General features: G+C 34.5%; 1 protein-coding gene and 1 long non-coding RNA gene across 2 annotated transcripts; one reads left to right on the forward strand and one right to left on the reverse strand.

Annotated features, from left to right (window-relative positions):
- Positions 1 to 20,399: 20,399 nt before the first annotated feature.
- Positions 20,400 to 41,202, forward strand: LOC125656281 (angiopoietin-4-like). The gene is made up of 4 exons (XM_048886895.2): positions 20,400 to 20,536; positions 22,519 to 22,615; positions 25,862 to 26,023; positions 41,078 to 41,202. The coding sequence occupies exons 1-4, from the start codon at positions 20,417 to 20,419 to the stop codon at positions 41,200 to 41,202; spliced, it is 504 nt and encodes a 167-aa protein (XP_048742852.2). The 5' UTR covers positions 20,400 to 20,416.
- Positions 41,203 to 55,172: 13,970 nt separating this feature from the next.
- LOC130048523 (uncharacterized) lies at positions 55,173 to 59,613 on the reverse strand. Its single transcript, XR_008797312.1, has 3 exons — positions 59,546 to 59,613; positions 55,876 to 55,931; positions 55,173 to 55,605 (listed from the first exon to the last, which is right to left on the reverse strand). It is a non-coding gene; the product is annotated as an uncharacterized LOC130048523 (long non-coding RNA).
- Between the last annotated feature and the right edge of the window lie 8,427 nt (positions 59,614 to 68,040).

Here is a 68,040-nt window from a genome sequence, read left to right on the forward strand (position 1 = left end):
CCACATGGCGAACGATTTTTGTGAACTGGAATCGGTCATAATTGTATCGGATTCGGTAAATAATATATCTTTCGCGACCAGACGCTTTTTCGAGAGTTATTCACATGCTTAATTTAAAGTGTTTTACAGACCTCTTCTAAAATGAAAGTAAACCATGCACAATTTTACCTTAAGTCGATCGGTATGATCAATACCAAAACAGCTGGAAGTTTTTAAGCTTGCAGAAAAAAAGAGCATGATTGCAGTCTTCATAATGAAAGGTGAAGATAACGAACAGTGATCAATCTCATAACTCCTACAAGCAATACAAAATAGATTAATAATGATTATGGCATACGGATATGAAAAAATTGAAAGGTACTGTTAGTACAAATAAAGCAACGTCAACTGTTGGATTGATTGATTGATTGTACATTGTTTAACGTCCCTCTCGAGAATTTTTCACTCATATGGAGGCGTCACCAATACCGGTAAAGGGCTTCAAATTTAGGTCTATGCTCGACGCTTAGGGTCATTGAGCAGTGAGGGTTCTTTAGCATGCCACACCAACTGTGACATGGGACACCCGTTTTAAGGTCATATCCGAGGACCCGTGACATCCACACCTGATGCCGCGCGTTTCAATGGCGGTGAAATGTAACTACCTGTTTTAACGACTTAGGTCTGTCGCGGCCGGGATTCGAACCCCGACCTTCCGCTTGCAGGCGAACGCTCTATCTTTAGACTGGAGTTGGAATACAAATAATGTAATGAATGTTTTTGTGGTAGAGTATATCTATGCGTATTACACGGTCTCTGCTGGTGGACTGTTAGTCCCCGAGGGTATCTACAGTTCAATAGCTAAGTACTTCGTTACTAGCTTGAAAATACTGAAGTATATTTAATTGCTGGGATAAAATTTACGAAATCATTCAAAAGTTAAGGATTATCTTCCTCATGCATAGCTCTTTTCCTTGGACGAATTTGACTCCAGTTTTTGGCACTCTAGTTTTCCTTTTAGCTCTTACAACTTTATTGTTTTTTCGAATTTCCAAAATTTCGGCTTGAGCATTACTGAAGAGACATTATTTGTCGAAATGTACATCTGGTGCGTATTTGTACCGTATAAGTTGTATGTATATTAAAAAAAATTAAAAGTGTAGAAATCTATTTTCAACCTATCTAGATATTACTATCCATTCAAATGGTATAATGAAACAAACACACACAAAATCATCCATTCGTGAACATGTCTCATGGATTTCTTGCATTATATTTCATCAGATGTAGGCTAGCATGTTTTGTCGTGGGCTCCCAGAAATAATAGTTCATGGGCCCACATGGCTCCTGGAAAGTTTTGTTAAGTTTCACACCTCAGTTTTAAGAAGGTGCACAATTCCCAATGTCATTGAAAAGGTTGATGATGATGCACTACCGTCTAGCTTATGAGCGGGATTTTTTTCACCGTTGTAACGACAGCTACGAGTATAAGGTTTCATCGCTGATATAGACGCAACTCAATAAAATGATACGAAACATTTATTCAGCAAAGATAATTGAATTAATGAAACCAATGTTGCTGATAAAAGTGGCACCTACCTAATTCATCTGCTTCCATAGCGTTTTATGAAAGCCAATAGAGAAAAAATGGTGATTTATAAGAGACGTTACACAAAAAACTATAAAAACAAGTTGATTTGCAAGGCGTCATTTCAGCACTATTACAAACTGGAAGTTCTCATAACATTGTGTTTTACTTGTAAATTTCATTAGCTCACCTGAGCAATAAGCTACCGGGCCAATTTCAACTAAATTTGGCACAAACTATCTTTCGGTAAAGGGAATTCAAAATTGTTCAAATCAAGGAGTATAATTCTTTCCAAGGGGATATAACAACAAGAAGCTCACAGGCCTTATCGGGTTCGGAAGTATTAATTTAAAGTATCAGTATAATCCCAAGAGCTATGAAATCTAGAAAAAAATATATCCTGTTCTTTAATTATAAAATTCAGCAACAGTATAAAACAGGATGTGTTTTTAAAATTTAAATGCCCCCCCCCCTCTAAAAATGCCTAAACTGATAACAGACTATACATAACATAATGTATGTAACATTAACACGAATTGTCTAATCTGGACTCGTCTTAGAGTCAAAACCCTGAGGTTTCGAAATTCACAAATTTTTTCTATTCTTTTCTGATTTTCCTAAATAGGCATTTAGTTTTTATACAGAATCAGCAAACTTATAAAAGTCTTTTAAATGATGGTCCTACCCTTGAACCAAAACTCAGGTCACAAAATGGTTGATAGTTTATATGGTTATAGATGTCTTTTCTCAAAAACAATGGGGCAATAATAGTATGCAATCATCATCAAGCAGCACAAATTCGAGTTTGTTTGAATATGGTCCAGGGAGGCAGGGGATCAATTCATTATGTGGTAATATGTATCCGGTATATAAAAATCCTTCAGATATCTTCTTCTTAATAACTTGTCTACTATTTACCATACGTCATATGTAGTATGCAAGCATTACAATTTAGTTAAGATTCATTTTTGAAGTGCTTGGTGATACGGTGGGACTTAAGTAAGGATTCCAAGTTTTGCATCTAAATATTGCATAAAAAATCAAGAATAGGGGGTCACACTAAAGAATGTCATTATATAAAGTTTCACCAAGGTGTGCCTATTCAAGTATTTTTCATAGACCCTGGGGTTATGTTGGACATAAAATCAGGAATCATATCTTACATACACATGAATATAGAGGATGTAATTTTTAACAAATCTTCTCCAAATAGCTTCTTCTGAAGAACGGCAGGACCAGGGTGACTAGATTGAGCAATGTGGCACATGAACCTCTTGTTATAATATCAACAACCAGGAAAATGCTTTAGTCTTAGACAAATCTTGATCATATGATAATGAGGATTATTGCAGTGAAACAATTCAAATACAGAATGAAGTGTCAACCACCAGCAAAAATGTTATTCTTATCACATGCTGATGAGATTTATACTTATACAAACACGTTAATTTTACGAGTGACAGTAGCCCAAGGTTAATCTTGATCATATATTCATGATGGTCTTATCCTTGCAAACCGTTAATTTTACGTTAAAACCATGTAATCACAGAATGAAATTATAGAAAGGTTTAAATAATCTGTTTTCTGAATTGGAAGTTATCATACACATCCCACACACGTTTTTGCTTACAAGTAGATTCGAAAGATTAAACAGTGTTGTGATTGAATTCCTCAGAAATCAGAGGAAAATTGGCCAAAAAGGGAGGAAAACATATCACCCTAACTGTAAAAATATCATTTTCTGTCACTCTAGATCAAACCCAGAGTATTTCATTTGATCAAAAATTTAACAAATCAAAGGATTTCCTCTGAAAAGAAGAAAAAATCATAGCGCTGATTAAAACACGGAGAGGTATTTTAACAATATTCGTTTCACAGTTTTATGGATATTGATTTTTCATTGCAGTTATCATGAGGTAGAAAATTTTCTATAAATCACCTTCTCTATTAAAAGCATGTTTGAATTCTTCGTAACAATGTATGTCATAAATCTTCTCCCATTTCAGAGCGACACCAAGCCTAGCTTTATCTGTCTCATGCATATCTTCTCTCGGAAAGGCGTTATAGTGCATACCAACGTATAACCAATCAGAGTTGTGCCCCTTTCTGTACTCTAAAATGGTATTTAATATGAAGCCATATTAAAGGTTTCGAAATAGTAATTTAATTTGTTCAACTTTACCTTAAAATAGTATTTTGATGTTTAAAGTTTGACTTTTTAATAAAGCTTCATCATACAATGTACACAGATGTACATTATGTGAGAACACATAAATTGCATTTAGTCCTAGAATCCAACAGAAATATGAATCTCCAACATCCTGTAACATAAAACTTCTAGATGCCCAGACCTCAAGGCCATGAATCAAGAACTGACTAATTTCAAATCTAACTTTTGAAATAATTTTCATAAAAACGGATTTTTATAGTATGTTTCAAATTGATTTTTATAAACCAGCAGTTCTTTTCAACATTTGCTCAACACAAATCTTGAGATATAAGTAATAAAACTTTGACATAGGTTTATTCTCAGTTTATTGACTTTGAGGCTATAAAACTCTGGGTATAGATAGTAAGAGCCCCTACCTCAAAAAACACTAGCTGTACTATAGTATTTCCTACTGCAGGGTCAAAACACAAGGCTGTAAGAAAAAATAAACTTCAATAGATAAAGTCATCGCTAGGATGTAAGAAAACACAAACTTCTATAGATAAAGTCTTCACAAGGCTGTATAAAGAAAACGAAAACTTCTATAGATAAATTCATCACAAAGCTGAAACAAAACACAAGCTTCTATAGATATAGTCATCACAAGGCTCTATGAAAACACACCCTTCTATAGATAAACTCATCACAAGGCTGTAAGAAAACAAATCGTCTTTAGATAAACTCATTACAAGGCTGTAAGAAAACACAAACTTCTATAGATAAAGTCATCACAAGGCTGTAAGAAAACACAAACTTCGATAGATAAAGTCATCACAAGGCTATAAGAAAACACAAACTTCTATAGATAAAGTCATCACAAGGCTGTAAGAAAACACAATATTCTATAGATAAACTCATCACAAGGCTGTACGAAAATACAACCTTCTATTGATAAAGTCATCACAAGGCTGTAACAAAACACAAACTTATATAGATAAACTCATCACAAGGCTGTAAGAGAACACATACTTCTATAGATAAAGTTTTCACAAGGCTATGATAACACAACACAAGCTTCTATAGGTAAACTCATCACAAGGCTGTAACAAAACACAAACTTTAATAGATAAAGTCATCAAAAGGCTGTAAAAAAACCCACAAACGTCAATAAATAAAGTCTTCAAAGGTTTGTTGGAAAACACAAACTTATATGGATAATGTCTTCACAAGGTTGTAATAAAGAACAAACTTATCCAGGTAAACTCATCACAAGGCTGTAAGAAAACACAAACTTCTATAGATAAAATCATGACAAGGCTTTAAGAAAACACAATCTTCTATAGATAAAGTCATCACAAGGCTGTAAGAAAACACAAACTTCTATAGATAAACTCATCACAAGGCTGTAAGAAAACACAAAATTCTATAGATAAAGTCATCACAAGGCTGTAAGAAAACACAAACTTCTATAAAACAATAACTTCTATAGATAAAGTCTCCATATGGCATATTTTCCAAACATCCCTCTATCAAATCTAATGTTAGTGTCACGGGGGGGGGGGGGGGGGGGGGGGGGGGGGGGGGGGGGGGGATTCGCCAGAGGGTTTTGTCACAAAAAGAACTTTTGACTCATTTTGGTAATTCTTAAGTCATTGCCTTTACCAAACATCGTGTTGGAAGTGGAAATTCAGATTAAATTATTTGGCACATTAAAAATCTTTTTTTTAACACGAACATGTTATTGATTGAGAATATTTGACAGTTACTTTAAGGTCTTTGAGATTATTGAAGTGGTGTTGTTTCTATAGATACTTCCGTGGTTCAGTTGATAAATAAGAATGAGGAATGTAATACATTTTTTCCAAACAGAAAATCATTTTGAAACATCCATATGAATTTTATATCAAATTTGATAGTATTTCGCCTGTATTTAAAAATATGTATAACCCTCAACTTTGTAAAACACTATTTTGAATATTAAATCAAGACTTTGTACCTTATATGAGATTTTAAAAATGGCAATGTTCCTATATGTAAAACGTTTTATTGAACTCTCAGATGCAAGGCGAAGATAACGAACAGTGATCAATCTCATAACTCCTATAAGCAATGCAAAATAGATAGTTGGGCAAACACGGACCCCTGGGCACACCAGAGGTGGGATCAGGTGCCTAGGAGGAGTAAGCATCCCCTGTTGATAGAAAGCCTATCTGACGAATTTTCCGTATCTTAGGTTGTTTTTCTATTACTGTGTTTTCAAAATAAAAACCCTGTCAGAAAGATGGGGTTTTATTAGCATCTTACCGTTTTGTAAAACTTTGTATACAATACTCTCGGAGTGTTTGTTTGACAGAACCGTAGGTTTTTATTCGTTTTTATCTTGGAAGTTATTAATCCAACTCAAATAATTTCTACTTTTTAATCATAGACAAAAATTATTAACAAAAAAATATTAAGAAGTTCGCAAACATTTCATATTTCTAAAGTTTGAAATTGGGCTGTAAACTATAAACGCATTAGGCGTTCCGGTTAGGAGTTTAGAAACTCGCTAACTTCCTGTTATAATGTAAGTCGTGTGGTAAAGTATTTTTCATTATATATACTAGCATGTAAACTATTGTCATGTGCCTTGTATATACAGAAATCGTGGTTTGACAATACTAACTTCAATGATACATCTTTAAACTTTACAGGTCAATGTATACTCTAATTTCCTTGGACGAAGGCGTGGTTTTATAATTTTGAAAGATATTTGAATTTGATCCCTTATTCTCTCGGGGTTAATCATCAAAATATCATTTGGTCAGTCTTACTCAATTTAGTACTGTATGTTTCGATGCCTTTGAATTGATGTGCAAGTCCAAACAAGAGGTATGGACACCGCTAACATCACAACATATGTATTCTAATAAACTAATTGTTTACGTGTACATGTTGATCATCTGTTTCAAGCTATCAATTGATCAGTCTAACTCTTAGTAGTATCATATTTAATATCTCTGTAGGTCGATCATGTACATAGATGGATATGGGAGTCCAAATAATGTATAAAGGTTCCCGCTATAATCAAAGCATATCAATTTGAATAGATAGACGAATTGTTCAAGCTTTATTTCGCGTATCTGCTCTCTTTCATACCTCATCAAACTCTTTAATTGGGTCCAAAATAAATGGGAAATGGGAAGCAAAATGAAACGGTTTCAGAACTTGTGAGATAAAGATTAATACGTGAGGTTTATTGTTTCCAATTTTTATTATTATCAAAGAAGGCATATTTAGTAGAGCTCATTTTAAACATTATTTTTTCCGTGATTGAAGAGCTCTTAAATATCCGGTACCAATCTACCTGTGAATTTATAATGTTACAAAGAGACATGTATAGGAACTGTGCTTAATACATTCAATTTTGTAAGCGAGTTACATAAATCGGCTGCATATCAGAATAGAACTATTACAGATATTATGGGCTCATTTTAATTCGTGTGGGTCAATGTTCGATGGTAAACAAAATTGTCCTGGTTTGTGGGGTCTTAATTTCGTGGGTAAGCGATACGATGTCACTAGAAGAGATAAATTTACTTGGTTTTAAATATGTTCGAGGACACGTAAATTCGTGGATAAGAGTGACCCACGAAATCCACGAACATCAATCGCCCACGAACAATGATGATTCCACAGTACTTCAGATCATCTAATTTCTACTAATAGTTGAAATAAACAGAACTGGAATATGTTTACGAAATCAAAATTCAACTCATGTGAGCTTACTCCTACGAAACGTGACATATTTATAAAAAAAAAATAAAAGAAGACTCAAGCTGAATTTTGCCCAGATTTTACTCCTTTACAAAACGCCAAAAAAGAAACCTACCATGTAAACGAAATAAAACACATCGATGGATCTTTCAAATATATTTCTTAAAATAATATGAACATATTTGAAATATCCCTCAAATAAAATCAACTTTTACAGATGTAGCTCATGAATACCGTGATTGATGCTACTTATATTTTCAATTATTATTGATATTAATAGATATGTTTATAACAATGTCATTTCAAATAAAACTTTGGATGCTTCAGATATTTTCTAATTCATAGTATATATTGGATTAATGCCAACGAAATGCATCCAAAAACATCGACATATTGATGGCAAACTCTGAATTGAAACCTCTTTATTTTATTGAAACCTGTTATGCATTATCAACTAAACCTGATTCGAAACATATTAAAAGTTGTACTTAATTCAGAACAAACAATGTCAGGATATATTCTTTACCTACAGTATATATTCAACTAAACATCATCAAGCTTTTCCAATATTCGTTATCGATGGCAATCTTCTAAACGTTCCTGAAGGCTGTGATTCAATTTACAGAAAGTGTTGTGAAATATGGTGACCAATATTACAGTAACGAACATTCGAAACAATGCAATCATTCCCCTAAGTTTTTAAAAAAATTTAACGGGAGTATATAGTGTAAAATTTATACTGTACCAATTTTGATGCACCAGATGCGCATTTCGACAAATAATGTCTCTTCAGTGATGCTCAACCGAATTTGCTGAAATCCGAAATAACAGTAAACTTGCAGGCCCTAAGAGCTATTTTAGGGAAAAACAGAGTGTCAAAAAAGTGGAGTCAAATTCGTTTAAGGATAAGAGCTATGCATGAGGGAGATAATCCTTAATTTTGAAATGAATTTCTAAATTTCATCACAGCAGTTAAATATACATCCATATTTTCAAGCTAGTAACGAAGTACTTAGCTACTGGGCTGTAGAGACCCTCGGGGACTTACAGTCCACCAGCAGAGGCCTCGACCTAGAGGTCATAATGTAAAACTTATATGGTACCAATTTTGATGCACCAGATGCGCATTCGACCAATAATGTCTCTTCAGTGATGCTCAACGGCGATTCTTGGTGGCAGCAAACACGCACATGTATTCTTAGAGAATTTCAAAGAATACATGTATCAACACTTCACCTCGAGTTACGTCCCTTTGTGGGGTCAGCGAAATGTCATTCGATGGAAAAAAAGTTTTCTTTCTTTACCTTACCAAATGTAAGGCGTTATTTCTGTGATTCAGATATAGTTACATGTATCAATTCTTAATACAATTTAATGGGCTGCCCCAACCTGAGGCAATACTGTAATTGACTGTAATTGGTAGAAAATAACAATGTCAAAGTCTCAGATCCGAAAATTACAAAAATACGACTTTTCACTGCGAGATCGTGGACGAGAGATGTAACTAGCGCGAATTGCTGGGACTCGTTTAAGAAAACAACTTACGACAAAGTCGCGAGTCTTAAATTGTATCACACAATTATTAGTTTAAATGAATTAAAACTTTTTTTTAAACTTTAATTGTCAAGATTTTGTTTTGATTTTTTTGCTTTGGGGTGAACGATCTTACCATACACGGTAAACTACCAGTATGTAAGGTTGGTCGTAAGTTGCAAGTTCTTTTGTAAATTGCGCCCCTGATATGTATATGTATGATATGTATATGCATGATATGTATATGTATGATATGTATATGTATATATATGATATGTATATGTATGATATGTATATATATGATATGTATATGTATGATATGTATATGTATGATACATGTATGTATATGTATGATATGTATATGGATGATATGTATATGGATGATATGTATATGGATGCACTAGTTTTCTCATACTTGACAGTAACAGATATTACACTCTTAAATTTACGCTCAAGACCTTTGGTTTTGGTTTTCATGGTGATACGACTAGATGAAAATAATTATGTTCAATATATTGACATTTATCAATACAAAACAGCCTAACAATGTGTTATTTCAGTTTGTTTAACACATTAAAGAATTTACCACTCTTTTGGCAATATATTTCTAGTATAATGAACATTACTTTGAAACTGGCTGTGCCAGCAAAAGGTCTGAAGCTGAGATGAAATGTGGATGGCCCCAGGAAAGATAGATTTTGAAGAAGGACAGAGAGGGTTCTTGATTGTGTACAGTGTTTAAATCCTCTCACGATGCTGTGATGGTGTGTGGATGGTGCGGGTTAACACAAATGAAAAAGAATCAAAACAAGAAAGGGAGATTATTAACCTAAATGGGAAGTTTATATTTCATTAATCTGTTCATAATCTGATTTTGATGTATACCCCTACGCACATGTTTCAGAACCACACAAACTACCCCGTGCCACCCCAGTGTGTCTGTAGACGCCGGTGTAGAGAGTTCGTACCATCATCAGCTCGGGGTAGAGAGTTCGTACCACCATCGGCTCGGGATGAAAATATATTTTTTCTCCAATCGATACAAAATAAGAGAGAGAAATTACAAAACAATGGACTTGTGAAATGATTATAATGGAAAAATAATTATTCAAAGTAATTAAGGTTTGAAAAAGTTATTAGATAATATGTACCATTGTGGATTTGGGATGATGAACAGTGCCGACAAAAACGAACGAACATAAAATGACTGTTAAGAATAAGATTACATTCAAAATCAACACAACCAATTGACAAACAAATGAAGCTGGTACTAAACTTCCCAACCTAAACGATAAGTGGGAAGGGTGTCTGTGATAAAGATGATGTACAAGTTTTCAAGATCAACATATTATTAAAGATCAAAATATATTATCCTCTTTGAAGGTAAAACAAATAGAAAATACAGTCTTGAAACTACACTGTATAAAATATAAAAAGGTGGTTATATAAATCTGTACTGGTAATCATTTCTAAACATTTCAACAGAAAACTTTAAACTAATTCAAAACCTTGGAAGGTCAAATAATAGCCGAAAATTTGCGAATGTACAATTTGACTAAAGCAATGATTTCAAGAATACGACGATAATTAGTCAATTTCTATTAATTATACAACAGGAAATGTCTCTGGGTGAGCCTAGCACTGGGAAATCTGATTGGGCTGACAATTTGTCCAACAACATTTTAAATCATCCCGGAAGGCGATGAGTTGTTTCAAAACAATGATTTATTATGCTCCAAAACACGACCAATTGATCTAATTTAAAATGCACATATACCAATGTTTTATTTTTCGAATTTCAATTTTAGTATGTTATATAATATCCCCCATTGATTCCGAGAACCAATGGGTAAAATATTAGAAATGAAAGCCAATAAAAAAAATGAATAGGCTCGTTTGAAAGACCTTTACAAGTGAACAGGAACGAAACCATTAAATATCATATTAATCTGTGTTTCCTTGCCTGGCAGTCCCACGATACCGTGAACGTGACACCAGAGACTACATAAATACAGTACCTGCCCTTATTCTGTAATATCTATTTCAGCTCAATATTCTTTTATTTACTGTAATTTTCTGTACGGAATCGACAACAAACCGTTTACAATTACCACAGCACAATTCTTCTCTTGCATTTTACATGTAATGTTTAGAATCCACCACTGTTACTTGCTTACTCATATAGTATATGTCTAGCAAATATCCAAACGACAAAATCAATGCCCATCTTTTCTCGATGACATTTCAATATTAATTCATCTCCTGAATTTTCTTCAAAAAATAGTATGAAAAGCAATGAGGAATTTATCTTTGTACCAAAGTTTTCCTCTTCACAGGAGATCGGTGATTCGTGACCCCTGACTGAAACCTCTCAATTTTGAGCATCTGCTACCTAGAGGGACTTCATTTCTAACTCGGGTTTGAACGAGGCTACCTGAGTTGTAATCCAGCGGAGAGAGCTTCAGCTCTTATGACACATTGTGACATTTGAACTCTACACAGCACTAACTCTGCCTTCCACGAGAGTTAGTGTGGTAGCAATATGGCGGTCTTATAATGATACTGCGCATGTATTAATTTTAAAACGATGAATGTGTTCGGCTGAAATATTTTGCATGGGTGTAAGAAAGAACATTGAAATATTTACCCTACTTACTAGGTACGTACACCGGTACGAACCAAGGTCATCCCTGATTAAATGAAAATCCTCTGTACAGTCATATAGAACTCGAACAGGTGTCAAAACTTTGATTTAAGAGAGAATGACCGTTCTGTCAATACCACGTGCACAAAATGGATTCAATTATTGAAGTTTACATGTGAGTAAAGAAATCCAGGTAGCAAAATATTTGGAACAAGAGTAACGGAAACGGTTTATAACACCTGCCATAAGCTCACTTTGGGTGTTTTCTTAAGCCATGAGTTATAAAACTTAACTGAAGATAGTATCAGCCATAATCAAGCTCCAACATACTTGTTTTGCATTACATTAATGAAATGACTTGGCTTAAAAACTGGGACATAAGGTAGATAGACTAACCAACATACGTCTTTATAAAATATGTCCTCAAAATCGCTTAACCTCAGCAACTTCTCATTAATTCAACCATGAAAGAAAATTAGAGAATTGTTCGCAATTAAAATACTTGCAATATGCACAACTTCAAGCTGTTTTCAAAAGCATTAGCTGTAAAAATGTAAGAGGAGTTAAATGGATAAACCATGCATTAATTTTGCAATATTTCCTAAAAGCTCAATGAGTTCAACATCCTGGAATATTTTCCTTCCCACATGCACATCTTCAATAGGCAGACAAACACGGTGTAAAATAAGATCCTCCCTTGAAAACTCTGGTAGGAATTAGACATATTTTTACAAGATTTATGAGATTGGTTACTGTTTGTTATCTTCATTTCTTCACACAAAAATCATGCACTCTGTATGTAAAATTACCTCAATGTTGGCTAAATCAACAACTTGCCAGTGTATTTTCTCCGAATTGGAAGAAAATCAAAAGTTTGTCTTGTGCACATCTTCAATACCCATATAAACACTGTGTAAAATAAGAAGATCCTCACACAACGGCCTCCATAAAACATTAAATTTCAAATAAAACTCTAAAAAATATCAAAGCCCCACCTCAATTAGTTGCAGACATATCTAAAAGGTTATGTATTCATAAATGTAGGTCAAAATCATAGTTCAATGTCACAAGGTCAAATGCCATAATATGAAATGAAAGATCTTGTCATAAGAAAATTATATACAAGATATGAAAGAGTTACCTTGATTATTTCAGGACATATTGAACAGGTCACTTTTTTCCTAAAAGTAGGTCAAGCTTCCGGGTCACGGTTACAAGATCTCACATCATTGCATCATATAATAGGTTTTCCGTAAAGTATGTACATACAAAACATGAAAGTCCTAGATTAAATAGTTCATGATATATTTTTTTTGGAAAATAGTTCTCACATATCAGCATATATAATCTGAACCCATATTGTGGCCCTAGTCTAATCATGTATCAGAATTTTATAGCAGATCTGTATTTGAATACTGTGCGACTCGGAAAGAAAGGTGAACTAAAATTGCAAAACTATATTCCACTATGTGAAAATGCAACTACTATCGTTTTAATAACAGCATGATACTTTGCTTGATCGAGAGTATAAAGTAGATGTCGGTGAAACAGGTTTTCTTCTTATTTTCAGAGACCAATCACATTGAACGGATGACATTGCGTCACCATCCAAACTCATTTTTATTGAAACAATCCGGCCAATCAATGAGTGAACATTGCAGGCTTGATCAGGCGATGTGACACTCTGTTATTGGAACGATAGTAAAACTATGCCTACTTCAAAAGCCACATAAACACTGCAAGAGAAGACAGGAATAGTTTGTCTTAACGCCATCACTGGTATTCGTATTCCTTAACTGGAGTGTTCTCTCGTGAAGTCTTCTAACTCATTCTTCAAGACAATGTTCTCTTGTAGCAGATAATTAGGGTTATATCATATGCATGTACATAAAAGACGAGGCATTGAGGCAAAAAATAGGCAGATTGGTGTCTGATGATAAATATAAATTCGAAACGTTTTGGCAAAAGAAGAAAAGGGAGTTAACAACCCTCAAAGCGACCCAACATATATATGTATACATAAAAGTGTGTGGTTACTCATGCACATCATGAAAGAGAGCTTTTGATACGATAATTTGTGTCAGCATTTCATTTCTTTCGGTCTATTCTGGGTGAGTGGTTTGGAGGTTTCGACAAAAATAATAATTTAACTTTTTTTTATGTTAGACATTGCATTTTTATGGAAGCCGGTAGGTGTCAGGGTAAAATATTGCTAATTTAAATGGCGACCGCTATTTACATCATATGGTGGATGTCAATTCAAAACCCAATTACTCCGCACAGCTGAGTTCTTAACCTTATACCCCTTTGAAAAAAGAGAGGCCATATCTTTGCTCTTGTCGGTCAGTCGTTCCATATACCAAATCTTCTCCGCTCAATATCTTGAAAACCCTTTGTTTGACAGATATCAAACTTAGCGCACTGGTATATCTCACAGCGTAGTTGACTGCTATTGATTATGAGGTCACAGAGTTAAATCTCATGGATCAATCCACTCTCGACATAGGAAGATAAAGTCCGCTCAATATCTTCAATTGTATTCCCACGTTTATCAATGAAATGAAATATGTGTATAACTTTTTTTCCATTTTGTTTCAGGGGGCATACATGTTTCTAATACAATTGTCCTTTAGAAAGATGTTAGGTTAATATACAGACAATAAGGATGTTGTATGTGTGCGGAAGCGGGAGGAGAAATTGTTTATAAAATTATCAACATGCAGAACATAAAAACCTAACAAAATATCTTCTGCCCAAACGTCATAATCTTCAACATTCAGTTTATCACTTCATTTAAATTTCCATGCTTACCTTTCACTACGACCACCAAATCAGTGGGTAGCGGACAATCAAGCAAGGTATGTTATTTTACATGTGAAAAAAACTTACTTTGCATTTAAAGATACCGGACAATCAATGTTCTGAAAGGAGGCAGCGACTGGTAATTTGGTATGTTTAGTACACATAGTTTAGTTTTACGTACACATCGATCTGTCGACATTTGATAACATGGACATTCATATAACTTTGCAAATTAAGAACTGGTCAGCAAACAATGATGTTCTTAACTGTACAACACGTGTGTAATTACTTAACTCATTATTGGAGAGGGGATTTATAGGAGTTACTCCTCGTGTTATTTTGGTTGAGAGAGAGCGAAAAGATCGAGATCAGTGGAACATTTAGCAAACCGTACACTAATTAATGCTGGTTTGTGGCGAAAATAAACTTAGAATACAAAACGGATTATGCCGCCCGAAGCGTCCATACATTATATAAATTACGTTATAAATGATAGGTTATAAAAATGCGAAACAGTATTGGCTTACAACGGTGAGTTCTTAAGTATTGTCTACACTGAGAAGAAAAACTAATTTAATGACACCAGATGTTGTATGATAAAAATGCCTAATGAAAGGTGAAGATAACGAACAGTGATCACTCTCATAACTCCTATAAACAATACAAAATAGAGAGTTGGGCAAACACGGACCCCTAGATATGCCAGAGGTGGGATCAGTTGCCTAGGACGAGTAAGCATACCCTGTCGACCGGTCATACCCGCCGTGAGCCCTATATCTTGATCAGGTAAACGAAGGTATTCGTAGTCAAAGTCCGGGTGCCAAGGACGGCCTAACAATCGGCATGAAACACGTCAGACAGCATTTGACCCGATGATAGGTTGTATTAACGAACTAGATCGTTATAACGACCATAGAATTTGCGAAATGCTGACTTCAATCGAGACTGTTGAAATCCCTGTACCATCAACTTGTTTGTCAGTAGCTTACCTCGATTTAAAAACTGACTATACCCAGAACAAGCTCTTGCACATCGAATCAGTTGAGATATATAAACACCATATGCAGGTGATAATGGAATATTGTTACATAAATGTGGGAAGTTGACGATGGAGAAGCTGAAATCATCCCGTTTGTCATACAGTTGAGTTGTCAGTTTGCCGTTAATGTCTACTTTCAATAAAATATCTAAGTATGAAGCAGAAGTGTCTAATGCGGGATTTTAATATGCCTCTTATACTTTTAATCCATTCTGACAATGTATCAAGTATTGCTTTTTCATATTTAGCTCATCGTCTGGCATAATCCTCGAAAGAATTCATAATGGATATGAAGTTTTATAATGGATATGAAGTTCTGTTGCCATTGAAAGACTGAGGTTCTCTGTATTTAGGACTTTTTAGAATAAGTGATTTTGAGGTCCTCATTTTCAACCATATCAAAATCACCAGTAATGGCATGTCCAACTGGACTATAGTTGAAAGAAAATGAAGAACACGTAGGTGGATTAAGTATAAGATGGTCTATATCCAGGCACTGCAACGTTTGTTTATAATAAAAAAGTTTGGATGCTTTAGTACAAGTATATTTGTAGGAAACATTGGGTGTAGACTTGAACTTGAAATAATTTGGAATACACGACTAAACCCTTTTACGACGACGATTGTTGCTGATGTTGACGGCATCTATTCCTTTGTTTGTAAATTTCAGCTTAAGGAATTGGCGGCACGATTTCGAAGGAATGTCATCCATGATCCGTGGTGGTTTAAAGAGCCTGTGATTGGCAACATCCATAATCATAGAGTTCAGTTTATATTCAGGTTTTGAAAAATCCAAGTATCAATCAGCTGTGTAACGAGCAATATCGATGACTGCGTCTCCATGAAAGGTGAAGATAACGAACAATGATCAATCCCATAACTCCTATAGAGGTGAAGATAATGAACAGTGATCAATCTCATAACTCCTATAAAGGTGAAGATAACGAACAGTGATCTATCTCATAACTCCCATGAAGGTGAATATAATGAACTGTGATCAATCTCATAACTCCTATAAAGGTGAAAATAACGAACAGTGATCTATCTCATAACTCCTATAAAAGTGAGGATAATTGAACAGTGATCAATCCCATAACTCCTATACAGGTGAAGATAACGAACAGTGATCTATCTCATAACTCCTATAAAGGTAAAGATAACGAACAGTGATCCATCTCATAACTCCTATAAAGGTGAATATAACGAACAGTGATCCATCTCATAACTCCTATAAAGGTGAAGATAAAGAACAGTGATCTATCTCATAACTCCTATAAAGGTGAAGATAACAAACAGTGATCTATCTCAAAACTCCTATAAAGGTGAATATAACAAACAGTGATCTATCTCATAACTCCTATAAAGGTGAAGATAAAGAACAGTGATCAATCTCATAACTCCTATAAAGGTGAAGATAACGAACAGTGATCAATCTCATAACTCCTATAAAGGTGAAGATAACGAACAGTGATCTATCTCATAACTCCTATAAAGGTGAAGATAAAGAACAGTGATATATCTTATAACTCATATAAAGGTGAAGATAACGAACAGTGATCCATCTCATAACTCCTATAAAGGTGAAGATAAAGAACAGTGATCTATCTCATAACTCCTATAAAGGTGAAGATAACAAACAGTGATTAATCTCATAACTCCTATAAAGGTGAAGATAACAAACAGTGATTAATCTCATAACTCCTATAAAGGTGAATATAACAAACAGTGATCAATCTCAAAACTCCTATAACGGTGAAGATAACGAACAGTGATCAATCTCATAACTCCTATAAAGGTGAAGATAACGAACAGTGATCAATCTCATAACTCCTATAAAGGTGAAGATAACGAACAGTGATCCATCTCATAACTCCTATAAAGGTGAATATAACGAACAGTGATCAATCTCATAACTCATATAAAGGTGAAAATAACGAACAGTGATCAATCCCATAACTCCTATAAAGGTGAAGATGACGAACAGTGATCAATCTCATAACTCCCATCTTTGAATATTAAGAAAGAGTCCCACCACATTCACGTTATTTCCTTGTGGACTAGTCAAATTTCCTCATTATATACATTATCATTGCATCCATATGGAAATTCAGTACCTAGAGTCCTGATCCAGTGATCTCGTTTTCCACGTACCCCACCTAATGTTGGACTATATGTGTAATGGCAATTTTTTTTTCCAAAATCCTTACCTTCATTAACAAGATGAAGTGGTCTGGTGAATCAAAATACTTGTAAAGAAGTTGGTTACCACCATTATTTTTTTTTTTTAAATCTGTGCACCAGTATTCTTATATTGAGTGAAATATACGTAATATTTTATTTCTCAAATCAATATATAAGCACAGTGAAACATAATTTTTTTATGTTTCACTCTGTGCTTATATATTGATTTGAGAAAAAAATAGTACTTATATTTCACTCAATATAAGAATATTGGTGCACAGATTTAATGAAAGTGATCTTTCATAACATACTGGTCATATGATTTACCTTAAAGCATTCTTATGCCCGTTTTTTTTTTCAATATTCAAAGAATGTGAAGATAACCCGAAAATAGTGATATTTTTCCCCATTTATAAAGTTGATTGGTCTTTAAAGATATGATTTAAAACAAATGTTGATATCAAAAACTCTTTGTTGCACATAAAAGAAATGATAGTGTGGGTTACTTCAAATAATATCAAATATTCTAAACTTATTGATTGATTTACATTTTCTAACCAAGGCGCTCGAGACTTTTTCACTCAAATGGAGACATCATCATTGCCAGAGAAGGCTGCAAACGATTGGCCTATGCTGGGCGGCTACTGTCTTTGAGCAGAGAGGGATCCTTCTCATGCCATGCCTACTGTGACAATGAACTTCGTTTTTTTGCAGTGTAATCCAAAGGACTGCCCCATTTAGTATCCTCGGAGTACCAAGGACCTATTCTGAGCCCGTTCCCGACGGGATTTCTAATCTTAAAAACATCTTGTAATAAATAAGTTGACTCACACAGGACTCTTCAAACAAACATTCTATACCAATGCTTGACAGGTCATGTTTGACATTAACGAACCAGATGTCATTTTTTGCGATTATAAGTTAGTAACGTTGTTTTAGAATAAGATTATTTATGGTTTAAATTTTCAACCAGTGTTCATTTGCACAAAAAAGGTAACAATATTAGAAGTCGTGAATAATACTACAATCGTATATGTATAAAAAGCGACTGTAAGTTAGACAGGAGATAGTGAGGACTTCTGTCTTTGACAGTGATGTTTTCTGATCATTACTTAATTTGATCTTTGCAAATTAATGAGTTCGATCGCTTGTTGAGATAATGAAAGCCATTACTATATTCACTCGCTGTTTCCTGTACACCATTTTGTATACTTTGTCAAAAGCAGATGTAAAAACCCAACGCTACACGATGGAAGTTTCACTTGACAACAAGATGTCGAATGTCAGCCTCATGGCAATACATCATTCGGAATCTCTCACTGAATGTTCTGTTATGTGTGGTCAACTTTGCGCAGGCTTTGGCTTTAATCCCCAACAAAAGAAGTGTCGCATTCATCAGTCATGTGACCCAGCAGACATGACCATTAATGAAAAAGGTTGGAGGAATTTTTATCCTGACGGTATGTTGTTTTAAAACCTTCATTTTTGGGAGCTGAACTTCCCGAGGCCATTACATACTGTGCTCATGAATATATCGCATTGGACTTTGGTGTGTGTTCCTTCACATTCCCGTTTTGAAATACACCACAGTCACACAAACATTAACACGCAAGTAGTATATATATATATATATATATATATATATATATATATATATATATATATATAAAGCACTGAAGAACCAACAACATTCAGTATCCAAAACTGTCGGATCTATATTAAATAGATACAATGGTCAGGGAAAATAATTATATAAAGCACTAGAATGACCAACGACATGAACAATTGGAATTGTCAAATTTTCGGGACAACCTGTCCCTTCGTCAGGACGTGAAAGGATTACATTATGGAGAAGATTTTGTAGTTACGTCCAGTTACAGGGCTTCTGAAAGTGTCAGTATCCTCGCTATGCTTGCACAGAAGGCACCTTTTGTCAGAACAAGTTCTAAAGCCCCCGTTTGGCAATGGGTTGTCCAGTCTTGCTCTCACTACCATGTCCTTGAGATTTCGAATTAACTGCTTCACCTTTTGATCGGCCAAGTTAGTTCTTCCATTAATTAATTTCACACTTTACCGACTGATACCACGGTGATCAGACACCCTGATTGTTATTCTTTTTTGAGTTAATAACAAAGCCTGCAACATGTAATCCGCTGGAAAAGTGTTTAGCTAGTTTTGTAGTGTAGCTTTAGTGCTTATTGTTAATTATATTTGTGTTTTCTCCATAATGTAATCCTTTCACGTCCTGACGAAGGGACAGATTGTCCCGAAAATTTGACAATTCCAATTGTTCATGTCGTTGGTCATTCTAGTGCTTTATATATATATATATATATATATATATATATATATATATATATATATATATAAGTAGTAACTTGACTGATTGGCAGTATAAATGTTTGAGCCAATGAATTTCACCTTGTACCTTATTTGTTTTAGAACGTTTACGATAATCTGTTTGTCAAGATTTTTCTGGCAATTTAAAAATTCACGTCTTCTCATGGTGGCCCCTTGTGTTTGAAAAACGATGGTACATGCCGGAAAGTTCTTCTTCAGTTGTCTAGCAAATCTTGCAGAACCTTTACCTTTTTATATGTTATACAAAGTATTGTACGAGTCGACAATCACATCGAAATACGTATATCAATATGTGCATTAATGAGTATTACAACCTTATATCATTACTACCAATTAATAGCTGATCATGTCTTTCTTCCATTGCGTTATCTGCATAAAAGTTGCATGGAGATTCTACAAAATGACGCAGACGTGAAAGACAAAGATGGAGTATATTCGATAAATGTCAATAATCGGGAAAAGAGTGTGTACTGTGATATGACTACCGATGGAGGGGGCTTGACGGTGAGTACATGTAAAACTTATACGGTACCAATTTTGATGCACCAGATGCGCATTTCGACAAATAATGTTTCTTCAGTGATGCTCAAGCCGAAATTTTCGAAATAAAAATAAAATTGTAAGAGCTAAAAGAAAAACTAGAGTGCTAAACACTGGAACCATATTTGTCCAAGGATAAGAGCTATGCATGAGGGAGACAATCCTTAATTTTGAAACTAATTTCTAAATTTTATACTAACAATTAAATATACATCCGTATTTTCAGGCTAGTAACGAAGTACTTGGCTACTGGAAATTAGAAACACAAACCGTAAGAATTTCTATGGAACGTGAAGATAACGCTGTAATCTATTGTAGTCTCTGTTAGATAGGTCACGTATTTGAACTGTGCATCAACATTTGCCCGTTCTATAACATCGATCTGTGAATCGAAATATTGTGTAATTGATATTGAAAGAAAATATAAAGAATGAATAATTCTAAGAATAATATAGTAACCTGAATCGATGGTTTTAATTACATCCATTATAAATACGAATAGTCAGTGATGTCACAGATAAATGGCGGTAACATACCCTGTAGTAGAGTGGTCAACTTATCTCATCGACAATATTAGAAACAGAAAACGTAAATCCCCAAGAAAGAAACTTTGTGGACTTAGATGGGAAAATTAATTGTATCAAGGCGTACCTTCCATAACAGACAGCTCCGATTTGGATACTATACACAATGTGTTCAAATTGTGTTGAGTTGTACTGTTACACACAACATTGTCATGGGTCGGAGTCACACTTTTAAGTCAGCAAATTCATTTACACACGATTCAAAGATTTAACAATCTCTATACGAATATTTACAGTAAAATTATCAATGAATAAATACTAACATACAGTAGGAATAATGAAAGTTCATAAAATAATGTCTGGTGTTGATTTACCACCTACAATGAATTCGAACACGCGGATAAGGCTGTTTGAAACGCAGTCGTAAATCGGTCATTAAGCCCAGTCCTCAGTTATGTAGAACATAATGTATAATTGTACCATGGTCGTATATTTCACGATTAAACATTTTTATCGATGTGTAAACTCAGAACATTTTACTCAGAAACTGAATAAAAGTGCAAACTTTTGCAATTCAAGACAAGGTTTATTACGTCACCGCAACTGATACAAGGTTACATGTGTCAATATCTAGTACAAGAGTATTACACATTGTTTTTCAAATTAAGTTTACTTGTACCAACGGTAACTAATTGATACATATAGATCGTTCGTTTTGTAACCGGGAGGTCGTGAGTGTGACCCCCGCTTGAGCCGTGGCCACATCAAGCCTAAGACTTAAAATATGAAGCGATTATTCCTTCGTCAAACGCTCGGTATTTAGAAATGAGAATGACGAGTGTTTCGAATAATAACATTTTGCTGAATTTTATGATTAGTTTGATAAGCTGTGATATCATGGCTAGTAAAGAGAAGACAGACATGATCATGACGTGGAGACTGAACATAGCACATTTCAGTCACGTGATCAGTGGCTTGCCTGTCTACAATATGCAGATGAGCCTCCTACGTAAAGTAAATAAAAATCCAGAGAGTATCTATTTTGAACAACTTTCAACATGGTCAGAAATAGAAGACAATAATTCGTACTAAGTGATGATGGCTTCGTATTTTCTAGAACACTATAAAACCGAGAAGTAATGCGGTATTTTACTATTTGCATCGATGCATACATATCGTAAAATGAACTTTGAATACATTTGGTTACATTACACAATATGAAATTTGTTGGTTATATATCTTGTAGGTTATATATCTTGTAGGTTATATATTTTGTAGATTATATATCCTGTAAGTTATATATTTTGTAGATTATATATCTTGTAAGTTATACATTTTGTAGGTTATATATCTTGTAAGTTATATATTTTGTAGGTTATACATTCTGTAAGTTATATACTTTGTAGGTTATATATTTTGTAGGCTATCCAAAAACGACAGGATAATTCTACAGACTTTTATAGGACTTGGGCAGATTACAAGAGAGGATTTGGAGACCCATCCACAAACTACTGGATTGGTAGGATTACTATTTATGTTACATAAAGACCGATTGAGATAAAACAATTTCACATTAATATAGCATTGGGTCAATGTTGCCAACCATGATCAATAAGTTAAAATAAGTATCCTTGCGATATCGGGAATAAATCGATAAACATGCATCTCCCTAAGTCTGATAAACTCAAGATGGATCTCACCATATACATCCAGCATTATGCATGCAAATATGTGTTCCTATATCTATGGTATATAGGAAAGTAAGTCATTTCGCATACAGGAAATGACCTAATGAAAGTGAAATATTGCAGGGATCAAGACAGGAGGATATGATTGCATTCTACGTTTCACGTAAACACTGTCTCCTTCTAAGTCTACATTTCGCAAATTATATAGTTAATGTTACAATCTAATTTACAAATTCTTCAGAGGAACGTAAAACAAGATACAATCAATCAATCAAGTACAACATATCATTAGGTCGAGTACTGTCCGACGTACTACACACCAAATGTTACGTCTTCCTTTACATACTAAGTTTTACTACGGATTCCTTCATTTACATAATCAAGATATGTGGGGTCACTGCAGGTGAGACCGGGAAACGGGGATGTTTAGTCCTTCTTGATGCTTGACCTCGCCTCTAGCATATCCAGAGTTCCATGTTTGCCAAACCATTAATTTTGCATTGGTATGATGAGATTTAGCGATGCTCGTTGTATTCACTATTTCATGGCGTTATTATAAGTATATGTTCCCATTTCAAATTTCCATTCCCTATTGTGACGCGAATGAACCTAAAGGAACCACAATTTGACTATGCACTACCCGCGGATATAATACTACTAATGACGGCCTTGTCACTATGAAATTATATATGTCCAGAAACTTCCCTATACAGATATACCAGCATAAAACTTGGGATCACCCTAACCATTGATCAAACCTAAACGTACATTGCTTGCATGTTGACTAATTAAGGCCCTGTTGTTATTAAGAAATACAATTTAAAAGATTTTCCTCTCTATCCCTATTTAAACGTCTGGTCCCCTATCGTGCCCCCATTCGTTTCCAGGGAGTCATCACTGGTAAAATATTTAATCTACACTCTTAACGGAAGCTTTCACATACGATTTGTTTTTTCCTGGTCCAGCGTTTCTTCAGAAGATCTTTAAAAGATTTTACCATATTTTCACAATTTCTTAATTATCTTCCCTTTGGAAAGGGTAGACTCTTCCATGAAAAATTTAAGATCCCTTTTCCCAAATGATTCTTTATGACAAATCTCTTGGAATAGGCTCAGTGGTTCCTAGGAGGAGTAAAAAATAAATAAAGTTGACAGGCAGGGGCAGAACAGGTGATCAAAAAAGTTCACTTGTGCTTTTGGCTCAGATGTGCAAAAAGCATATTAACGCAGTTCCACACTTCTGTGACGTCATAGGATGTTACAAAGTCAATGATTTAATGACTGGAACATAAGTTTTGTTGGAGTCTTTTTCAATAGTTATTGTAGAAAGATCTTGTTAGCCATAAAATGTGTAAAAAGTGTTAGTTATATTTAAATAGTCAATGATATGTTTCAAAATATTGAATCCAAGGACAATAACTCTGTTTTCATTAAATTATTTATAAAGTCCATTATGCGATAAATTTCCTTTATTTTTCACAAACATTTTACCAAGGTGATAAAGAATTATTGCCTGTGTCTTTTCACGAAATTACATAAAATTTTAATCCACGAGTGATTTTGAATAGCTCAGCTGTATGGTGCCAGACTTAAGTTTTTTTATGATGGTATACATACTCTGGAAGCTATAGATTTGACATTATTGAGGAAAGGTATGGATTTCTTTCATAAATAACTATAACAGATGTACATCTACTAATATAAACAGACAAAATGATATGTAAACTATGCTATAAGGAAAATGTGTCCATATTTGTTTGTTTTTTAACATTTTGGAGAATAATGCCAATTCAATAATATTGCACATATTATTCTAAAACTTGATGAACAAATTGAAAATGACATGTGTTTTAGTTATTGATATGTTTCCCGATAACTAAATGCAATTCTAAACATATTTTGTTGTTTTTATTTTAAAATAACAACACATAACTCTTTCCAAAGAATTTCATAAACATCTACATAGGGGTACATGACTTCAGTAATATCTGTAATGAATATTAATATGGAAATCATTAACTGTTTTGCCTTTTTTCATTACTCTGAATGTCAATTTATTGATTCCAAACAAATAAATGCTACCTAAACCCCAACAATCCAGGACTAAAGACCCACCTTAAAAATTAATGATATCAGTAGATATGATTTTTTCATAATATCAATAAAAATGTTGCAATAATACTATTTTATTTCAAAAAGGTGACCTGACGTACAACTGGGCCTCGAGTTGACACATACTACAATATATAAAGATAATTACTTAATGATAATGATAAAATGTATATAGTGCCTTGCACGTAGATAAAACAAATTACTCTAATGCGCTTTACAAGGATATGAAGAATGTAACACTAAAACAAATGAAATTAAATGACAGGATGACATAAAATCTAATATCTGTAAAATTATCAAAATAAACCATTATAATTAAGATCGATTTCCCTATAGAGAGCACTATGCGGTGTGTTACAAATCAACGAAATAAAACAATAAAAAGATTTAGATATTGGAACTAAAAATGGCTATTGCAAAAAGCGTGTACTGTTTAAGAAGCTTAAGTGTCAAGAAAAAGAAATTTAAGAAATATTCTAACAGTCACCGAATCATGAACACAATACCATGTAACAACATTAAGTCTGTATCACTATAGTTGAGTATCGGTAATAAACAATCACAAATCTAATATTCCAGATTGCAGCTAAGACATAATTGCATAGAATTTATATACAAGAAGACAAAAATTACGCTTGCTTGTATGCAGCCGTTATTAACGAATATTCGACGATGCCCTAAAATTCTTGAAGAAAAAGAAAAACATTTCATCTCTGTAAAAAGTCTATCTTACGTGTCTCTATAGCAATATACATGAAAGGTGAAGATAACGAACAATGATGAATCTCATAACTCCTATAAGCAATACAAAATACAGTTGGGCAAACACGGACCCCTTGATACACTAGGAGTGGGATCAGGTGCTTATCAGGAATAAGCATCCCCTTTCGACCGGTCACGCCCGCCGTGGGCCCTATATAATTTCTTTCCATGCACCAATATTCTTTTTTACTTCTTAATAAACAGGAAACGATGCAATCCACTATATGACAAAGACAAATCAGGAACTACGAGTGGAAATGTTGAGTTTTGATGACGAGAAAGCGTACGCCCTGTACTCCACATTTCAGGTTGGAAACGAGAGCAGTAAATACCAGCTAACAGTGTCGGGGTATTCAGGAACAGCGGGTAAGAATGTTTTACATATCATCATTCTAACTCACCACAATATAAAACACATTCAAATCACAAACACAATATCATGAAAAATAAACTTAATATGAAAACTAAATGGTCAATGATTATGCACCCTAATTGATCTTTAGGTTCATTGTACTAGATGATAGATATATTGGTATAGCCATCACACATAATTCATCGTTTCATTGATCACTGTTCATTATCGTCACCGCACGCATTAGCTCAGTGGTAGAGCGTTCGCTTCATAACGTAAAATAAGGAATCTACAGTACTTCACGATATCATTTTCTATACCCGTACATACGAGATCAAAACAGTACTGGTTCTATTTCATGTTAAGGCATCATAGGAATTAATGACACAGCGTAAGAGAGAAGTTGACAGATAGACACAGTGATACAATAATATAGTAAAAGCAAAACGCTCAGAGTAATATTAGCTTAAAATCTGAAAATTTTACTTTGTTATAAAATGTGCTAATATCATACTTTTTTACGTAACTTTCAGTATAGTCGTTGAGAAAATTAAAACGAAGTTTAAGATTTTATTAAATTAAAGGTTTTGGTTCGATTCAACGCAGAGCATTTACCTGATCAGAATATAGGGCTCACGAGATTTACTTTCATTGTACATGTTTAAAATGACTTTGAAGCATTTCTCAGATTCCATACTTCAACATTTTCTTCCACAGTCAAACTTTCCATACATTGTCAAATACTGCCTCAAAATCTATAAAAGCACAATAAATTTTCTTTTGGCCCATTTGATGCACATGTAGGTCTATTAAACACTGTAAAGCAAAAAATGGGATCGAGGGTAGAATATTTTGCTCTAAATCCAGCTTCATTTTATAAACTCGTTAACAATGTTATCCACAACACCTAAATTGCCATTCTTAAGTGTGCTGATACAATGCCTGATTTGTTATCAGTTCTCTATACATCGAATATTTCATCAATTATATTTACATCATTTGTTTCTAAGTCAACATCAAGCCGAACATCATCCTCATTATCATTTGCATTTCGTCTTTAAAATATCTATAAAAGTCAGAGATATATACAGGATATTTTTTCTTTGTTCTTTTATTTACAATTTTCCAGTATTCCTTCGGATTTCATGTTTTTATTTTCCAAATGTTTTGCTTCACAACATGTTTGTAATTTAAGAGACTTATCTAAAGTAGATTTATTTCTTTCAGCTGTGCAAAGTTCATCTTTAAAAATTCTAGAATCATACTTTCTATACATTTGTTTTGTCTTTCAGAATTTTTTTATGAGCATTATAGCAATCAGAGTTCAACCAAATTTTATTTCGAGTACTTTTATCTTTGTTTGACATGTTGTAAATGCTTACATTTTGTATACAAAATGTTTTTCGAAAGAATTACTCGCGTATTTATTTTCTATCAAGTATGAATACTTCCTGTTAATTCAGATTTACAAACGTATTATTTGTTTATTGTTTTTCATCATTGAACTAAAAGATCACCACAACCACTATCGCTTTCAGATGTTCCACATTTCCACTTTCCAAATTAATAGCTCTAAAACTTCATTGTTATTTCGGATTTCAAGCATTTCGTTTGAGCATCACTGAAGAGACATTATTTGTCGAAATACGCATCTGGTGCATCAAAATTGGTACCGTATAAGTTTTATATGCAGAAAAGACGGGTAGTTTTCAAGAGTATTTTTCTATGTCGTATACCATCGATGGTCGACGCAAATGCACACCTCGATTGACTCAAGCTGAAACTTTTACATTTAGTCTTTCATATTCCTATTTACCACAATAATTTCCAAAAACGAAAGTTACGTCAATCCACTGTTACGTAGTTTACCGCATTTGGACTCAAGTTTCAGGACGTATCACAATTATTGTAATGTGGTATCACTCTACAAACATATTTTTGAAAAGATTGATAAATGAGAAAAGTTTTACGTTGTTATTTTATTCAACAGATGTATTAATCATAAATCAAAATCATACGTTACGAACTATACAATAAACTCGATGTTTCAGAACAAAATGCTGTTTAACGCAATAAGTAAAATCAATAGAAGACTCGGAACGTAATCACATATATCATCAAAATGTAATGTTAAAGATTGTCATTGATTGTCATTTTTCATGTTCACAATATAGTTATGGATACTCTGTTGAAGGAGACAGTTGATGTTCATAACAGTTATCAATACTCTGTTGTAGGAGACAGTTGATGTTTATAACAGTTATCAATACTCTGTTGTAGGAGACAGGTGATGTTTATAACAGTTATCAATGCTCTGTTGTAGGAGACAGTTGATGTTGATAAAAGTTATCAATACTCTGTTGTAGGATACAGTTGATGTTTATAACAGTTATCAATACTCTGTTGTAGGAGACAGTTGATGTTTATAACAGTTATCAATACTCTGTTGTAGGAAACAGTTGACGTTTATAATAGTTATCAATACTCTGTTGTAGGAGACAGTTGATGTTTATAACAGTTATCAATACTCTGTTGCAGGAGACAGTTTATGTTTATAACAGTTATCAATACTCTGTTGTAGGAGACAGTTGATGTTGATAACAGTTATCAATACTCTGTTGTAGGAGACAGTTGATGTTGATAACAGTTATCAATACTCTGTTGTATTAGACAGTTGATGTTTATAACAGTTATCAATACTCTGTTGTAGGAGGCAGTTGATGTTTATAACAGTCATCAATACCCTGTTATAGGAGATAGTTGATGTTTATAACAATTATCAATACTCGGTTGTAGGAGACAGTTGGTGTTTATAACAGTTATCATTACTCTGTTGTAGGAGACAGTTGATGTTTATAACAATTATCAATACCCTGTTGTATTAGACAGTTGATGTTTATAACAGTTATCAATACCCTGTAATAGGACACAGTTGATGTTTATAACAGTTATCAATACTCTGTTGTAGGAGACAGTTGATGTTTATAACAATTATCATTAGTCTGTTGTAGGAGACAGTTGATGTTTATAACAATTATCAATACTCTGTTGTAGGAGACAGTTGATGTTTATAACAGTTATCAATCCTCTGTTGTAGGAGACATTTGATGTTTATAACAATTATCAATACTCTGTTGTAGGAGAGAGATGATGTTTATAACAGTTATCAATACTCTGTTGTAGAAGACAGTTCATGTTTATAACAGTTATCAATATCCTGTTGTAGGAGACATTTAATGTTTTAACAGTAATCAATACTCTGTTGTAGGAGACAGTTGATGTTTATAACAATTATCAATACTCTGTTGTAGGAGAAAGTTGATGTTTATAACAGTTATGAATATTCTGTTGTAAGATACAGATGATGTTTAAAACAGTTATCAATACTCTGTTGTAGGAGACAGTTAATATTTTTAACAGTTATCAATACTAAGTTGCATGAGACAGTTAATGTTTTAAAACATTTATCAATATTGTGTTGTAGAAGACAGTTGATGTTTATAACAGTTATCAATACCCTGTTGTAGGAGACTGTTGATGTTGATAACAGTTATCAATACTCTGTTGTAGGAGACAGTTAATATTTTTAATAGTTATCTATACTAAGTTGTATGAGATAGTTGATGTTTTAAAACATTTATCAATATTGTGTTGTAGGAGACAGTTGGTCTTCATAACAGTTATCAATACTCTGTTGTAGGAGACAGTTGATGTTTATAACAGTTATCAATACTCTGTTGTATTAGACAGTTGATGTTTATAACAGTTATCAATACTCTGTTGTAGAAGATGGTTGCTGTTTATAAAAATTATCAATACTCTGTTGTAGGAGATAGTTGATGTTTATAACAGTTATCAATACCCTTTTGTAGGAGACAGTTGATATTTATAACAGTTATCAATACTCTGTTGTAGGAGACAGTTGATGTTTAAAACAGTTATCAATACTCTGTTGTAGGAGACAGTTGACGTTTATAATAGTTATCAATACTCTGTTGTAGGAGACAGTTGATGTTTATAACAGTTATCAATACTCTGTTGTATGAGAGAGTTGATGTTGACAACAGTTATCAATACTCTGTTGTAGGAGAAAGTTGATGTTTATAACAATCAATACTCTGTTGTATTAGACAGTTGATGTTTATAACAGTTATCAATACTCTGTTGTAGAAGACAGTTGATGTTTATAACAGTTATCAATACTTTGTTGTAGGAGACAGTTGATGTTTATAACAGTTATCAATACTCTGTTGTAGGAGACAGTTGACGTTTATAATAGTTATCGATACTCTGTTGTAGGAGACAGTTGATAGCAGTTATCAATACTCTGTTGTAGGAGACAGTTGATGTTTATAACAGTTATCAATACTCTGTTGTAGGAGACAGTTGATGTTTATAACAATCAATACTCTGTTGTATTAGACAGTTTATGTTTATAACAGTTATCAATACTCTGTTGTAGAATATGGTTGCTGTTTATAACAATTATCAATACTCTGTTGTAGGAGATAGTTGATGTTTATAACAGTTATCAATACTCTGTTGTAGGAGGCAGTTGATGTTTATAACAGTTATCAATATTCTGTTGTAGGAGACAGTTGATGTTTATAACAGTTATCAATACTCTGTTGTATTAGACAGTTGATGTTTATAACAGTTATCAATACTCTGTTGTAGGAGACAGTTGATGTTTATGACAGTTATCAATACTCTGTTGTATTAAATAGTTGATGTTGATAACAATTATCAATACTCTGTTGTAGAAGATGGTTGCTGTTTATAACAATTATTAATACTCTGTTGTAGGAGATAGTTGATGTTTATAACAGTTATCAATACCCTTTTGTAGAAGACAGGTGATGTTTATAACAGTTATGAATAATCTGTTGTAGGAGACAGTTGATGTTGATAAAAGTTATCAATACTCTGTTGTAGGAGACAGTTGATGTTTATAACAGTTATCAATACTCTGTTGTGGAAGACAGTTGATGTTTATAACAGCTATCAATACTCTGTTGTAGGAGACAGTTGATGTTTATAACAGTTATCAATACTCTGTTGTTGGAGACAGTTGATGTTTATAACAGTTATCAATACTCTGTTGAAGGAGACAGTTGATGTTGATAACAGTTATCAATACTCTGTTGTAGGAGAGAGTTGATGTTTATAACAGTTATCAATACTCTGTTGTAGAAGAGAGATGATGTTTATAACAGTTATCAATACTCTGTTGTAGGAGAGAGTTGGTGTTTAAAACAGTAATCAGTACTGTGTTCTAGGAGGTGCTGGATCTTAATAACAGTTGGGAATACTGTTTTGTAGGCGATATTTGATCTTGATAACTTTTTTCAATACTCTGTTGTAGAAGACAGTTGATGTTTATAACAGTTATCAATACTCTGTTATAGGAGAAAGTTGATGTTTATAACAGTTATCAATACTCTGTTGCAGGAGATAGTTGATGTTTATAACAGTTATCAATACTCTGTTGTAGGAGGCAGTTGATGTTTATAACAGTTATCAATACTCTGTTGTAGAAGACAGTTGATGTTTATAACAGTTATCAATACTCTGTTGTAGGAGACAGTTGATGTTGATAACAGTTATGAATACTCTGTTGTAGGAGACAGTTGATGTTTATAACAGTTATCAATACTCTGTTGTAGGAGACAGTTGATGTTTATAACAGTTAGCAATACTCTGTTGTAGGAGACAGTTGATGTTTATAAGAATTATCAATACTCTGTTGTAGGAGACAGTTGGTGTTTAAAACAGTAATCAATACTGTGTTCTAGGAGGTACTGGATCTTAATAACAGTTGCGAATACTGTGTTGTAGGCGATATTTGATCTTTATAACATTTTTGAATACTCTGTTGTAGGAGACAGTTGATGTTTATAACAGTTATCAATACTCTGTTGTAGGAGACAGTTGATGTTTATAACAGTTATCAATACTCTGTTGTAGGAGACAGTTTATGTTTATAAGTTATCAATACTCTGTTGTAGGAGACAGTTGATGTTTATAACAGTTATCAATACTCTGTTGTAGGATACAGTTGATGTTTATAACAGTTATCAATACTCTGTTGTAGGAGACAGTTGATGTTGATAACAGTTATCAATACTCTGTTGTAGGAGACAGTTGATATTGATAACAGTTATCATTACTCTGTTGTAGGAGACAGTTGATGTTTATAACAGTTATCAATACTCTGTTGTAGCAAACAGTTGGTGTTTAAAACAGTAATCAATGTTGTGTTCTAAGAGGTAGTTGATCTTAATAACAGTTGCGAATACTGTGTTGTAGGCGATATTTGATCTTTATAACATTTTTCAATACTCTGTTCTAAGAGACAGTTGATGTTTATAACAGTTATCAATACTTTGTTGTAGGAGACAGTTGATGTTTATAACAGTTATCAATACTCTATTGTAGGAGACAGTTGATGTTTATAACAGTTATCAATACTCTGTTGTAGGAGACAGATGATGTTTATAACAGTTATCAATACTCTGTTGTAGGAGACAGTTGATGTTTATAACAGTTATCAATACTCTGTTGTATTAGACAGTTGATGTTTATAACAGTTATCAATACTCTGTTGTAGGAGACAGATGATGTTTATAACAGTTATCAATACTCTGTTGTAGGACACAGTTGATGTTTATAACAATTATCAATACTCTGTTGTAGGAGACAGTTGATGTTTATAACAGTTATCAATACTCTGTTGTAGGAGACAGTTGATGTTGATAACAGTTATGAATACTCTGTTGTAGGAGACAGTTGATGTTTATAACAGTTATCAATACTCTGTTGTAGGAGACAGTTGATGTTTATAACAGTTAGCAATACTCTGTTATAGTAGATAGTTGATGTTTATAACAGTTATCAATACTCTGTTGTAGGAGACAGTTTATGTTTATAACAATTATCAATACTCTGTTGTAGGAGACAGTTGATGTTTATAACAGTTATCAATACTCTGTTGTAGGAAACAGTTGATGTTTATAACAGTTATCAATACTCTGTTGTAGGAGACAGTTGATGTTTATAACAGTTATCAATACTCTTTTGTGGGAGACAGTTGATGTTGATAACAGTTATCAATACTCTGTTGTAGGAGACAGTTGATGTTTATAACAGTTATCAATACTCTGTTGTAGGAGACAGTTGATGTTTATAACAGTTATCAATACTCTGTTATAGTAGATAGTTGATGTTTATAACAATTATCAATACTCTGTTGTAGAAGATAGTTGATATTTATAACAATTATAAATTATTGTGGGGTAATGAATCTCAAGAGGAAGATATGAAGCTTGTTGTTAGTTTTCAGAAATACATACATGTACGTGATACTGATCGTTTTGATTGTAATTTCTTTCTTTGTCTTTTCTCACTTATGAATTTTCATATAGTCAATTATATATTGTATGGCATAGGTAATTTTATGAAATTGATTTTTTAAATAAATTGCTTCTGCACAAATTCGACACAGGTTCTATTATCATTTACATGTATATATGTCTTCAACGGAACCGATTATTCTGCAATAAAAGACTCTGAAAACCAGCAAAGTAATGTAATACTCGGGTTTCTACGATGCATCCTTTCAGGGGCGTCGGCAAAAAAAAAAAGAATTTTGCAAAAAATATATAATTGAAATGAATAAATAAAAGCAAAATACAAAATCTAAAGATTTGTAATGGTGGTATCTACTCATTGGAGTCGCGAGTATAACGGCGATCTGTGGCCATTGGAGCAACAAGAGTGAAAGCTATTGTCTACACGGTATATGGACGGAAAGTCACAGGACAAAAAGTCACAAAATCGGTAGGACAAAATGTCACAGGACAAAAAGTCACAATGATGATTTTTGATGAGATAGGATAAAAATTCACGGGACAAAAAGTCACAAAAATGACTTTTGATTAGAAAAGAAAAAAGACAAACTCATTCTGGTATAAAATATAGAATGCTGATATTCATACCAATCTTTGTATTTTGTGCATGAATAAAACGGTGTTTTTCTTGTTCTTTGACTTCATCATTTATCTAATATCCACAGATTACCAAAGGTTGTTTTTACACCATAACTTTGAAACACCTTTATTACTCTGCATGAACTCCAATTTTTGAATGATGATTGGCTTAGCAAATGAGACTCCATATATACTTTTAAGCTAACAATTACAGGTACATGGTACCCAAATGCATATAATATAGTTTCCTAAACTTTACAAAAAGTACAGATATATTTTCTAATATATATCAAAATCAATGTTTTCTTATAAACGGTTACTTTTTGTCCTGTGACATTTTGTCCTACTTTCATGAAATTTCTTATTGTGACCTATTTGTCCATGGTCATTTTGTCCATGACGTTTTGTCTGTGACGTTTTGTCCCGTGACTTTCTGTCCTACATTCTGTTTACACAGACTGGGATGTACTTTTCTCACATTATCACCAGTGTGAGATCGATTTTACCCATGTGAGACAGCCATGTGAGATTTTTCTGTCTCACACTGCTGCGACGTCATTTGATTGTGACGTCATATATTTTCTATGACACGGTGAAGATTTACGTTACACAGTGAATTAAAAATATTTTGCATTATTATCTTTAAATTTTAATGTAGTATAGCTTTCTGGTGGACAACCTTGGGTTTTTTAGTTTACATTTACAGTGTAAACCATTTTCGGGTATGCTCTTTCTGCCTATCTAATTAGTTTTTGCATCGAAGTTCAAATGAGGATTTTGATAATCTAAAATTTTCTGAAAGCTCCTGATTTTATGCACTAAACTGTAGTTTCTCACACTCGTACTAATGAAGGATTATATTGTATCAGTTGATGTCTGTATACATGCACCTGGCGGGTGTAAACAATAAAAATCTGTATACCTGTACCTGACGGGTGTAAACAATAAAAGTCTGTATACCTGTACCTGACGGGTGTAAACAATAAAAGGGGCTTCCTTACTGTAAGTGTGGGTTTGTTACCAATTGTTCATTGCCTAATTAATTAGTCGATCGATGTTTGGAAGCTTTATATAATATAATGATTTTAGCTAGGTTGTAAGTCATTAAAACAATATCGAAAATATTACAATTTATGAAGGTATGAATTAAAGGAAAATACTGAAAATCAGTTAAAATTAATCGTCTAAAACAAATTGTTGAGATTTTAACAAATAATAAGAAACCCGTTTATCTTAATTTCCTAAGTGTTGTTTCGGCAAGAAGAATTCAGAACGGTGTTCTTCCAAACTTTCTCTTGGTTTAAGTTCCATGCGTATTGTTAAATTATGACGAAGTATCAAAATATTACATTTTATCTCATACGTGTGGTGTATATTGAGAGTGAGATAAAGCATTAGCTTTATCACACGCCCGTTTGATAAAGCACTTTCGGTCCGAACTACTTTTGACACTACCCCCGCTTGGATGACATATTTTCTGTGTTTATGCATAAAACTTATTATTCTGTATTTATTTAGAATTTCTTTTATAGCAAAATTAAAATGATGTTGCCCCCACTGACATATAATGCAAGTTACTGGCTATAAAAATGCCAACTCGGTCTGTAACTACTCAAAATTACGACCAGAAAACAAAAATATGTGCACACTATTATTATCGACAATGAATCGACGGCCTACTGGACAAGCCTAATCGAAAGTACCTCGACATGCTGCGGTACCAAATATTCACAAGCACAGTCTCTTTTTTCTGAAGCATATTAAATGTAACAAATCTCAACAGCTTTACTTACTAGGCTAGGCCTATTAAAGGACTTCTGGAGAACTCGTACCCAGGAGAACCCGTACCCAGGAGAACTCGTACCCAGAAAGTTGGGTACGAGTTCTCCAAGAAAAGTCGTAAATACTATTTTCAATCAGAATAAGAAAATAAATGCATCAGAATAAGAAAATAAATGCATCAGAATAAGAAAATAAATGCATTATATATTTCTAGATCCGACTTTAGAAGATTTATGAGATATAAAAGCCCAAGTGTAACACTTCGGCCTCATATTGGTGTTTGAAATAACACTGTGTTATTTCAAACACCAATATGAGGACGAAGGCATTATTCCGGGTCATTATCCAGGGTCATGCACAAAAACAAGAACTTTCTTTTTATTGTGTTGGTTTTGTGTGTGGTTTATTTTATTTAGAGTTGCTTCCCTTTGATTAAGCCCTACCGTGTTTCTTATGCACGTGACGTGACTGTAAGATCCAGCGGGTAGGGGATTTTGGAGTCAGATAGCAACTTACATCAGTACTCTCTGGACGTATTTGGGGGACTGTCATGACGGTTAGACCCCGCTGGGGGGGGGGGGGGGGGAGGGGGGGGGGGTCTAGAGAGAGATACATGTAACAACTTACATCAGTACTCTCTGGACGTATTTGGGGGACTGGGCCTAAATTCTGAACTACACAGCTTTTAAATGGTAAATATCACACTTCCTCGGACTTGTTATGATACTGTTTCCAAGCTTGCTGATTCATTCGTAAATACCTGTGATTTTTACTAAGAATATATTCTTAATTCTTAAACACTGAAACTCTCGTCATTCTTTTTTTAAATACACGGAAATATTGAATGTCCCGTTACACTACCGACATTCTGCAATTTTACAACAGTGTACTAAACTGCAGATGCATACACGATTATCTAGAACTAATTTACAATGTACTTCTCACTGTTTCCACTAAATATTTGTGAATCGAATATCTCAATTTGTCAATTGACATAAGTCTGGTTTTAGATGAAATCCCGCGCAAACGCAGGAAACCACAATTGAATAATATTGCATAGAGGAAGGACTTTTCTAATGAGTGTCTGGAATTTTGCGTACATGAATTGATTGAACGATATCTTTATATAAAATGAATTTAAGAACATTTTTTTGAGTAATTACGTGCATTGGTCATGATGTATTTATTGATATCATATACAGTAAATAAAACTTAATCATTAGGCAGTCGCCTGGAGCTCCTAATTAAATGTTCCTATGTAACATAAATGATCTCTATCCGCAGTGAAAATTAGATAATGAGTTTACGAATTCATGTAATTGTAATCAGTCATGCCGATAGTTGACCAATGACAAAATGAACGGTGGTTAATAATTTCAAAATTTGAAACTCAGCATTGGGAATGTGTTTGTAATGGTAGTTTTTGTCTAGTGTGACAATTTAAGGACAAGATTATTAATTTAATACACTTCGTTTCTTCTCGTCAAACGCAATAATCGAAAACATAATGCACTATATGAATGCAGGGGCGGAACTAGGGATTTTGAAAGGGGGGTTCTACAATTGAATTTTTTTTAAATGGGGGGGGGGGTCCACCCTCAAAATACGAAATTCGTTATTTTTACCCATTTTCAACACCTTTTCTGACGAAAGGGGGAGGGTTCGATCTCTGGATCCGCGACTATTGGAATGACCAACAGAAAAACAGCTATATTGAAAACAGTGGCCTGATTTCTTGAACATTGTCAGGTAGTGAACAACTTAATTTCGGTAAAATGTTTTAATGTATAAGGCGCGAATTTCTCAGAAGAGTCCCGGACCATTCGATATATCTGACATATTGAATTATTATTTACTTTCGTGGTCTGTGTCATCACAAAACACGTCAACCAAAATAAAAACTTTTTGGTGTTTATCCATGTGTTTGTACATATTGGTAACTGTTAATAAATTATTACAAAGAGCTTGTCGTAACAGTGACTTCTAAGATTACGGGAAAAATTTAAGAACATCGAAAATATTAGATTAATATCGCATTTAAACATTTATTGATATGTCAGATCGTTGGTCTTGGGAGGGGGTGCCCTTCGTTGAATGAGATATATATAAAAAATATAATCATAAATCTTCATAAAATGATAAATATGGACTTAGTCAAAACTATTATAAGTATAACTAACACTGAACACCTACACAATCTAATGCTGATCATTTTGTAAACCAATCACAACTTCTCGGCTTGCCGGGAAGACCCGAGAATGTGCGATTGGTTGTATGATGTTGTCTCGCTTCGTTCTGGAAAGGATGAAGTGAAATGGCTACATGAAATGGCCCTCAATATATTCATAAAAATATTTTTGTTCTGTTTCGTATTAAAATTTACATGATTCAACTCATTAACATTTGCACTCTTATGATTTAAGTGTTACACGGAGCATAAATTCGCCACAAACGGTATATAATAAGAGTTTAAGCTTGGGGTTTCCTCATAAGCTGAAATTCCCATAGGAATTTGGCAACGCCTATACTTTAACAGATCTGAAAATACATGGTACAGCTAACTCATTTAGGCTATGATTATATAGTATTAAAAAAAATTAAATTTCATATGGCGATAAATGTAGCCTACATATTTTAAAATAAAGATTAGCAAAAATTTTACTAACAGCCTCTCCATCATGGAAAAACCTCTTTGAACTCATTGACCTACCCGAAGTAGCTCGCTCTACACAAAATACGACATCAAGTGATTTGGATGTATTGTCTGCTGTTTTAGGAATATAAATAAACCTTCAACGACAGAGTGTATTCGATACATACGGTATACATGTATATGTAATTTATTTACCAACGCACTAAATATTGATATTGTATTCAATTTATGAAAATAGCAATAAATTGTATTCAGTTATATACACATGTAGTTATCAATGTCAGATATAAGTTGACGTTTCTGAATCTAATTATCTAAACATATATTGTATATTTCCGTGGTTTACATTACAATTATATGCAAAGTGGAATGCATTAGTATGGTTTTACTTTATTAAAACTTTACACATTACATGTAGATTTTTTGGTTTATCATTTTGCCTGTAACATAATTAACCAATACCTAAAGATTTACGCGTATAATGTAAATGTATTTTCAGCACGTACCTTTTTGAATATAAAAATAATTAATCAAGGTATTTTCATCAAAAATTATTCGAGCCCAGATATTTATATTTCACTTCAAGGCAAAATCCATAAAGAGTCTGAGAAAAGGGTGTCTTTATTTTTTGTGAGGACTTGTGACATACATCTAGTACATCACAATATAATGAATTTATAGGGTTGAACGAATCGTATTTTGACATAATAGTTTTACATGAAAGGTAAAGATAACGAACAGTAATCGATCCCACAACTCCTATAAGCAATACAAAGTAGATAGTTGAGCAAACACGGACCCCTGGACACACCAGAGGTGGGATCGGGTCCCTAAGAGGAGTAAGCATCTATATAATTTCCGTATTTAGTTCAAAATAACTATCTGAATAACAATAAGAGTTGTACTGATTTCTAGTTTCATTTTTTTTCAGTGGCGGTATCTAAAAACATATTGACTGAATGTGTTTTTGATAGCGTGTTTAGGTACATGTATTAGCAGTCTCATCACCTTTCATCACAACGAATAAATAACGTACATTAAAAATATCGATCGCATAGGCAGCATTGATGTATTCAGTGAAAATCATGCATAGCTTCTATTTAATAAAATAGAAATATCAAGATTCTAATACAATTGAATAATATCACGTGATTTGTAAGCGGGGAAAACACGGGATCTATTCATATTCCCAAAGTGAATGTTGTTCTTTATGTTGAGACCCGCCCACTGTGTTTTTCAATATTCATGAAATTGAAAGAGTAACATGGCGAAAACTGTTATGGGGTTTGAAAATCAATTGATATTTCGACATTCCTCGTGACAAAAAACAAAGGGAACTATTAAAACTATTCAGAAATCATCGTCTGTGGCGTCTATGTATAAAATTTGAGCTTTCGTGCGGTAGAATTGCTTTTAATGACCATGGAAAAGAGGATCGCCTCTAAGAGCTGTTTCACCTCATCCTTTCCATAAAGCTGATGCAAGACTAAAATCACGGGTTGAAGAAACGAACAGGCATATTTCATATATTCAACAAATATCAAAACTTATTTCTTCTGTAAGATCAATATCAAGCATCGATAAGCAACGGATTTACTTCCTATCGTATTATCTTAAGGTGTCACTGACTTAGATCCGCCACTTTATTGAAAACGAAAGTAGGATTTAATCAATTTTACTATATTTACTAATCAAGTAAGATTCCATTATAGCTTACGGACTTCACCTCACATATGAAACAGTATTAAAGGTGCAAGCAGTAACTCTGGAACAAACGTTTCGGAGTTTAATTCCCAAGTATAGATACTATACAAATTTCTCAGTCAAAAATAGCAGAAGGAGGCATTTCCTTGCGTAAGAATTATCACATTGAAATGTCTTAATGTTTAGCTGACTAATGTGTTACAATGCATCACTGATCAATATTTGATTAGAAATTCAAAAAAGGTCACATATCATAACTTTTCCTTCTCAGGCTATGAGCCAGGGGGTTGATCGAAACCACCTGAGTAACTAGTTCTGATGCATATTTATCAAAAGCCCCCTACTCCTAGATTAAAGTAAAGTATGATAACACTTCAGGATACACAGCTTTCTATGTGTTGTCACATTACTTTTTAACGCGCAACGCTGGTGGTACAATTTGAGGGAAGTGCAGTTTGATCATCATCAATAGAAATGTGATGTTACTAAAGTCAACCAACCTTTGCTTAAACAATGCCAAAATAAGTCTTTCTGTTAGAGATATCAAACACTAATGTGAAATAAGCTCCTTGCTGAATCAGATAAGATGACGATTATATCACTTAGTTACACTTAGACAGTGTCTGACGCAGCTGTAAGCAATTATTATGGAGTAAAAGATTTGCATATTAAGATGTGTTTGAATATTGATATCTGAATTATAATAATATACGACATATTGTGGGGGAAACGCTTTCAGCTCTTGCTGATCTCTACATTAAATCAGGAATTCTAGCACAAGGGTCTGTGACTGGTAAAAAAGGCAAATCATACAAAAGAAGTGTCAGGGTGCACTGATGTGTCTCGGAAGCGAAGTGTCAGGGTGCACTAATGTGTCTCGGAAGCGAAGTGTCAGGGTGCACTAATGTGTCTCGGAAGCTCTTCTTCGCATGATTTGGCAGTGCTTCCTGTCGTGGATAAAAATAACAATCCTCAAATGCTGGAAGCTGTTAAAGAACTAGAAGACCATGTTGGGAGCTTCAATGATGATGTCGGACAAGCTGTGTTTGATTTACTGCTGGAATAGCCCGTGCTGACTAATGTTTTTTTTATTTATGGAATGACTTTCTCAGCTCCATGCCTCATGACAACGGAGAGCTCTCCACCTTCTGAATGAGGTGCATTCACGTCATCCAGGACATCTTGTTGGGCCTGCTTTGAGCGTCTCGCGAGTAAGATCTGCATCTTGATGCCATCCGACTGATTATCACTTAGTGCTTTGCATATGGCAAACTAAATTACGCAAGATACCTCCCTGCATACTATGCTCGAATGACCAATCTTTCTGCCACTCATCCAGACATCTACGAGGCTTTCAAAGAAGGCAACGTTAGTGTTCAACTCACAGAATCTAATACCTCTGACTTGCATACCTGTTGACCAAACAACTGAGGTAACCGTGAACAAGGACACCCAGACAGTAGGTGGTACCACCAGGTTCAGTCTGAAGCCTGGAGCTGTCAGCAGCCGAGCACAGGAGTGGTTTTCTGACCAGACGCAGGAACATGGTTCAGCACAATAAGTGTGGTATTGATCATCCAGATCTTCAGAAATCGAGACGAAACCACAAGACGAGCAGGCAGTCTCCTAAGTGGAAGAAACACTTTACAGTTGGATCAATTCCTTTGAGAGGGATCTTTACTTAGTGTTTCAACAGGGACTGCTGCAACGAAGGAGGTAGCTGAGGTTCTCAAAAATGCACACACTAAAGGCTTGCTGCTTACATCAAATTCAAGGCAGAATGATTGGAGACAGACTCACCAGTAAAGAAGTTCCATGACCCTAGCTACGAAAAAGAGTTCTCTAAAGACATTTGGATCAGTTACTAAAAAGAGGCAGACAGAATGTACTGATGACAGATCATTTATCCTGAAACGTGACAGATGGTTGCTTGGAAAAATGATCGTGATGGGACAGAAAAGATATCTCAACATGAAATATGTGCTGGACTTTCCTCTGGAACCACTGCCCTGGTCACTGGCTGCACCTGATGGTAGTCTTTGAAAAACAAACAAAGCTGTTTTGGCCACAAGCATCAAGAAAACTAGACTCACTCCTTATTCAGTCAGCCACGATAATCGATGGAATTCCTATTGTCCAGCGAGCTACGTTTGACGGGCAGCAGCCTACGTTTGATGAAGCTCCCGATCGTATCTTATCGATGGTCATCAGAGAAGCATCAATAAGCACCAGAATGGATATTGTCTTTGACACATTCCAGTCTATCAAGTATAATGAAAGGGCCAATAGGAATGGGATTGCAGGACTACAGGAACAGAACATTGCACCTGGTCAGAGGATCAAGCAATGGCGTAAATTCTTGGCACAAGAGGGTAACAAGGTGAGCCTGATCAAGTTCTTGGACTAGGAGTGGAAAAGAGAAAAGTATCTGGAGAATCTTGGTAGTCTTCGCAAAGTCCTCTTTGCCACATGTGAAGAGTTATGCTACCGACTCTCAGCTGTCAGATATCGTGACGTGTCTGAGCTGGAATGCGTCCAAGAGGAGGCTTATGGCCGTTTCATTCATGCTGCTCATGTCAGTTCTTAACCAGGAAAGGGGAAATTAGCTCTACTGAATATGTTGAAGTCAAATGAAGAGGTGCAGCAGGTTTTCTGTGACTTTGGCAAGGACTGGAAACTGTCCCATGAACTATTCAAGAAATTAGAAAAGCTCACTTGTTTGTTGTACGCATCAAAGCAGTCAACATCTGGAGCTCAGATACCTGTTGTTCTGTGCGAAAAGCGGAGATATTGAATCTCACTAGCTGCCCCCTGTCAGGACTTTCTGCAGAAACACGCCCAGAAAGTCAACTGCCAAGCTGGATTATGGCGACGCTGTCTTACAGGTGATCCACAGTCTCCTGACGCAGCCTAGAGTGGGTGGGAAATTGAAAATCAGGATGGTGATATTTTAGTGATAGACTGGATGAGCGTCCAGCCAGCACCTGACGTCATTCTAGAGTTGTTGGCTTGCACATGTCGCAAAACTTGTGACATCAAAATCTGTGCCGGCCTCGAGAACGGGTTAAAATGTACAGATATGTGCAAAGTCAAAGACTATGAAAATCTGCCTCCTACTGCCTCTAGCGATGACACTGATCTGCCAAACATTGATGATGATGATGATGATGATGATGATGATGAAGAGTATTAAACTGTTTGTACTGGAGGTGCAGATGGGGTGAGAATTGGGGTGGGGCTTAAATGTTCTTGATCATGTGCATTTGAACAAGTAACATCCATAAAATAGAAACTGGAATAAGCAGGTGTGGCGTGTACAGATGATGATACGATATGATAATTTTTTTTGAATAATTGTGACTGAAGATCAGAGCGTTAATATCATGGTATTTGTTTTATCTCTGTGCATCACAATGCTCGTTTAATGACTCACTTCTAGGTCAATGTTGATATGAGTTGATAAAAGAAGAAAACTATTTTCTAAACAAGATATCTTTGTGAATGAGGAAAGGAATACAGTAGTCAGTATAATACTTGGTAATAAAGATCAAGTTCCAATTTTCACATCGTCGGAAACCCACGGTCAGTTGCTCTATTTGTTTACCTACCGTGGGTCACAAGGCCGATATTTTCGCATAACTCATTAAAATGCGTAATCTTACGTGACCTATCGAGGACCAATGGGAATCGCCGCAAATATTTCCGGTACTCAAGGTGTCCGCTGTAATGGGGGTGCCCATGAAAGTGTGTGTGTTTTGTTGTGCCACTATCAAAGATACAATGATAAAAACTTCAGATTTGGCACCCAAAATGGTTGATTATTTTAAATAATACTTCTTTTTCACATCTGCCCCTCCCCCTCCCCCCTTCGGAAATCCTGGATCCGCCTCTGGTATGTTTATTATCATCACTGCTTCTGGCACGTGTTTTGAAAAAACAACATTGCTCCCGTATGATGGAACTACGAACTCGTGCTGAACACGTAGACCTGTACATAGACTCGTACGCAGTACGATAGTAAACGCTTGGTAACACAGGCTTTTTCCTCCCCTGTCTTTATAGACACAAATACACCCTTCACTTCAATAATGCATATAAAGCAGCTCGCTGAAAGTTTTGTAGCTTGTTTAACTTAAATCTTGGCTTCCACCCACCCCCATATTACACATATACATTCCAATCATGAAATGTGTTTAGAAAATGAGCAAGACATAACCTGGGGTGCTGCCACTTTGATTAGATAGTAGATCGTGATTTATTGTAACTCTCTGAGCATCAACACCTTTTGTCTCATAACAATGCTATAGGAAGAAAAGTTAGTGCCGAGTTTAAAGGCGGGGCGAGTGCCTAGAGGGCGGGGCGAGTACCTAGAGGGCTACATGCTTTAACTTACTGACATTAAACTGTACAAATTGCTATAACGTTAATGCCATACTATGATTAAACACGTGTACTAACATTACAGAGTGTGAAACGTCCCTTGCACGTCCGACAAAATGAACATAATAGTGCTGTGCTCATTTCTCAAAAGAGGCTTTAAAAGGGGAGTAACCCCAACCTAGGGTAGAACAAAGTGCAACCTATTTGATTTGATGCATGATTTTGTCTAGATGATGGAGATGGTGGTTGTAGTCTGATAAAATGTGTATGACTTGGCCTTAATTTGGAGTTTCTGTCACAAAGTTACATTTTTGGGAAAAAGATAGAAAGTACATTTTGTCCAATTATGCAGAAAATCAAACAAAGTGGTTAAGTATGATTTGCACAACTTTCATAAATTTGCACAAATTAGGACTTCTGAGTTTATAATACTTACAGGGTTATATATATATATGCAATTAACATGGTACCACGTGGCACTGTAAGCAATGATTTTAAATTAATATTTTACAGTTCAGCTGATCTAACTTTGCATGTTTGTGGATTTTTATTAATGTGTGTTCATACTGGGACACAAGAGTTCAAACTGGAAATCAAAGCCTTTGCCGATATAGCGAAGGCTGTAAATATAAGACCAATGAGATTTGACTCAGTCGTCCTCTTTCGCCAATTGCTGGTACTTATTGTACCTGGGGGGAGTAAGCATTCCCTATGGACCGGTCATACCCGCCGTGAGCCCTATATCTTGATCAGGTAAACGGAGTTATCCGTAGTCAAAATCAGTTATGATACTGATGTTTTGGTACTGTTGAGCTAAACATGAAAAATATATGTTTGTTTCCAGTTACCAAGACAAAAAACTCCAGGTAAGTTTATAATTTTTTTTTTGATTTATAAGCTAACCCGGATCGGATTTAAAACACATTTCGATCCGGAAATAATTTGTCTTCAGAAATTTGGTAAGAAAAAAATTCAAGTCAGCAGCTTTGAGTCCAGGTACATGCAACTCGGGTAACAGGAAACAAGACTTATTTTTGGCCTGGTTATGCTATTGCAGCGATGACATACTCGCTGATTTTGTGTACATGCTGATGGGTCATAACAGTGCAGGCATCCCTGTCCATTCCACTGTGGCAGAACATGGTGTGAAGTTCTATAAAAGTCTCCCAGCAGCACATGCACTTACGGGATGTGACAGCACAAGCAGTTTACACAGGATTGATTAATTGATAGATGTTTTCCGCCACACTCAACGATTTTTCAGTTATATGGTGGGCCCCCAGTTTTTATTGGTGGAAGAGAGAACCCAGATACAATGTACCTGGGAAGAGACCACCGACCTTCCGAAAGTAAACTGGGAAACTTTCTCACTTACCGGCGCAAGCGGGATTCGAACCCGCGCCAACAGAGGTGAAAGGCCGTGTGATTTTGAGCGCAATGCTCTAACCACTCGGCCACGGAGGCCCCATAGGCGCGTTGCTGACACAAAACTGCAGGAACATGTGGAAAAGGGCATTCACTGACAACATTTTCTATACTGAATAACGTGAAGATAATGAACAGTGATCAATCTCATAACTCCTATCAGCAATACAAAATATAGAGTTGGGCAAACATGGACCCCTAGATATATCAGAGGTGAGGTCAGGTGCCTAAGAGGAGCAAGCACCCCCCTGTCAACCGGTCACACCCGCCGTGAGCCCTATATCTTGATCAGGTAAACGGAATTATCCGTAGTCAAAATTAGTGTGCCAAGAACGACCTAACAATCGGTATGAAACATGTCACAGCATTTGTCCCAATGATAGGTTGTATTAATACAAAATAGAGATTTGGGCAAAATGCACGGACCCTTGGACAATTGTCTGAAAAAAATTATATATTATTATACCGGTAGACGGCCAATCTCTAAAGCTTACAAAAAGCGTGAGACGTTAAATAAATCGAAAGAGGGATGAGATAGACAAGGAATCCATACATTTTGGAGGAGAAATTATCGCTGCAAAAAAGTTACCAAAAGGGGAGGGGGAGGTAATATATATTAAGTATCAATACCTCAGGTGTCTGTGGTGTAAACTGTGTATAGTCTGTTATTGACTTTGGTATTGCGAATTAAGTTAAAATCTTAATATAAGTTGCCATAGTTGAGCTAATTTGTAAAATTAACGATTCTTTCACTTATTTGGTTTGACGGAAATATCTCTAAATTTTACCAGCCTTCTCTTTGCATTTTTCGCGCGCTTTTAAACAAAGGGATTCTTTGGAGCACCTTTTCATAAAATATTTAGTTCTTACACGTCCCAAAATATTTTCAGTCCATGAATTTGGTGCTTGCACCAATGTTTCTTGTTAGTATTGTTATGGGTCAAAATTAACCCTTGATAACACAGCAGCAGAATTTACGAACAAAGGCAATTAAACAACTAATAAGATTTTTTTTACAATTAGTAATTGAAAGAAAGTTGCAACAATAGCAAAATACTAGGTTAACTTACAACAGTTGAACAATGATTAAAGTCCATGACGAGCTGAATCTACACAAAATAGTTAATTCCAAAATCCTAGTTCCCAGTTATAAAATAATTCAAATGCCAAAAGTGCTTGTCTAACCAGAGCTTTTTCATCATAAAAATTCAGTGTATTTATATACTCACAAGCAATGAAAACGCAACAGTTCTATTTTCAATAATTTTCATCAACCAACAATTTTCATACAAGTATGTTTTAACGCTTGTAAATACACTATAAAATAAAACATAAATTAAGCTCGGTCTCAGTTGAATGCTTCAGTCCAGATACGGTTTGTTGGGTATTGGTCAGTGACTCATGATTTCGTCCGAGCGAGTCGATTCATGCTTGGCCTGACTCTGCAATTTGCATATGTGTAGCATTCATGAATATCGGGTGAATAAATCCCAAGAAAGAAATTTTGATAGACTGTTTCATTTTGAAAATATGCCGAGGCTGAGTAACAATCTGCGCTATGAAGCAAAGGGTATGTTAGCTGCAGGCCTGTCTGCGCGACAAATTGCTAGACAGATGGGTTGTTCCCATTCGACTATCACTAGACTGACTCAGATGATTGCACTAACAGGTTCCGTTAATGACAAACCACGCCCAGGCAGAGCTAGAATGACGTCGCCAAACCAGGACCGTCTCATCCAATTACGTCATCTCCGTGACCGATTTCTTACGGCGACACAAACAGCACAAAATATACAAAGCGTCGTCGGTCGACGTCTGTCTGCGTCAACTGTGGGATGTCAGCTTATTCACGGATGAGTCCCGTATTCATTTAAGCGGTAATGATGGGCGTATCCGTATATGGTGACGACGAGGTGAACGCTATGCAAATTGTTGTGTTCGGGAGGCGGGTAGATGGGGAGGCGGGAGAGTAATGGTATGGGGCGGCACTTCCTTTCGTCATCGCACACATCTTACCATCATTGATGGCACTCTCACTATACAGCGTTACATTAATGAGGTTCTACGGCCAGCAGTTGCCCCGTTCTTTGCTGCCTACCGTGATATCACTCAGTTTCAGCAGGATAATGGAATGAGAGTACCAAATCCCCGCATGCGTAACCCGGACGCAGTTTACCCCAAGATTGAGCGGGGGTATGAATGTCTAGATGTTGTGTGATTGGCTAATATCAAGAGTGAAATTATTTGGAATTGAAAGAAATATTATGGAGGTTCAAATTGTCAGGTTGAAAAATTCTCTCACAAAATCAAGAAATGACTGAGGAAATTACCATGGTAGGGGTGTGCTTAAAATGAAGGGTGTAATTTACTGCAGATTGCTATGTGTTGTAAAAAAAAAAAAAAAGTACAATTATGGCCTATAAAAGGCACGGGACCCTATATAATTTTTGTCGTTTTTTATCAACACTTGGAATGAACTTTGAAATGTTTGTGGTCATTTGTTTAAAATTAATATAGTTAATTAGTGAGAGGGCCAAAGGTTAGTATTGAGGTCTATGGGAAATGAATTAGTTCTCTTTTCCCTAATGTGCGACTTCACTCTGCCCGTCTAACGACTGCCTTCTTACGTCAACAAGGCCTCAACACGCGTCCATGGCCGGTGTTTTCACCCGCAGCATTGCATGCAGAATGGAGAAACATACCGCAAGTCCGAATACAAAGTCTAACCCGTTCTATGCCTAGGAGATGGCGTGCGTGTGTTGTAGCAGGCGGAGGACACATTAGTTACTGATTTTAGAATTTTGATTTCAAAGGTGGTCGTGCTTCTCATTGTTGTTATACACGGTGCAATCAAGTATTCAATTTCAAACACAAGATGTTCAGTTATGTACAATCAAGTATTCAATTTCAAACACAGGATGTTCACTGTACAATCAAGTATTCAATTTCAAACACAAGATGTTCAGTTATGTACAATCAAGTATTCAATTTCAAACACAGGATGTTCACTTCTGTACAATCAAGTATTCAATTTCAAACACAGGATGTTCACTTCTGTACAATCAAGTATTCAATTTCAAACACAGGATGTTTACTTCTGTACAATCAAGTATTCAATTTCAAACACAGGATGTTCACTTCTGTACAATCAAGTATTCAATTTCAAACAAAGGATGTTCACTTCTGTACAATCAAGTATTCAATTTCAAACACAAGATGTCACTTCTGTACAATCAAGTATTCAATTTCAAACACAAGATGTTCACTTCTGTACAATCAAGTATTCAATTTCAAACACAAGATGTCACTTCTGTACAATCAAGTATTCAATTTCAAACACAAGATGTCACTTCTGTACAATCAAGTATTCAATTTCAAACACAGGATGTTTACTTCTGTACAATCAAGTATTCAATTTCAAACACAAGATGTTCAGTTATGTACAATCAAGTATTCAATTTCAAACACAAGATGTTCACTTTTCCAAACCATGTGAAGTTGACAATGGTTTACATTATGCAAATAACATCTCTGATAAAATTTATTCACATCTTTTTCAGGGTTGCGTTTTTATTGATTGTGAGTATATTAAGAATGAATTTTCTAGTAAAATCTTGAAAGACAGTTATGGAAATTGACGTTTGGATGAGGCCGCGTCGAGTCTCTGGAACCCTCTGCCTTTTAAACTCAGACAATATGCTTCACTGTATAGTTTTAAAGCGGACCTCAAGACGTATATTTTTAGAATAGCTTTTAATTATAACCCCATACCACCATCGGCATTTATAATACCCCCAATACCACCATCGACATTTATGATACCCCCAATACCACCATCGACATTTATAATACCCCCTCCCCCCAATACCACCATCAGCATTTATAATACCCCCATCGACATTTATGATACCCCCAATACCACCATCGACATTTATAATCCCCCCCAATACCACCATCGATTTTTATGATACCCCCAATACCACCATCGACATTTATAATACCCCACCCCCCAATACCACCATCGACATTTATAATACCCCCATACCACCATCAGCATTTATTATACCCCCATCGACATTTATTATACCCACAAATACCACCATCAGCATTTATTATACCTCCAATACCACCATCAGCATTTATTATACCCCAATACCACCGACATTTATTATACCCCCAAATACCTCCATCAGCATTTATTATACCCCCCCCAATACCACCATCAGCATTTATTATACCCCCCCCATACCACCATCGACATTTATTATACTCCCCAATACCACCATCGACAATTATTATACCCCCATCGACATTTAATATACCCCAATGCCACCATCAACATTTATAATACCACCATCGGCATTTCTTATACCCCCCATACCACCATCAGCATTTATTATACTCCCCATCAGCATTTATTATACACCAATACCACCATCAGCATTTATTATACCCCCCATCAGCATTTCTTATACCTCCCATACCACCATCAGCATTTATTATACCCCATCAGCATTTATTATACCCCCCATCAGCATTTATTATACACCAATACCACCATCAGCATTTATTATACACCAATACCACCATCAGCATTTATTATACCCCCCCATACCACCATCAGCATTTATTATACACCCATACCACCATCAGCATTTATTATACACCCATACCATCATCAGCATTTATTATACCCCCATCAGCATTTATTATACCCCCCATCAGCATTTATTATACACCAATACCACCATCAGCATTTATTATACCCCCATCAGCATTTATAATACCCCCCCCCAATACCACCATCAGCATTTATTATCCCCCCAATACCACCATCAGCATTTATTATACCCCCCATACCACCATCAGCATTTATTATACACCCATACCACCATCAGCATTTATTATACACCCATGCCATCATCAGCATTTATTATACACCCAATACCACCATCGATACCACCATCGATATTTATTATACCCCCCCCCAATATCACCATCAGCATTTAATATACACCCCTCCCCCAACGGCATTTAATATACACCCCCTCCCCCAACGGCATTTATTTTCCCCCTCATACCATCAACAGCATTTTTTATACTTTTTCTTTGCATAATATAACAATACAAACTCACGAAATGTTTGTGGGTTTTTTTAAGAAACAAACTATATTTCAACCAAACGTGTGAACTATATAGAGAACTGTTTTTATAAACCCGGGTGAGGTACTCTTAACAGATCTCGTTAAATATGTAATGTTCAAAAATATTCCATAATTCATATATGTAACACACAAAAAAGGTAAACTATTTTATTCTGATAATATTTTGCATTTTATTTTTCCAAAAATATAATACCAGATGGAATCTACATAATTATTAGATCATAATATCAGAGCACTTTGAAATTCTGAATTGTTTGTTATTACCCTGGTAAATATCACAAAATGTTGACCTTCAACTCAGTTAACATAAGTTACTGGATAAAACAAAATGGAAACTTTCCTCTTCATATACAGTGTGTGTGTATATTCTTTACTGTACAACAATCCAAAACAGGAAAATATCCTGTAAATGTATATACGTATATATCATATACAGCACACACACACACACACACACACACACACACACACACACACACACACACACACACACACACACACACACACACACACACACACACACACACACATATATATAGGTACTTGCTATGGTTTGTGGGTCATGATCCTTAAACATGGTTTATGGGACCCTGCATTTGTAATAGGTTAATTACAAAAGGAACCACATTTTTAAGAATAGATTTTGATGTAGATCTCAAATATAGGAAAATTATAAAGTTTTCTCATATTTGGTTTCAAAGCTATATATAACGTTGTGGGTCATTACATTGTGGGTATATGTCCCAGAGTGATATATAGTAGATAATTATATATAACATACTTGTGGGTAGGAACCCACAAACCATATTATAGCAATATATGTATATATTCTTTGTGGGACATATCCCATAAAACATGTGTGGATGCAAAAACAATTATATATCGCATACAATTGAGTATGATTTGTATAGGAACTCAAAAAAACGCATCATTTTATCAGACTAGTATATAGACTTTTTCTTTGGGGAAATTTTCAACAAAGCACCTGAATCACGCAAGCATGCAATGTAGGTCAGATGCAGCATGCAAAGCATGCACTGAAATGAGCATCGATATATAGATGCACCTCAGGAGCAAGTCTGGTTGGTGTACCCCTTTTGATAAGCTGATAACAAACCAAAACGTTGTCCTTAACCGGTGTCAAAGATCTGCAAAACATCTTTAGATCCATCGTTTATCTAAGTTTGGTTTGTATATCTCCATAATTATCTTGTAACAGACCAGAACACTTTCCTTAACTGAAAACATTGACGTCTAAAGTGTTGGTCAAATGCAGCATCAAAAGCATTCCTCCGACAAAGCATTCTTTTGGTTTGTAGAGTACATGTTGAAAGCTGGGAACAACCAAAACCGTCTTTTAACCGGACTCACTGATGAGTAAACGGCAGGTGAAATGCAGCATTTGAAGCATGCATCTGACAAAGCATTCTTAGATGCTCTATACATGTAATTTGGTTTCAATACTTATTGATATATGTAAAGAACTGACCTAAATGCTGTCCTTAACCAGAGTCACTGCCGTGTAATATGTAGGTAAGATGCAGCAATCAATGCATGCATGGTCCAGGCATATAATACTGAACTATGATTTATGCACGATTGATTTGGATACTGGTTCTGAAAAGCTTGGATTAGACCTAAACACTGTCCTTAACCAGACGTTAATTCCAGTATGCTTGTGTGTGTGTGTGTGGGGGGGGGGTAGTAGATACAATAATATGTAACATACATGTATCAAATAAACAGCAGTTGCATAGTGGGTAGGAAGCCACAAACCACATCAAGTTGATATATACATGTTATCATTTTTTTTCTGAAAAATTTCCTCAAAGTAACCATCAGTACATGTAAATTGACCAATCAAGCTACATGCAACAGTAGAATATTAACTAAAGTAGTCAAACAAATTAATTGAATTTCATGATTTTTTCCTCTCAAATAAAAAAAATCTTTAAAAAAAAAGATTACAGAGACTGTAGAGTTCAGAATATTATGGTAAACAAGAAAACTCAATTTTAAAAATGTGATAACCATGATACAATCAATACAATTCCTCAAACTGACATTCTGCATGACCAATTGACTCGTGTCAGGTGCAGGACAAACCCTCAAATCATGAGCAACTACAGTGTCAATAACATTCCTAAATTTCTGTTACACAGTCTTAAATTTCTGTTACACAGCAATGGTCCAGACACAGTTTCTCACATCCCCACCGACCTTCATCAAATGAAATGATCTAAGTAATATGACATAGCATTAGGTTTGAAGTAACCTCTGTGCCTAGTTATATAGATTATTTCCTCTGATACAGCTATGACCCAGACCAAAATTTCATACATTTTTCTCCTTGTGGCCTTGTCTAAATAATATCTGATAAAGGTCACAACACAAACTATTTTCTCCTGGTGACACCAGATCAAGGTCATGACAAACACATGGTTATGTTCATCTGTGTGTCAAATATAAATGGCTAATCCCCCCCCCCCAAAGTTATGACCATGACATGGCAATCCCTCCTCAACACTTGTCACCTAGACAGGCAGATAAACAGACAGACAAGGGAAATCCTATATATACCAGGCTAACTTTATTTGCAGGGGTAAAATAACTCTAATAAGATAACACTTTTATTAGTTAAAGATTACATTTTATTTCAAAAAGTTAATGGGGAAAATTCGTATGCATTATTTCGTATACAATATTAATAGATGTGAACATTCTTGATATCGATAAAACACTTTATCTTAGGTATTAATTTTTTTTAATAATGAAAGATCACATAAGAATAGATAGCTGAAAATAAATATGTCATCAACCCCCCCCCCAAAAAAAACCCCCAAAAAACTTAGGAATTAGATTTGCATTCTTTCGTCCTCATTTAATTATATAGTTTAGTTTGATTCACTGTATATAAATAACCAAGTCTCTGATACGACTGTAGCTCTATTGGTTTGGACCCGAAATATTAAATTTTATCAGGTCAAAACTGTAGAAAAAGTAGCATTTTGAAAGAATTTTACAAATTATTCTACTTATAGTAACCATGGCAACACCATTTATTGAAATAAAATACTGATAAATAGAATTATGAATTTTGATGTAATCTACTTGTGTACAAAATTTTATTCAATCAGACCAAAACTGTAGGAGAAGTATTTGGAAAGAATTTCACAGATTATTCTAATTTTTGTAACCATGGCACCATCATTCATCGAAATCAAGAACCAATAAAGAAAGTTGTGTGTCTGATATTGTCTACCTATGTAATGAGTTTTATTGAAATCAGACAAAAGCTGAAGGGGTAGTTAACAGAAAGAGAGACAGACAAAAAGAGACGAACAAACAAACACACAGACAGACGAATAAAGGACACTTTACCATCCATAAATTCTTCTGGTCTATGACCAGTAGATCTAAAAACCAGAGGTGCCACATTCACCTTGTGGTTGCCTGCAACAAGTGTTGGATTAAAACCCCCAAAGGTTGGATATAATAACGTTTTTCATAACCTACCCATTAGATACAATATAACAATTATATACAATATGTAACATGACTGTCTTTTTAAACTATAAGTATTTCTAAAATGCATTTGTATTATACTTTTAAAATATATGAAGTATGTGCCATACTCATAACAGTGATTTTTTAAAAATAACTTTACATCTTTACACTAATGCATTTCAAACTGTAGTACGCCAGTTACAAATGATGCAGATAGTTATCATAGCGAGTATACTCACATAATATTTCGATCATGTTCACTTAACCTTAAACAAAAACAGTGACATATGCAAGGTGAAGATAACGAACAGTGATCAATCTCATAACTCCTACAAGCAATACAAAATAGATAGTTGGGCAAACACGGACCCCTGGACACACCAGAGGTGGGATCAGGTGCCTAGGAGGAGTAAGCATCCCCTGACATATATGAAATTATAACATCTTAATGCTGAGATTATGATTTTAAAATGACTAAAAACTTCAACCATAAGGTCACACCCCGGGACAAATGATGCAGACAGGAAGAGAGTGTATACAGGTATAATATATAAACATTCAATCTAAAACATTTAGCATTCAGTAGGACCCTTGTTTATCTACCTCTAAGTTAATTGAGATGACCAAAAAATAAGTCTGGGGTATTTTTTCAGGAGTTACTGTTCCAGTTTAAAGTTTCACAGAATCATGTTTGACTGCATGACAAAAGTCCTAACTCTGTTAACTCATTTACGTCTCAGCATATGTTTCACTTTACTCCTTATCTAATAAATATCTTTATCAGCAAGAAATTTGTATTTGTTTTTTTTACTTTCAGTGCTTCAGCATTTCTTGCAAGTTTTTATCTTTAAAGTTCTTATTAAATTCAAATCTCAGGACATTCTCCTCATCCACTGTCCATCTTTTTCTCTTTGATGAAAATGTGGTGCTTGATGGTTCTTCCGACGATTCTTCATCAGTTGGGACATAACCCTCGTCTTCTTCATAAGAATCTGTGAATCAAATATAACCGGAGCTCAGTGAATAAAATTCTACATTTGTAAGTTAAAACAGGGTTTTACTACAACTTCAAAAATATGTGCACAAGTACTATTTGGTGTGTGAGGAGAATTGTTTATATCCTCTTAGAACAGTTTTCTTTAAAAGCACGTGAAATGGAATAAATTGAAAGTATACTAATTGCTTTGAAACTTCCCTCACTTAAAATTTATCCCCTTGGATAATTTTTTTCTCAATTTAATCAGAAACACTTTCATTCATACCTTGATCTATTTCTGCGTTGAAAGTAACTTTTCTTTTCCTGTTTACATGTTGGTTTCTTAAAAAAAAAGGAAAATCCTTTCATATATACAATACATATTTGCACTATACAAACCTTTCTTTCACTGATGAGGATTTCAATATTGATATATCAATTAACAAAAAGTATCGCTTTTTCAATATATTGAAAATCTTGGAGCACATGTGCTCATACGTGCGATTTAATTCAAAGAAAATATAATTAAAGAGACCTTCTTTGAGAAAATTTAGTATTTTATGCGAATTTCTTCAAAAAGAAAACAAATTTAATAGTCTTTTTTAAATAAATAATGCACAACCCTGTTGCAGATATTACATCAATACAGAATTTGCTGCGAAAAGCATATGCTAGCCTGAACAGACTGACATTTACATTTAAAAATGCGATCCAGGATAGTGCAACTATGAGAGTAACTTAATCCTGCTGAAAATGTGGCCATAATTTTTAAACCTGATGCTGATTTTACACAGTTTTAGTTAAATTATATAATATATATGTAATGTATGGATACTCAGAAAATGTATCAATATTGTAGCAAAACATTTTAAATCGATGATACATCAATATCTAATGCATCAATGACAACTCTACTCATGCTACTGAAAGGCAATTGACAAAAGGTTACTGCTCACTAATATGAGGGGTGTCCCAATAAATCATGTACTTTTGAGATCTTTTTCTGATGTTATACTGAAATATTTTTAGATAAATATGTATATATCAATTTTACACTACATGAGAACATCAAATTTTAAGTTGCCCTTAAAGGATCATTTCAGTATAAATATATCGTTTGACCTATAGGCATGATAGAGCCGGTATTGATTTCCGCCTTTACAAAAAGCTTATCGATTTCCGTTCCAGTCGATGACTTTAGGCCACATGCAAAAAGTTATTTGTTTCTCATGCATTGCTTAAGTTCTAGTCAATATACATAATGTGTAGAGGGAGGAGAACCCTTTCACTGACGTTTTCTGTGCAGCATTTATTGTGGACTCAATTTAAGTTTGTTATCTTGAAATTTCATATGGTATTTTTCTTAGTTTAGTTTCATCAATGCCACCGGTTGTGGAAGCCAAGGGATAGGGCACTCTTTTCATGATTGGGAGGTACCAGGTTCGATTCTTGTTCCTGGCTCCACCTAAAATGTAAACTTAGAAAGTGTCTGTTCCTTCGCCAAATGCCCAGCACTAGAAGTGAAAGTCAAAGGTCTTTCAGACATACACCTTAACTGACCCCACCCAGTTCTTATCTACAAATCTTCCTCCAACATTTTTTGGCAAAGAATATCACCGATGCACACATTATTCCCAAGGAATGAACGGCATCTACTCTGTAGTTTTTCTTCCACAAGAGTACTATTTCCCAGAGAGGTTCTTCAAAAGCATATACAGTAATTTTTGCTCGGCATGATTGTTTTTCCATGGCACCTGTATTGAGTAACACAGAGTGAATGATTCTTGTCCTTGAACAATGTGTGTTTACAGTGAGGTATAGTTCCGGTTGATTGCTTTTTATTTACAGAGAATTTATGATCTACATTCTCACAAATGTCTTTTTTATCAAGGACAAACATGCATTAAAGAAAGATCGATAACTGAAGGAAAATACACAATCCTGTTTAAAAAATAAAATTAGGCAACGAAAAAAAATGAAGGTGGGTGAACAGTGGATGCGAACCAAGACCCTAAGAACATATGTTTCTTTTGAGTACCAGGTCACTATCAAAAAGTGTTTGTTGGGCGTTAGCCGCCCGACCCTCTCAAAAGGTCGCCGACCTAAAAAAAATTATTGGTCCAACAGCGATGTTTTTTTTTGGTTATTGTCTGGTGCGGAACAGAACCGAGTTCAAGCCAGATTTTAGCCGTCCGAGTCAGTAAACCATTTGACAGTCACCTTGCTTCGCTTCAAGTGCTCTCTTGATGGTTTGTTTCAAAATGTCCGACCTGAAGAGGACAAAATCGTACGCAACTTTATGCGTAAATATAGAGTTTAAAAACTCAAAGGAACGAAGCAAAGCCAATAGACAGCTTGAGTTTGACACGGATTCAACTGCGGCTGACGAACGTAGACATCACATAGAGCACATGTCGAAGTACATATCTCATAAATTTATTTTCTCAAACCAAGCCATTAAAACAGATTCTATGCTAGTTGGAACCCCCAGGTTACACGATGCTTGCAGTGCCTGGTTAATAGTTCATGCAGAAATGCACCTAACATTTATTTCAAAGCTTTTCTTAGAATTTGAAAAAAGATACAAATTCCATATTGTTTTCAATGTTTTAAACTGCTACTTTACATTTTATACTCAAGAAAAACTTTGAAAGAAAATCCACTCATCATGCTTTTATGTTACTGAGCAGTACTTATATATTTCATTTAGAAATTTCAAATCTACATAAAACAGTTGTCACACTATAGTTCCATGTGTCTGACATGTTCAATGGAATATATAACACTGTATGCCTACTAGCATAAAGCAGAGGATAACTAAGAACTAAAGGGTGCATACACACTGAACAACACAAAAGTGCAAAGCAAAACTAATTCTTATTTATAAAGTGGTGCAAAGTGGTGTACTGATGAGTAGTGATGTTATATACAAAAGCAGATATATAAATATAATAGAGCTGAATATGATAAGGCTGGCACATATGTATACATTTAAAAGCATATTTAATAAATGACAAAGAACTTAGCTAATTAATGAAGAGATAGGGACCGCAATGTTTAAAAAAAAAGTACAAAAACCGAAGACGAAGCAATCACAATTAAAAAAAAAAGATTATGAGGTGCTTTTCTCACATGATACACTAGTTCACTGTATGTTCTTGAATAGTGAGCTAGTGTTTGCCTGTGATCAGAGCCCCCTTTTTCAGTGGTCAAATGATAATAGCACAAAATTCCCACAACTTCAATTTTAACAGTAAATATTGTATCTTGCGATTCACGGAACCTCTGTGCTATCAGAATGACTTCTTCAGAATAAGATGTGAAGTTACCAAATATCACCAGTGGTCTTAAAATCATTTTTAAAAAGTAAGAATATCAGCGAGGAGAGAAATTGATGTAAATATCGATGAAAATATGGTTTGGCTAAGTATGCAGTAAATAACGTAATAAATTAGGTTCATGTTAATATCTTTTTTTTTTTTTTTAACTTTGATTAAAAGGAAAAGAATTCTGTTTATTGTAGTTCAGCATTTTATTTTTATAAATTGCTTAATAAGAATAAAAGTTGAATAATTCATAAGAAAATTACAAACAAGTTTTATCTGTTCGATTAACCGGTTACTCGGTCTGAAAAATTTTCGACTAACCGCGGTTAGAAAAATTTATTAGATTGCCATCCCTATACTTATTTTTTTTGTCTTGGGAATGGGGATAGGCCCTTTGAAATTGACAAATATAGCATAAAATTAATGAAAATAAAGAACTGAAATAAAAATGCTATGATATTTGTAAACTAAACTATAAATATATTTAAATTTTATTATATTGGGTGTGATGTTCAGATATAGGCAACCTAGGGATGGCTGTAGCTGCTCCTTGCACCTGCAATAACTCTCTACTGCTATCTGCACTGTGTCACAGTGTCAGTGACAAGTATTATATATATTCAAACTTACCACAAAGCTCAGCAACAAGAATTTCATCTTCATTTACCACAGAATCAATCAATTCCCCAATTCCAAATGTAGCACTATTTCTGAAAAAAAAAAATTGATATCAAAATAAGGTGTCCCAATACTCTATATATAGTCTTTGTAAAAATATTATTCCTCATACAATAGGAAATCAGACATGTGAATGTAAGCTTTTACAAGATCTGTATAAAAATAACTTTCCAGTTTTTAAGTTTATTGGGTGAAAAGTGCTCAACTGACATACAGACAGCAAGACAGATGCCGAAAACAATAGTTGAACAGAAAAGCACAACTTAGCCCATTGCATAAATGTCTCAATAACTGAGATAAAAGCAACAACACTTAATTTCTTTTGTAAAATAATGCCCTTTTTTCATAAAAGAAACAATAAAAAGCTATACCCTCAGACTAAATGAGTCAACAAAAAATTGATAACTTCTCCATTGGCTTCAGACCACTTATTATTTCTTCATTCATGGTTTTTTCCCAGTTTTGACGGTTAATTTTCATAACTAGTACACTGTAGTTTAGAAATTTCACTGCTCTTCGCTTGTTAAACATGATGTAGAATAAATTTCAATATGCACTATATTACATGGTTTGTAATTAATTTTAGTACTCTAAACATTATATCAGACCAAGATAAAGTAATTGAAAAACTCTATTTGCATGTATTTTGCCCATTTGAGTAAGCAAACATGAATTTTCTCCATCAATACTTTGTTGTCTTTGAATATTTCTCCTGGGAAGAAAGACAAACACCCTATGTTAAAAATGAATAAAATAATTTTTCCATCATTCTTTTTGAAGAATTTCCTTCCAAGTCCCTGCCTCATGACAATGATGACCAGAGGACCTGCATTGCCAACAAATCATGCAAGCGGGCCTGACATTTGAGGAGTTCTCATTATGATGTAAAAATATATTAATCATTGTTGTCCTCCACTAGAGCAAAAACGTGGCAGGAAATTTCTAAATATAAAATTTATGTGATGTCTCGCTGCGCTTTCTATAATATCGTTAAATTATTATTATCATGGTTGTTTTTTTTTGTCCCAGGAGTTCTCATTTGTTGATAATTTGAATAAAGTTTGGAAGAATTCATAAGATGTAAAAACGCATCTACTTTCTGTTTGTCTTGTTTCGAACGAGATGTTACACTGCATAACGTTTCATATCTCAACAAATTTTCCATTCAAAATTGTACATACCGCCTGGTACATGTCCGGTCTTCAAATTTCAATCGCATCTCTAATTAAATATTTTTTATGGTACATGTCATACACGAAATCAATATTCACCAAACCAATCGTTGATTTTCATGTGCTGCTCTGCGGCGGTCAACGTTGTAAAAACAAAAAGGTTAATCTAACAGTTCTCAGAAAGACCATATCAATAAGGAACTCTAAACTGTTTACCTTCATTGGTATAGAAAAGTTCATTTCCACATGCTCTCACAAACTGACCAATTTTGTGACATAATATATAACTGTAAGTGTCAGACAGTTACAACCATTTAGCAATTAGCCACTTGTATTTAGCAATTGGAATGGCAGTAGGATGTAGTTCTTTTTACAACAAAAATAAGAGTGTAACATGAGTAATGGTGGAAGGTTAAGGTCATCAAACTTAAGCATGATCGATCAAAGAGTTTCTGCAAGAATGCCACTGTGTATAAGTTACATACAAACATCCTTCATGGTGTTTAAGAAAATGATGAAATTTATACATTCATATATTCTGACAAAGTGATTCACAAACCATGAACACCCATATATACTTAGGTCATCACATGTATTTCAAACAGTGACCAGCAAAACAATAAACAGACTTATATATGTAAACATTATGACTGACAAACCATAAACAAACACACATAATTGCATTCACAATCAAGGGTCTTACAACAGTGACCAAAAAACACAAACAGACAAATATCTATATCATATATTTATACTTATACTGATCCAAAAACAATAATCAGACACATCTGAATACAGGGTTGGGCGGTTAAAACCGCCCCCGGTTTTAACCAGCGGTTTTAACCGTCCCGGTCAATACTCCCTAAGTGGTCAATACTGGTCAATGCTGGTCAATTGAGATTTAAATTGTCCATTTTGCTATTTTTGTATATTTTTTGCAAAGATAGAGTATTAGCCTTTTCATTATGATATATGGATCAATTGGTTATCAATGATTTTCATTATATAATTAGATGTAATTTCATAAGTTTAATATATTTGCTGAAACTGTGACCATAATATCTTCAGAACTATAAAAGAGGGTCACATATAGCATAACTGGACAATAGGATCTGCTAATACATGTACCTGGACAGATTAAGAATAGCAGGTAGCTGGACATTAAATAAACACAGTGATTTAATATGAATTGGGTGACAGATGCTGTAGATAAACAATGTGTTGCAATGTACAGAGCAGGAGATGTATCTGAGCACAGGAAACAGTTGCCAGGTGTTAATTAGCATACTCTGGGACCAGAGAGGACCAGTGTACATGTTATTGTTATGAAAACATCACCAACACACCCCCTAAAATGTTCATTTAACAGTTAAATGAAGATTTGAAACAATAGGTAGTTCTTGATAAACTAAAGAATTTGAACAGAAATAGAAAACACTTCCTCCATCATACTATCTATGGCTTCAACAAAACATTTTGGAATTTCTATGATATTGTAGAGGACAACAACAAGACCACAGCAAGATGTAAAGACTGCAATGCTGTTGTCAGTGCCAAAGTAATACGGCTACGAAACAGTTTTTAATTTTTACAATAAAATTGTACATCTTCCCCTATTTGATTGAGTCATTTACATTATTTATTTAATATTATGACTTGCAAGTATATTATAAACTGATAGTGCATGTTATGAATTACAGTATTTACCATAATGGCCACTGAAACATTTAAAATAACCGACAACACAGACTATAAATGACCAAACAATTTTCAATCAACCAGTATTGACCACTATTGACCAGTATTGACCGGTTTTAACCAGTATTGCCCACTGGCCCAGTCAATACTCATATTAACCACTTTTTTGCCAACCCTGTCTGAATACAATAAAATCTTAAAACAATGTCCCACAGTCTATGGACATGAAGGTTACCTGGTGATCAACAAACCATAAACACATGTATAACTGAACTGCCATAATAGGACTTCTACTATATTAGAACAAACAATCTATGATAGTGACCCACAATCCACGAAAAGACACATACATTTATATGACAGTAACCCCAAAACCATAAACATTCACATATATATATATGTATGCATATACACAAATTTCTAAACTCAAAGACATAAAAATGCCGTGAAGAAACTAGAGGAAAAATATTAGAACAGACAGTCTATGACAGTGAACCACAATCCATTAACAGCCACATACATGTATATATGACAGTGACCCAAAAACTATTAGCATTCACATATGTATGCATATACACAAATTTCTAAACTCAAAGACATAAAAATGCCATGAACAAACAAACTACAGGAAAAATGTTAGAACAATTTACAATCTATGACAGTGATCGACCCACAATCCATGAACAGACACATACCTGTATATATGACAGTGACCCCAAAACTATTAGCATTCACATATATATGCAAATACACAAATGTCTAAACACAAAGACAAAAAGCCATGAACAAACTACAGGAAAAATGTTAGAACAAACAATCTATAACAGTGACCCACAATCCATGAACAGACACATACATGTATATATGACAGTGACCCCAAAACCATTAACATTCATATATATATGTAAACATATACACAAATGTCTAAACTCAAAGACACAACAAGCCATAAACAAACTACAGGAAAAATGTTAGAACAAACAATCTATGACAGTGACCCACAATCCATGAACAGACACATACATGTATATATGACAGTGACCCCAAAACCATTAACATTCACATATATATGTAAGCATATACACAAATGTCTAAACTCAAAGACACAAAAAGCCATGAACAAACTACAGGAAAAATGTTAGAACAAACAATATATGACAGTGACCCACAATCCATGAACAGACACATACATGTATATATGACAGTGACCTAAACACCATTAGCATTCACATATATATGTATGCATATACACAAATGTCTAAACCGAAAGATACACAAACCATAAACAAACTACACACTGTAAAATGTTAGAACAATAAATAACATTGACCCACAATCCACGAAGTTGAACAGACACATACATGTATATATGACAGTGACCCACAAATTATGAAGTTCAACAGACTATGGCCAAGTTCAACCTCTATACGGATATATGGAAGTATTTACCTCCTGCAGAATGTTGATACACAATTCAAGCTTTGATACCTTCACTAGTACTTTTCACTTTAAATAGCAAAGTATACAAAGGCTTACTTTTGATTAGGATGGAGTTCAATAAATATAAATGCTTATGGCAACATGAACGAAAGCTCAGAAATGAAAAGGACACGCATGCAAAATACAATCTACATGTAGCAATTCAAAAATTATTTTCCTTCTAAGCATGCAGGCATCATGGAATTTCACAGAATTATGCAGATTTCGTGACAAACTTTAACCAACTATGCATTACAATATCCATTACCAGCAACATTTCTTGACAATTACACAGGGATTAATAAGACTTTTTTGAAACGGTCCTGAGACCTTTTGTTTGGGATCTTTATGAAAAAGTGTATGAAATTGGGAAAGTAATTCTAGTGCATCTCCTATAAAATTGACGAAATTAAACAAATTCCATACATTCAATTGAGGAAACTCATGTATCTGGAAACAGTGACCCACAAAACATGAATAGACATAAGATACATGTACATATATATATATATATATATATATATATATATATATATATATATATATAGAAACAAACAAGATACCCATGGGCCTTAATGGTCAAAGAGAATCTTGCAGCAAAATTACTCTCCCTGCTGCCTGAACTATGGACGCAGGAGTTCTGAATTTCACAATTTTGGTAGGAGGCTAACTGTTCATAATAATCATGCAAACAATATGCCTGCTAGATGTTGGGGGTAAAAAAGATTTCTGTAGATCACCTAATTTTTTTTTTTATAGTTTTGGCCCCATCCCTCAGGCTCCATGGAAACAGGGATCATAAAATTCATAATTTTTGTTCCTCTTCATCAAAAGATGCTAAACACCAAAATTGGTAGAAATTAGGGGCTGGGACGATTCAGGGTTAGCTCGATTCGGTTCGGTTTCAATTCAGAACAGCACGGTTCGGTTATTTTCGATTCGGTTCATGTTATGTCCAATTATCTACTGACAGTACAAAAAATAACAATTTTGATGCGTAGCATATTTGATTTTATTTTATTCAAGTTATATAACTTTATGTCGTCATTTGTAAAGATCATATCTATTTATAATGACATTTTATAACTTTGATAGGAAAAAGAAAACATTGACAGTCTATTAAACTTTGTTACATTAATGTGCATGCTGCATAAGTTTTGGATTATTAAAAAAAATCTATAGTGAATCTAAAATGCATATGATATTGTTTTGATTAATATGTAAAAATTCACCAATTCTATCATTTGAGAGTCTTTTAAAATCTTTCCTTTCTTGATTTACTTCTCTCATATTAACTGTCAAATCTGTGTCATTACCTACGGTGTTGATTTAATTCACTCCACCACTGACAGAAATGCTAAATGACATGTAAAGATAAACTGCAATGATCTTACGGACCATATTCTGTTGGTATCTGAGTGGTGAAAATGCTAACTTTCAACACAGTAATGATTTAAATCTCTGTTGCATAAAAAACCACATGTTCTGCACATCACTTGGACGCCATATTTGTTGTTTTGGTGTATGTAAAATCTAAACTGAACCGAACCGAAATCCGAAATTTGTAATCGGTGCATCGAATCGAATGGTATGAATCGCGGTGCACCAAAATTGCACCGCACAGCCCTAGTAGAAATTGGTTCAGCAATTTCAGAGAAAAAGCTGTCATTGTCAACTTGATCCAATAATATCTCAAGGATAAAGACTGATTAAGAAGTGGTGACAACATATAATTGGAACAACAACAAAATTAATGTCAAGATCTAGTAAATGACTGTAGACTGTCTTCTTGGTGCTTAGCATTATGAAGTTCACAGCTCAATATCTGTAGTGGGATGTCTCAATCAATTAACCATTAAGATAAACCCTTATATCTCCCTCTCTCTTACTACTTTTATTTCTGTAGCACTGCATCAACATAACATAACCAAGCAGCACTTATACCCCCCTCTGACAAAGCATATTAAATAATGAATGAAAATTTGGGAAAAATATGAAGCTTATTTTAATAAATTAATTAGTAGAAGTTTTGTGAACAATTCCAGAAAATAATGATTCACATACTGCAGCATTTTCATTTTTTTTTTTTTTTTTTTCATTTCCTACTGATGGCCAATCATCAAGCTGTCTCTTAATTATATAAATTGTATTTTACACTGCACCTTTTTACTACTATAATACTGTAAGACTGCATTTTTCAAATCTGTTCAATATGAATTTGGACTGCAGTAAATTGAATGCAAATTTGAATCAATGTAAAAAAAAAGTATATGCAGAAAAAAAAACTCTAAAAGAAAGTGTATACTTTACTAATGTACATTTAATAACGCCGCAAATTCCAGGGAAGTCCGGACCCCTACCCCCTCTAGATCCGCGTATGTCTATGAAGGTTTCTCTTAAATTCTGTTATTGCTATTAAAATATCGTGCTATCCAAAGAAGTAGAGAAAAAGAGAATAATTATCAAACAGAAATTTACCATTTCGAATGCTTTGAAGAAGGAAACATTTAGCCTCAAATGTTACAGCAGTAATCCCATGTATAACCGATAACATCAGTTTGGCCATCCAATAGTGGGTGTACTGAGTTTCCATACATGAAAGAGAGGCCGGGGTGTATTACCTCAAAAACTAAAACTGTCTCATCAAAATGAAATAAAATTTAAAAAAAAGTCTAACAAATGTTGGGGAGGGGGGGTCGATTTTTTTTTTTACTTTCAAGGACGGGTCTTGCCCAAATCATTAGAAAATGGGAATACTTCGAATTTTGTTGATTCAAAATTTATTTACTTAATATGTCCATAAATCAAATATCTCTAATGGTGTTAGCCATTTCATGACAAAAAAAATAACATACGTATGAAAACTAAATTAAGCATTGCTTAATCATAGAAAATATGATTTTGTAGCGAAAAAAAAAAAGAGTTTTGAGAATTAATTTAAAATTAAAATAATGCTGAATGAAGTATACATGATATCTGGATTTTACTATCTTACATATACATAATACAACTTGATTACAAATATGCAATTTTATTGTTTTCTGCTGTGATAATGTTTAAATTGAACTTTTATATGTTGTAATGCCTTCCGGGGCCCTTGATTAGAAAATAGAATATCTTGATGTTGTATTTTGTATACAGACCCGTAGGAAGAATTTCGGTATGGGGGCATGCGTATCCTAACAATTGTAGTTGGGAGGGGCACAACCACACAAAAATTCCTTGACAAGCAAAAGAACATACATGTATAATGGGGTACAACCATAACGTTGATATGTTTTCTATCGTACAGAGTATTAATTGGCAACATATTTGGCAAAATTATTGGTTGAGGTCAAGGGAGGGGGGGGGGGTGGCAAGGTTCCAACAAGCCTGAAATGGTACAAAGTATTGTTCTATCTCCAAATACTGTTTTCTTCTAAAAATCCTTAAGTTTTTAGCCAAAATGTATATTCAATGTCACCATTTTGACTTTAGACTTAAGACATGCAGGTATCTAGTTCTCTTAAGATTATGATAGATCTTAAGATTGTCATAAGATACGAAAGTTTTGTGAAACAGCTATGGTGCCATCTTACGATAAATTTTGTTCTTAAGACAAATCTTAGATACTAAGTTTTGTGAAACAGACCCCTGTGGTATATGATCAGATGATATCCCTCTTTTCTTTCATCAGAGGTAAACATGTATGCAAATTTAAAAAAAAAAGTAACATAACCGCTAAGTTTTCACAACTCGCGGACTAGTACCCAATGTATGTAACTTGTATTCCGAATCCATGCATGTTCTTTTAACTTATGTTGAGGTTGTCATGCTCTTGTTTACGCTTCAGGCCGGGGCGTCCGCCTATTGTGCTTAAGATCAAACAAGTACGACAGTCCCTTGTTCTCTCGTCTAATTATCATAAATATGCGTTATATTCAATGGCTCTACTACTTCCTTCTAAATAAGAACAAAATACTTACAACTCTTAGCCTCTTTTCCTTCTGCTCAACTCCACCATTGTACTCCCAAAATGCATTGCGTGTATCACTAAACCGTATTGTGGGACTTTCCACTTGACATTTATAGATACACAAAATGTTGAAAGCTAGGGAC

The sequence above is a fragment of the Ostrea edulis genome, chromosome 7, assembly GCF_947568905.1.
Source record: "Ostrea edulis chromosome 7, xbOstEdul1.1, whole genome shotgun sequence".
NCBI classification, from domain to species: Eukaryota; Metazoa; Mollusca; class Bivalvia; order Ostreida; family Ostreidae; genus Ostrea; species Ostrea edulis.

What these genes read in the sequence shown, in the direction of transcription:
- LOC125656281 (XM_048886895.2), top strand. Translation starts at nt 20,417, where the DNA reads ATGGAGATTCTACAAAATGACGCAGACGTGAAAGACAAAGATGGAGTA. An exon ending in ATCCACAAACTACTGGATTG is followed by an intron (nt 22,616 to 25,861) that starts GTAGGATTACTA and finishes CTTAATAAACAG; the next exon opens with GAAACGATGCAATCCACTAT. An exon ending in GGGGTATTCAGGAACAGCGG is followed by an intron (nt 26,024 to 41,077) that starts GTAAGAATGTTT and finishes ATGATTTGGCAG; the next exon opens with TGCTTCCTGTCGTGGATAAA.